A 60948-nucleotide genomic window follows, 5' to 3' on the forward strand; every position below is an offset into this window, starting at 1 on the left:
CAAAGATAGGTGTTTTTCCTATATCTCTCCTGTTTTGTTAAAGTATATCCAGTCCCTCACAAGCACACAATTTTAAGCACCCTGTAGTTGTGCAATCTTTGGAGGTACACAATCCAAATTGGTATATCATTCTATCTCCCTCTATTGGATATGTAAGTAGGACTGATACCACCACTGAGCACAGTTTTAAGATAAAATCCACACATGGGCGGAATCTTTGCACTGATTTTAGAGGTTTCCAATCATAGATAGGCATTCCCTTATTTACTTCTGCTTATTTTTGTCAGGAGAGGAGTATTGTATTTTAGAAGTGGGGATTATAAGGAGTTGTAATCTGTGAGTAGCTTTGCCTTGAGGTTTAGGATGGTTTGGCCAAAGGGATAATACCTTGAGCCACTTTGGCGCAGTCCCACGGACTACAGATATCGTCTAGCTGAATGTTTCACACTTGTGGATCAACAGAGTAAAGAAAGCAAAAGATGGAATGAAGGAGTAGAAATAATTGTAAATGGGTGAGGTGTAGTTAGGAGAAAATTAAGATATACAACGGAATATAGGAGGAGAAAAATCAGATTAGAGGGATGTAGCAAAAAGAAAGGAGCAGAGAGGTGCTGGGAAGGGGGCTCAGTGGTTGAGCGATTGCCTTGCATACCTGAGGACCTGGGTTTGATTCCTCAGCACCACATAAGCAAAAAGAAAAAAAAGCCAGAAGTGGCACTGTGGCTCAAGTGGTCTAGCCTTGAGCTGAAGAACTGAGGGACAGTGCCCAGGCCCAGAGTTCAGGCCCCACAACCCCTCCCCCCCCCACCCCCAAAAATACTGTTTTTCTGTTTCTGGTTTATTTCACTTAGTATACTGTCCTCCAGGTGTATCCCAATTGGCCAAAAAAAGAACAAATCTTTCATTTTTTATATATGTATCTACACATACATATATATGCATGTGTGAGCAAATACATGTGTATACATAAGTAACATTAGGTATTATTTCACTTTTATTATAATAATACCAATAATAATCATAATAATAAACTTTATATCCCAGTGACTCCAAGTAGTAAAAAACATCCAGTTACGGAAGACATGAGTCTAGAGAATGAACGGGAATCATAAAAGTATTGTTCATAATGTGATATGCATGTTATAATTTTAATATGATAAATTAATTGACTTCATTAATAATTTGTCTATACAAAGCAATTTATACACAAAGGAAGTTAATTTTATTTTGCTTTTGAAAAGGTCTCCCTGTGTAACCCAAGTGAACTTGAACTCCTGAGCCTCTTGCTTCAGTCAACATGCATTGCAAGGTCCTCTCCAATTTCATTTTTGTAAATGGCAAGTGCTCCTACTTGTAGTATTTTCAAAAACATAAGACAGTTCTCCCAAGCATACTTTGTTCCATTTTTGTGGCTAATAAATGGTAATCGTTCAATAGTGAAGCTATTTTCAGGGGAGAATGACTATCTATTCAGTGTCTTCTAAAGGATATCATATTACACACAAATCTATTGTTCTTTTTTAAAGTTGGTTAAAAGCTTTAGATATGCTGGCTTCTCTAATAATTTCTGAAAAATTACGAGTATCCAAACAATTTATTTAAGTCTGTAACTTTTCCATTGTTTTCTACATTCTTTACAAGTGTCATTGTATTAAACTGAAGAATATTTTCTAAGGATTAACCAGCTGGTTTCAGAGGTTGAATGGATTTGCACAAACAGTTTATGTACAAAACTTCTAGGAGGGATGAATTCTCATCTTCTCACCTCATCTCTCCACAGTCAGATGGAAGGAAGCTTTGAGTCTTTTTGCTTGAATATAATTGGCACAAACTAAAATATAAAGAGGCCATTTTTAAGGGTAGGAATGTTTTACAAAATTGATTCCATGATTATACTATAATACTATTATATATACTATTATACTACTATATATTGATTCCATGATTATACTATAATACTATTATATATACTATTATACTACTGATTATAATATAAATGATCATAACCTGTTATCTAGACAAGAACATGAAAAATCCTGATATCCTATAAATTGCAAAATGTTCATGCAATAACAGAGATAAAATGTCTATAAATCAAAAAATGTCCATGCAATAACAAAATGTCACTTGAATCTATAGGTTTGCAATAGTTGAAATTTGTCCACTTATACAATTCATTGGAATTGTGTTATTTTATTTGTATATAATTTTGTCATTGATATCACTTCACTAAAATAGAAGTATACAGTACTAATGCAAATTTTCTATATCTTAAATAATACCTTCAAAAATAATGACTCTTCTGATATGTAGAGCTGATTTAGTAAAAAAAAAAGTCATTAGTTTAAACATACATTATTAATTACATTGAACATAGGTCTTTGGGATTTTTCCAATTAATTTCTTCACTTCTGTCTTATATTTGTTAGCAAATATTATTTTTTTAAAGAAGGACAATTCCAAAACATAGCCCACAATATTTACAGGTTCTAGCTTCAAATTATTTGTATATATGCATCCAAATAAATAGAAAGTGCTAAATTCCCCAGTTACCCTACCTATAACTGTTAAAGAAATATTATCTTGATACCTGAAACAAGTGACAGTTGAAATGAAGACTAATGTGACATGTTTTCTAGCTGATGGTCATGAGGACAGGCTCTTCTGTATACATAACATTAATCCTTCTAACCATCATTTATTTGTTCTATTTTCAGTGGACTCCTGGGGATTCATTGAATTAATATACAAAAGTTACCATTGAGATGTGTATTCTCAAGATACCAACTGCTAAACAGTAGCCCAAATTGGAATTTAATTTACAACAGATTACATTATAATGGTCTGAAATGAGAAGTTTGAAAAGATTTGCATTTTCATAATAATGACTTCACAAGGGGAATTTACAAAGGGGTTTAAAATTATACATGATAAAGAAGCTAATACTAAACAAAGAGGAATGGAAAATACCTCAAATGCAAATAACTGATCACAACTTGCTCTTCATGAGGAAATTTCCTGCTTCTATTCAAGGCAATTTCCACAAATTTCAAGTGGGTCTGAATATTTGAAGAGAACTATCAACCAAACATAGTGCTCAAAACACATATATCCAACAACAGGTTTTTGTGTGCTGATAGTAGGTCAGAAACTAAGGTTCCAGGCAGTTTGTGCATGCTTCCTGTCTCCCAACTACCCAGGTCACCAGGGCATCCCTCTTTAGTTCTCCCTTAGAATTGATGTAGTTTGTTGAGATTGTTTTTCTGGTCTTTATTTTACCCTTATGGCTCCATGTCCTAACAGGATTAAGTGTATTTGAGGCTGCAAGATTGAGGAGAGGGGTGATATGTGTTCACCTACAGTCGTTGGCTCTCTAATAAAGACTCCCGATTCAAGTTCTCAAAATGTGTCTCTATATCTCACAATTGACTTCCTGTATGATACCTTATCACTGAACTGATGTTCAGGCAGTGGATCTGCTCTCACCAGGTCTGTTTGGGGCTGTTGAGCCCAGAACCTTTCAATGCTTCCTAAGCTCTGACCAGGAATTTGCAGCTTGCAGAAATCAGAATCTCTCCCTCTCTACCAAGCACCTCTGGTGACTAACTTCCATGGGGACTGGAGACCAGAGCTGGGTGTCCCAGGCTTCCCAGAGCAATGGTTATGCCCCTGGGTGGCTCATTCTCAAAATCTGCCTGACAATAGACTCCCACAGCCTGCAGAGCACCTGCAGTCTCAGCACCCCAGCAGTTTCTGGGGCCTCAGTTCTTGGTGTCCTTGCCAAAGAGATCCTCAAGGGGTGTAACTGCTCTCACTGGGAAGCATGAGGCCACCGACCTCTGTGGCTTTTGCTTCCCAAGTGTGCATAGAGTTACCCATGGCTGTATAGATCAACATGGTGATTCAAACAGATTCAGTCATTGGACCACATGAAATGGAAGGGAGCACCCATGTAAACTGGAAATATGCAGGCAATCTCAGAATGGCAAAATTACATGTTATTGAGACCATTGATGCCTTTTTAAAGAAGCAGTAGATGATGATATGAAAAACACCATGATTACTACAAATTACTACAGCCTTATAAATGAAATATTCATGAAGCAATCACTTCTCTGGAATTAAATACCTTTCTCAATATGGAAGGGAAAATCATTTAATCCAAGAACTTTAGAATCTCCTGACTCTTCTGCTAATCTCAGATGTCATATGTAACCACATATTGACATAAATGATGTACTTTCTATGTGTTTTATGTTCATTTTGCTTTGGTGTAAGATCCTGTCATGTTTGAACTAGGTCCTGAGTTATTTCAGCCCTGCCACTGACCTCAGGGAGAGGTGTGGGACTTGTGTATGGCAGATTCACCACACTCAGAGTTAAGACTTAGTGTAAGCCTTCCCCTTGCTGCACATCTCTTTCTGATGATATGTCTCCTGGGTTAAATTCCCAAGTCCAAGTCACTGTTTGCTTTTGCTCCACCCATAGGATGGGGCATATTGCTACATTTTATAAATTCATTTGGTCACAACAGCTGAGCTGGACTCACATAGTTATGTTTATCAATGCAAGACTATATTTCAAACTGTGTACGGGTGATATAATTTTTAAAGTAGCTCTACTGATGTGTTTTTAGGCAGAGAGAACATTTTGTTCATGGTTGCCTCCCAAAAGTCGTAAAGGAATATGCCTTCAATAAAATATGTGTTAAATTAATCAAAACAAATTATAGAACTGTCATAATTACTACATCCTATTTGCAGTATCAATATAATTTGCGTTCTAATTATCATGTCTCCCTTCATACTTTCTTGGACAAATTTACTTTTGTTTTGCTTTGTTTTCTAAAGGACTAATACAAGTATTCATTTCTTATTTCAATTACTATTCTTTTCATGTCTGGGCTTTCTAGGGTGCTTAGTTTTTCAGAATGTTGGGTACAAATCACTGCCACCCGTCAACAATGTAAACATCTCTTTAAATATCCTTAATCAATGGGTAGTAGCCTTTCATCCCACTTTTTTAGACCAACCATATAGAAATTCTAATTTAGATATATCTCACACAAATTGGTTGATTGGTTTGTTACTTATATTTTTACTTTTTTATGCCAGTCCCGGGGCATATGCCAGACCTGGGCACTGTCCCTATTGGTGCTCAAGGCTAGTACTGTATCACTTGAGCGAGAGTTCTAATTAGTGTTTTTGGTGCTTCATTGGAAATTAGAGTCATATCAGCTTTCTTGTCCTGGGTGCTTTGAACAGTGATCCTCAAATATTAACCTCCTGAGGAGCTAGGATTACTGGGATGATTACAGCATGTGGCTAGTTGATTACTCTTGTTGTCATTGTTGTTTTAAGGTTTCTTGTTTGTTTGTTTTTTCTTTTTTTGTTGGTCAGGGACTTGAGTTCTGGGCCTGGGCGCTGTCCCTGAGCTCTTCAGCTCAAAACCAGCGCTCTACTACTTGAGCTATAGAGCCACTTTCAGCTTTCTGGTTTATTGGAGATAAGAGTCTCAGGGACTTTCCTGCCCAGGCTGGTTTGAGCTGTGATCCTCAGATTTCAGCCTCCTGAGAAGCTAGGCTTACAAGTATGAGCCACCAGCCCCCTGCTGTCATTATTTTACTCAAATATTCAGTGTGATTTCTATGGTCAGATTCCCATGAGTGCTAAACTATTGATGTTTTCTTAACTTAAAATGCTCTCATATAAACAGTGGAGGTTAATAGTGATCCTAAACAATAAAATTATTTTAGGGAAATTCTGCCTCACTTCTCAGATATCAGTGAAAAGTTAAAGAGTATTGTGGTCTCATAAATCATAGAGAATGAAGGCAACAGTGCATTAGATATTATTATTTACAAGAAGGAGTATTGGTGTCAATATTGCACCATTCTGTGTTTTTTGCCACTTTTTTCATTTCAGTTCAAAGGATACAGAAGGTGTTAAAACACAAATTAAAATAATAATTGGTTTTTAAAATCATTATTTCCTATAAAATACAATTGTCAGAAATAAAGAAATAAAATATTTCTGTTAAACAATGTATAGCAAACTGTTTGATGAAAGAACATATGATTTGTTTAGATATGAAAAGCAACAAGGATTAGGGTTTCTCTGAAACTTTGTTACACAGCTAAAAAAGGTCTTGCACATTTTATATAATTCAGTGTAGTTAACATATATATATTTTAAGCTAAGTAAAAAAAGAAGCATTGGTGCTTTACAATCATACCTAACTGAAGGAATAAAAGGACATGGTTAGAAATAATTTATGTAGTTTTTCTTCAGTTCTATCTCTATGGTACTCCATTTCACAGGATCACAGTCCTTTACTTGTAGAAAAGACCACCCTCCGGACCAAGCTCTTGAAGGCTTGCTTCACTTGCTGATTGCGTAGTGTGTAAATGAAGGGGTTAAGAAGAGGAGCCACAGAGGTGTTGAGAACAGCTACTCCTTTGCTCAAAGTCACCCTCTCCCTTGCTGAAGGCTTAATGTACATGAAGATGCAGCTACCATAAGAGAGAGACACAACAATCATATGGGAGGAGCAAGTGGAGAAGGCTTTCTTCCTTTGGCTTGTAGAAGGAATTCTCAGAATTGTACGGATGATATTTGCATAAGATAGAATTATTAGTGTCAAGGTGACCATGAGTGTTATCACGGCTAAAGAGAATGCCATGAGTTCTAGAAAATGAGTGTTTGTGCAAGAAAGCTGCAGAATAGGAGAAGAGTCACAGATGAAGTGATCAATTATATTGGAAGCACAGAAATCTAACTGTAGCAAAAGGATAATTGGGGGAAAGATGATCAAGAATCCTGCTAGCCAGCAACTGAAGACCAGAAGCATACAGACCTTGCTGCTCATGATGGTTGTGTAATGGAGGGGTTTGCAGATGGCCACATAGCGATCATAGGACATGGCAGTAAGAAGGTAAAATTCTGTCACTCCCAAGAAGATGAAAAAGAAGAGCTGAGCCACACAGCCATTGTAAGAAATGCTTCTGTCTCCTGTTGTGATGGTGAACAGGAATCTGGGAATGCAGGTAGATGTGAATGCTATTTCTAGGAATGAGAAGCTGCGAAGGAAGAAGTACATGGGGGTCTTCAGATGGGGATCTGAGAGGGTGAGGATGATGATGGTCAGGTTCCCTGCCACACTGAGCATGTAAGTGACCAGGAGCAATAGGAAAAGCACAACCTGCCACTGAGGGTTGTCTGTCAGTCCAAGAAGAATGAACTCAGTTACTGCTGAAGAATTTCTCATAATTTTCTTTCTTTATGAAGGCATTCTCCATTTATCTGCAAAATTGTTGAAGAAATGAGAAATCTATTACACTAATAAAGAAATGTAGCTAAAATAATGTTTTTCTCTTTCTGGTTTATTTGACTTAGAAAAGAGAGCAAAACTGTCATTTTGTATATGTGTGTGTATATATATATACATATATATATATGTGTATATATATATATATATATATATAGGTGTGAGTGGATGTGTGTGGAAATACATGTATACACATAAGTAACAGGTATTATGTTGCCTTTCTAATTGTAATTATTTTTATTATAAACTGTATATACCGATGTCTCCAAGAAATAAAAACTTCCAGAATGTAGCAAGTATATGTTCTAGAGATGGAATGTGAATCTCAAGGACTATAGTTAAATAATATCATATTGTATGCTAAAATATAGGTATGATAACTTACTTGATTTCATTAGTCATTTAAGTATATATATATATATATATATATATATATATACATAGAGCAAAATATAATTGTAAAATTGTGTATATATGTATATCTACATTGTGTGAAAATACACACTTTAAAAGTACATTTTGCATTTTGGTTCTGAAGAAAATTTATTTTGATCATATCAAAACATTTTTCTATTCCATATTACCTCAAACATTGCTTATTCCATTATTTCCTTCATTTTATTCTCATATATTTTGGTATAAATGTCTTCTGAATGATTCCATATATTTCCTAAAATTAAGAAAAATTCTATTTTAACTCTGTAACTCTGTAACTAAGAACTTTTCACACAAATCACTTAGAACTTGTTCCCTGTTGCATACAGTAATTGAGTGTAATTGTATTGATGTCCTCTTAGTTCTTAAAATTTTCTCTGTCTTAAAACAGATCTTTTTCTACCTCAAGGCAAACTTTTGCAACATACGAAGATAATGCACTGGTCCAATATAATGTTGTCCACTTATCACATATGGAGATGCCTTATAGGTGGCTCCAATCGAAATTCAATGTTTCTGCTCCAGTACAATTAACTATTTGTAAAGAAGGTCTTTGTAATATTTTGAAAATACTACTCTGGAATATATTTTTGTTTACCAATCTGTCCTGAATCTTCTCTCTGATACAAAGCAGTTTATAAATAAGGAAGTTAATTTTATTTTGCTTTTTAAAAGGTCTCCCTATATAATCCAAGTGAACCCATGAGCCCCTTGTTTCATTCATCATGCCTTGCAATGCCCTCCCCAATTTTATTTTTGTAAACTGCAAGTGCTCCTACTTGTAGTATTTTCAAAATCATAAAAGAGTTCTCCCTAGCATACTTTGTTCCTTTTTTATGGCTTATAAATGGTAACAGTTCAACAGTCAAGCTAAGTTTTAAAGGAGAGAATGATTCTTTTCTCTTTTTTGTATTTTATAAGGATATTACTGTTCATACTACACCACAATCTATTTACTTGTTCCTTTTTAAAGTTGGTTGACAGTGATACTCACTAGACACTATGTTGGAAATGAACTTTTCAACAGGGGAAAGGAGCATTGGAGAGGGATAATGGGAGAAAATTAGGGAGGGGGTAACACTGTTCAAAAAGAAATGTACTCATGACCTTACTTATGTAACTGTAATGTATATCACATTTACAATAAAATAAAACAAAGTTGATTAACAGTTTTAGATATGCTGGCCTCTCTAATACTTTCTTTAAAAAATTGAGTATCCGGGCTGGGAAGGTGGCTCAGTGGTAGAGTGCTTACCTTGCATGCCTGAGGCCCTGGGTTCGATTCCTCAGCACCACAGAAGCAAAAAGAAAAAAGTCGGAAGTGGCACTGTGACTCAAGTGGCAGGGTGCTCACCTTGAGCTGAAGAGCTGAGGGACAGCGTCCAGGCCCAGAGCTCAGGCCCCACGACCGACACACACACACAAAAATTGAGTATCCAAACAGCTGCCATTTTTCTGTTGTTTTCTTTGTTTTTTTGTAGGTGTCATTGTATTAAATGGAATAACATTTACTAAGGATTAACCACTGGTTTCATAGGTGAAGGGATTTGCACAAATACTTTATGCACAATACTTCTAAAAGGGCTAAAATCTCACATTCTCACCTCATTTCTTTGCAACCAGATGGTGTGCAGCTTTGAGTCTTTTTGCTTTAATATGATTGGTACTGATATATACTGTCTATGAAATGCACATTGTACTAAACTGAAATTTAAAGAGGTCATTTTTCAGGGTAGGCCCTTTTTTACAAAAAGGATTCCATGGTGTCCAGATATTAATTATAGTACAAATTAACATTACTTGCAATCTAGAGATAGCTTTCCTCCAAATCACAAATGTTCATGCAATAGCAGACAAAATATCACAGAAGGTATTGGTTTGCAGTAGTTGAAATTTGTTCATTTATACAATTCATTGGAATTGTGTTGATGATTTTATTTGTATATAATTTTGTCATGAAATCATGTCACTAAAATACAAGTAAACACTACTAATGCAAACTTTTTTATTTTTATTTTTTGACACCCCTCTTCCCACTAATGCAAACTTTTTATACCTCAAACATTACCTTAAAGAATAGTGATGTCAGATACACATGACTGATTTACTCAAAGTCATTTTCTTTTTTTTTTCTTTTTTTTGGGGGGGGAGGGGTCCAGTCATGGGGCCTGAACTCTGGGCCTGGGTGCAGCAACACCTCCAGCTTTTTTCTTTTTGCTTATGTGGTGCTGAGGAATCAAACCTAGGGCCTCATGCATGCAAGGTAAGTGCTCTACCACTGAGCCACCTTCCTAGCCCCCAAAGTCATTTTCTTAAACATACATTATTAATTCATTGAAAATAGGTCTCTGGAATTTTTCCAGAGTTTAACAATTATTTTCCTCTCTGCTATCTTATATTTGTAAGCAATTATCCAAAATATTCATTTTTTTAAAGAAGACCAATTCCAGGAAATACTCAATAATGTGTATAGGTTCAAGAATCAAACCATTTGTATACAGGAATACAAAGCAATAGAAAGTTTAAGGCTCAAGTTAGCCTACCTATGACTCTTAAAGAAGTTATTTTGACACTTGAAACAAGTGGCAGTTCAAATGAAGACTATTGTGACAAGGATAGGCTATTCTGTGCAGAAACCACGTTAATCCTGCTAGCCATCATTTACTTGTTCTATTTACAATGGACTCATGGGGATTCACTGAATGAATAAACAAAAATTGCCATGGAGATGGGTGTTCTCAAGATACCATCTGCTAAACAATAGCCCAAATTAGTACATAATTTAGAACAGACTAGATGATGATGGCCTGAAATTAGAAGTTTGAAAAGAAATTTGTATCTTCATAATAATTTCATAATGGGAATTTTAAAACTTGCATAATAGAAATTTGAACTCTGCAAATAGCAATAGAAGACAATTATCAACAAGTGGTACTTTCTACTTTAGGGAAAAATAAGCATTCATTGTAATGTTTTAGAATATCTTTAGGTTTCCATTTTTCTATGGCAAAACAATATCCCAGCTTTGTCGTTTTTAAGATTTAAATCTTTCCACTGATATACAACAAAGAAAAATTGATCAAGACTAATAGTTATTACCATTTATTTATTCACTAATTTATTATGGATACTTGTTAGATGTTGAGTTCTAATTTAGTTATACAGCAATGATAAAACATCCTTTGACATAAGTTTTACTTTTATATAAATATGTAACAATATTACATGATTTTGCAATCTCACAATTCTTTCTGTGAATCAAATGTAAGGAATATTTTCTGGCATCATCGCCTGGCAATTCCTGGATTCACAAAGACATACATAATCACCTTTTCACTCATAGTTTAAGACTTTCCTTTGGTTGATATTTAATCTAGTGGGTCCATAAACAATGAAATATTTTTATCTAAATGGAAATTAGAATTGTCTTAGGATGCATGATACTTTCTAACAAAAATGTAGCATTATTTTTCTGTTTCTTTCGAAGACATACACTTATTCAAAATATGGTGCTGCTGAAGAAAATAGAGTAAGGAATATGGAGTGCTTACCCACCATCATAGCTAGCATTCTACAGCAAGATATCTAGGTTCAATTGAATGTATTTTCAAATGATTTCTTTATTTCAATCATTTATTCTGCCTTTACTAATTGTCATTCTTTTTGCTTGTTTGTATTTTTGTGTGTGTGTGCCAGGCCTAGGTCTTGAACTCAGGGCCTGGATACTGTCCCTGAGGTTTTCTGCTCTACTTGACCAACTGTTCCAGTTTCAGCTTTTTCTGAGTAGTTTATTGGGGATAAGAGTCTCATGAACTTTCCTGCCCAGGCTGGCTTAGAACTGCAATCTTCAGATCTCAGCCTTCACGGTAGCTAAGATTACAGGCATGAGCCACCCATACCCAGCCTAGTTGGCATTTTTGTATGAAAAAGAATTATTTCTTTTTATTTCTCATTAAATATTCAATCACGTTTTCACAATTCTCACTTACAAATATTAATTTTGTTCTTTGGCTCATAATCAGATACTTTATTTTCCTCTAATTCTTCAGATTTGTTCATTGATCTTCCAGAATAATGGCTATTGCCTTCTTATTGGCTCCAGGGATAGTTCTGGCTTTTTGGTGAGGTTTTCATAGTGTCTTAGTAAACAGGTATGAGAAACCTGGGAATGTATCATTTGCTCCACGCATGAAAATGCATGTTTATGTATTATTGTGTCAGCATATTTATAGACACAACTACACACAAGCACACAAAAACAAAGCACAGCTTTAGGTTTGTACGCATTGACTGGTAAAATTAATTTATATCTCACTTATATTGCCTTGTGCACCCATAATTAGTTTCTATTCAGTAGAAATAGAATTCTATACTATGATACGCCATTTTTCCATTCATTTATTAGAGAACATGAGGACATTCTCCAGTTTATTGCTATTATGAAGAGAGCTGATAAATGCAGTAACATAGATGTGTTTGTGTACTTATAAAATTGTCATTTCACTTGCATAAAGTAACTAGGAAGGAGATTTCTATGGAGGTTTTGTTGTTGAGAACTGAAAAGATTAGGCTCACTCACACATGAGAATTCAAGCCTCTCAGGAGGCTGGAATACAGAGGCTCGAGGACAGACAGGAAAGAATACCTTCGTTTCTACTTTCAGCAATTCCACTCCTGGGCACTTTATCCAAAAAATAACAAGCCAGGAAACAGTAAAGCCACCAGCACAACCATATTTATTGCAGCACTATTCACTATAGCCAAGATATGGAATCAGCCCAGATGCCCTTCAATGTATAAATGGATCAAGAAAATGTGATATAAGTATATAGAGGTAATGGAATTTTACTCACCATTTTAAAAGTGATATTGTACCTTTGGTAAAGAAATGGAAAGACATGGAAAAAATATATTAAGTGAAGTAAGTTAAACTCAGAGAGACTGGGTATATATTTGACCCTAATACTGGAGTTGTTTAAGGGTTAATGTATATTTATGATCTCTGGTGCAATATTATTTGTATTTATTGTAAAACCACAAATTTTACATTGAAAACTGAGGTCTTATGAAAAATATATTCTACCAGTGTTGAAAGTTGTGTTTTAAAAGCTTTTAATAATGTATTGTATTACTTCAGATATATCTTTCTTTAACATTAAAATTTATATTTATGACCAGGTGCCAGTGTCTCACATCTGTAATCCTAGCTTCTCAGGAGGCTAAGATCCGAGGATCTCAGTTCAAAGCCAGCCCAGGCAGGAAAGTCCATGAGACTCTTCTCTCCAATTAACCACCAGAAAACTGGAAGTAGTGCTGTGACTCAAGTGGTAGAGTGCTTGCTTTGCACTAAAGTGCTCCTCAGCTCTTTAGTGCACCCAGACCCAGAGTTCAAGCCCCACAACTGACTACATATGTGTGTGTGTGTGAACCACTCACTCATAATTAATTAGTCCCATATCATTTTCCATAATCTAATAGCAATTTTTACTACATCATTGTTTGAGGATTTCAAAAAGACAGTTTTTTCCAGGCACCATAGCTCACACCTATGATTCTAGTACCCAGGAGGCTGAAAGCTAAAGGATAATGATTCAAGGCCAGCTTAGGTAGCAAAAGTTCATTAGGCTCCATTTCCAAAATAACCACTGAAATAGGCTCAAGTAGTAAAGCACCAGCTTAGCAAGCTTAAGGTCTTGAATTCAAACCCCAGAACCAAATATATATCATATGTATGTGTATTATATAGTGCACAATTATCTTGGAAATTGGCTGGAGCATATACAATTAAATGGTTACTAATAATGAAAACCTCTTACTATTCGTTAATTAATATCCCTATGGAATATTACTCAACTCATAATATTCAAAAATTACTCTCAAAAAAATGACACTAATTCACAAAATTTGAGTCATTTGAATATACTACATGAGATTTCGTAATTAAAATGATGATGAAGTACTTATTTATCCAATCAGATAAGATTGGAAGAGCCTTAATTTTTGTTTTATAAGTATATATAAAGAGAGAGAGACAGACAGATAGATAGATAGATATAAATGGTAGATAATAGTTGATACATTTTGGATAGAGATATATATTATTCAGTCTGTTAGTGAACAGATATGGAAACTCCGAGTATAAAATAAATCCATGCATAAAAAGCATATCATTAATGTGTCAATATATTTATATACACATACATATCCAAATGCCCATATGTATATACACATGTATATGTATATATACATATATGCATATGTAGCAACAATAACCCAAATGATAAATAGGCAAAGCAGCTAAACAGGCACTCCTAAGAAGAACTACATATGGCCAAAAGCATATGAAGAAATGTTGAACATTCTGGCCATAAAGGAAATACAAATCAAAGCTTCATTGAGTTTCCATCTCATCCCAGTGAAAATGGCCACCATCAAGAATACAAACAACAACAAACACTGATAGTGATCTAGGGAAGAAAGGAACCTTATTACAATGTCAGTGTGAATCTAAACCAGAGCAACAACTATGGAAGGCTGTTTGGATATTGCTCAAAAAGCTAAACCAGTGTTACACCTTTTGAGCATTTATCCAAAAGATTATGAGTTAGGATACAAGACACTTGCACACTCTGTTCATGACTAAACTATTCACCATAACATGCAGTTTAATACAATGAAAACCAGGAAGCTGAAACACATTTTGTCATGTTATGGAAAGTGAGGTCAAGAAGAGAGAGGACAGATGAATGGAAAAATGAAAAGTGGTCATTCACCCATATTGATTTGGTCATTCACCCATATTGATTTGGTTATTCACTCATATTGATTCATAACTAGTTGCTTCATAGTCAAAAACAGATTCTTTAGTCTGGATGTTATCATGGGTCAGCTATATAAGAAACAGATAAATTTGCTTGTCAGAATTTATTTAATAACAACAAATTCACAAGCTATGTCAATGTCATTACAATACTACTGAAGAAGTTCATTTCAGTACCACTGAAAAGAGCAGGAGTTCTTTCATTCCAGTCTTAATTACAAATATTAACACTTGAATCACACAGGACACTTCACAATAATATACAAAGTATAATGTTGGCTAGGAAAGGATTCATATGGGTTATGTAAAGCAGAAGAAAAATAAAACTGCCCTAAGTTGTAAAATACAGAAATATATTTGCACTTGAGATCATGTTACCTTAAAAAAAAAAACCAAAAACGCACACAGGGCTGGGAATATGACTTACTGGTAGAGTGCTTGCCTGGCATGCAGAAGTCCTGGGTTCGATTCCTCAGTACCACATAAACAGAAAAGGCCAGAAGTGGCATTGTGACTCAAGTGGTAGAATGCTAGCCTTGAGCAAAGTAGCTCAGTAACAGTGCCTAGGCCCTGAGGTCAACACACACACACACACACACACACACACACACACACACACACACACACACACACACACACACACACACACACACACATTCATATCATACATTACCCTTCACAATAAAATAAAGATTACACAATTTAACAATCCATTTCCTAGCGTGGACACAGACACCAAGGGAGCCGCTGCAGGGAGTCAGATGTGACACTAGTAACCGTGTACACATTTCTACAAAACACATTTCGGTAAGGGTAAAAATCTATTGCAAGAAATGTTTTTAATCACTGCTGTTTAGAACTTGTCTAAACTCAACAGCTAATACAAATCCAAATATAATTATGGAATGAATACATGTTGGTGATTATAACTTTGATCAAGTTTTTCTGTAGTGTTAGTCAATGGGATGCTATAAAATCTTAGAAATAACTCTAAAAGCTCAATGCTATAGCACAGTCTGAGAACTCAGACCTTTCTAAAATATTACTACTGCATTCTTAAATTCCCCTAGAGAAAAAAAATCCATAGGAAATATCACTTATTCATAGTTTTACTCTATTTCCACTTGAAGACTACACATTTCTATTATTTCCATGCTTCAGTCTTTTTCAATGCTTACGACAATGTAAATCTTTCCATGCTTTGCTCTGATTTCAGGCCACTATCTCCTCATTTATTCTAAATTGAATACTAATCGGGGATGTTGTTTAACACTTAATACACTGAGAACGTCCATCTCCATGATGTCTCTTGTTTATTCATTCAACCAGTCCCCCTGGGTCTACTGTAAATAGAACAGATAAATTATGGCTAGCAGAAGAGCAGATAGCTCTTCTGTACAGAAGAGCTATCATCTATCAGCTGGGAAAGAAATTACAGTACTGTTCATGTAACTTGTTTCATTGCAAGTGTCAAGATAGTACTTCGTGAAGTGGCATAGGTAGGGTAACTTGGAACCTTAGAACTTCATCTTTACTTGGATTCATGTATACGAATGGGTTGATGCCTGTCTTTCTTGTAAACATTGCGAAGTATTTCTTTAAATTGTCTTTTGTTATCAGTATTTGGATATTTGCCTACAAATATGCTGAGATGCCTAAAAAGATAACAGAGAGGAATGGATTGTTAAACTCTGAAAAAATATCCCAATGATCTTACATTTATACAAATTAATAAACCAAGGGCAATGACTAGACCAGCCATATATACTAGGAGTAAGTATTATTTAAGGAATAAAATTTTTATTTTGTGTTTTTACTCAAGTGATTTATGTACAAATAAAAGCAAGCAACTTCATTTTGATGAATTATACAAATGGAAAAAAATCTAATGCTGAAAGCCAGTAGCCTCATATACTTTTCTCCATTATAGCATATATATTTTGTGATTGGTAGGACAGCAGGATTTTTCACGTTCTTATCTACATACCGGGTTACAATCATTTCTACTAAATCAATAGAAGGTAAACATGGAATCATTTTTGTAAAACATTCAAGAAAATTTATTGCATGTACTTAAAAGTAGATACCTTTAATAGTTTTGCACAATGTTTTACATAGAAGTGAATATTAGCACCCACTGTATTAAAGAAAATAGACAAAAACGTTGTATGCCACCTGAGAGAGGACGATGAGATGTTAGTGGAATGTGAGAATTTATCCTTCCCAGAAATTTTGTACAAACAATATTTATGTAAAAACACTCACTTAAATATCCAACTGGTTAATCCTTAGAAAATATTACACAGTTTAAGACAATGATACCTATAACAAATATAAAAAACAAAGGAAAAATTACAGATTTAAATAGTTTGTATACTAAAAATTGTATAGAAATTATTATAGAGGTCAACATATCTGAAGCTTTTAACTAACCTTAAAAAAGAATAATTAAGTAGATTTTTGCCTATCATGCAGAGTGGCTTTTTATTTTTAATAAAATACAGGAACAAAGACAATCCTTCTTCAAAACATTCCTTCAATGTTGAACTATGTCTATTGTCTACGAATGAAAGAATCAGGAATGATTGTATGATTTTTTTTGAGTAAAAGGCAACAAAGAGCACTTGTAGTTCATAAAACCAAAAGTACAAATGGGCATTGAAGTGTAAGGTGGATGAGACAGGACTATGTGACAAAGGCCACCTCCAGGTACAGATCAAGATCCTGAAAGATAGAATATGTTTAAGTCCTTTTATGACTATATATCAAAGCTCAGGATCATGGTAGATCCGTGGTTAATGAAGATGACTCAAGAAGAGTATTCTCACAATGTTAGAGACAGTTAATTTTATTGAAATAAAATCAACGGGGGAGGGAGGAAGGAGGGTTCAGTGACGGGGTGGGAGAATGGGAAGGAATGGAAAGGGGAAAAAAAGGAAGAGGCTACAATGCTTGATAAGAAATGTACTCTTGCCCATGCAATTGTAACTCCTCTGGACAGTATTTTCACAATAATAAAAAAAACGGATTTAGTCTGGAATACCTCCCATCTGTTAGATGTCTCCATATACCATGTCAGGACTTATTTATTCTGGATCACTAAGTTGTTTTAATGGGTTGCAAAAGTTTGATTATAAGCAGAGAAATTCATGTTTTTTAAGACAGAGAATTTTTTAAAAATTGAACCAGAAATCAAAATTTTAAAAATCAGTATGTTTTCAATTGTTGCAACTGTAAGAAGTTTTCAGTCCTTCCCAAATTTTCAGGGTTTGTGTTGAAACATTCAGGAGACCTTTATTTTAAAATACAGGAGAATATAGTGAAGAAAATATTTTTAAAATATTATGAGGTTACAAACAGTACATGTTTTAAACTTTTGTTTTTTCTGTACAGCAAAATAATCTCTCCAAAAACAACAAAGTAGCAATTAGTGTATATTTTAAATAAGTTCTTATATTACATATACTTAATATGTCAATTATATTTTAGTTTCAGTTTGGTGTTTGGTTTTATGCTGTATTAGAGCTCTTTAGCTCAAAGTTAACCCTTTTCCATTTAAACCACAACTCCATTTCTTGGTTTTTCGTGGATAATTTAAAATAAGTGTCTCACAAACATTCCAGCTTGGTTTCCTACAAACTACAATCCTCAGATCTCAGCCTTCCAAGATCATTGGCAGAACCACTGGCACCTGACTTACAAATATGTTTTGCTATGTATCTATATTAAAATGATGATTACAAACAAAGAAATTATTATGTTCTAAATTTCAGCATACAATAGGATGCTATTTACAATAAAGTTCATAAATAACATTAGAACACTAGACTTATTTATCTTGCTAACTAAAATTTTTAACCATTAGAATTATGGGATTCTTATGAAAAGGACATAATACACTGGATGCTGGTGGCTCATGCCTGTTATCCTAGCTACTCAGGAAGCTGGGATTGAACAATCACAACACATACACTCTTATCTTCAAGTTATCACAAAAAGTTGAGCGGTGCCTCAACTGATAGAGTGCTACCCATGAGGAAAACAAGCTCAGAGAAAGGACCCAGACCTGAGTTCAATACTCAAGAACAGCACCAAAAGAAAAAAAATAAGAAAGGTCAGAATGAATAATTACTCATATGTGTGTATAGCACAATTGATAGCTTTGTTGTTACAACATGAATGAATCTAGAGGACATTACACTAAGTAGAATAAATCAGAAGCACACAAAACTTATGTTTAAAGAACATTTTTTTCATTCCTGAAATATTTTTCTTATTTCTTCAACTCTTCATAGGAAGAAAAAAGAGGTGCCCTCTTAAGGAGAGAAAATCATGAGAAATTCTACAGCAGTAACTGAGTTCATTCTTCTTGGATTGACAGATGAACCGCAGTGGCAGGTTGTGCTTTTCCTATTTCTCCTTGTCACCTACATGCTCAGTGTGGCAGGGAACCTGACCATCATCATGCTCACCCTCTCAGATCCCCATCTGAAGACCCCCATGTATTTCCTTCTTCAGAGCTTATCATTCCTAGAAATAGCATTCACATCAGCCTCCACTCCCAGATTCCTCATCACCATCACAACAGGAGACAGAAGAATTTCTTACAACGATTGTATGGCCCAGCTATTTTTTGTCATCTTCTTGGGAGTGACAGAATTTTACCTTCTTACTGCCATGTCCTATGATCGCTATGTGGCCATCTGCAAACCCCTCCATTACACAACCATCATGAGCAGCAAGGTCTGTATGCTTCTGGTCTTTAGTTGCTGGCTTGCTGGATTCCTCATTGTCTTTCCCCCAGTCATCCTTCTGATACAATTAGATTTTTGTGCCTCTAATGTAATTGATCATTTTTTCTGTGATTCGTCTCCACTTCTGCAGCTTTCTTGCACAAACACACACTTTCTAGAACTCCTGGTGTTCTCTTTAGCTGTGATAACACTCATGGTCACCTTGACACTAGTAATTCTCTCCTATACAAACATCATCCAGACAATTCTAAGAATTCCTTCTACAAGCCAAAGGAAGAAAGCCTTCTCCACTTGCTCCTCCCATATGATTGTTGTGTCCCTCTCTTATGGTAGCTGCATCTTCATGTACATTAAGCCTTCAGCAAGGGAGAGGGTGACTTTGAGCAAAGGAATAGCTATGCTCTATACCTCTGTGACTCCTTTCCTGAACCCTTTCATCTACACACTACGCAATCAGCAAGTGAAGCAAGCCTTCAAGAACATGGTCCACAGGGTGGTCTATTCTACAAGTAAAGGAATGTGATCCTGTGAAATGGGGAGCCCCAGAGACAACGCTGAAGAAAAAGTACTGAAATTATTGCTAAACATCTCATTTCCTCCTTTTGTTAGACATGTGGGTAGCTCCAACACTTCTTTCAGTTAAACTCTAGGTTTTCACTTTTCTAACTTGCACTAAAAGTGTTTGCTCTTGCAATGCTAATGAAATTTTTATAAATACATAATCTGTATTGTTTAGCTTATCAAGACAGATCATCTGTTCATCCATTAAATAGAGATTGGTATGAACTAATAAATTTACTAAAAACTGCTATCTAAAAAAACTTACTTTATTTGGAATACATAAACATGTGTTATAATATCCCTCTAAACTCTCCTCATGACTAAGAAAATGTGTACAAAGCTAAGATCATTATTAAAACATCTCCTTGATTTATCACTTAAATCAACTGAACATGTGTAGAAAAGTTAAAAAGAAATTTTGCTGTCAAATATATTATTGTTGTTGTTTGAATTATACCATATTGATTTTAGTATTTTTTCCCTAAGAGAATAACAGTGTAAATATATGTTATAGAAAAGAAATGGAAACTGACCCTCTATTTTCCTCTCTGGGATTATTTCCTAAAATAGATTATTAGCTGAATTTTTGTTATTTCTGATACTCCTACATTAAAGGAAATTATGGTCTTGAAATAAATTTGTATCCTGACTGATGTTCAAACACTTCTGCTGGTACAATTTTTTTTATCCTCCTAATGAAGTGGAGGCACAAGAATGAATAGTGAATGGAGTGATATTAACCTTTTTTTCATTTAATTTTATTGTCAAGGTGATGTACAGAGGGGTTAAAGTTACACAAGTAAGGCAGTAAGTACATTTTTTGTAGAACTTCTTACTCCACCCTCATTTTTCTCCCATTTTCCTTTCGCCCACTCCCTTCCTAAGTTGTACAGCTCATTTCCAACATACCATCTTGTAAGTATCATTGTTGCATTGGTTCCCTCTTTGTCCCTTGTTTTATTGTCCCCCTTCCCTTTTTATATACTTTTTTGGAAACAGTGATGTCTGATTTACTGATGCTTTCATTCCCCTCTAAGAGTAAGCCTGTAATACTTTTTCACCTTTCCTTTGTCTTTCCTTTTGTCACAGAACATTTTAATCTCCTCACTCCTATTGAAGAGAATAACTCTTGGGCATCATTGAGAACTATAAACCTGTGTCAAACATGTTTCTTATAGTCAATGAGTACATCAGCACGAATGTATCCTTTTTTAAAAATCCATTTTAAGAAGGGCTCCAATGGCTCAAGCCTGTAATCCTAGTTATTAAGATGACTGAGATCTGAGGTTTACAAACCAGCTTAACCAGGAAAGCCTGTGAGACAATTATCTACAGTTAACTACCAAGAAAGCCAGCTGTGGCTCAAGTAGTAGGGCACCAGCCTTGAGCACAAAAGCACAGGAAGTGCCCAGGCCCTGACTTTATTGACCAGGACTGTGGTACACACACACACACACACACACACACACACACACACACACACACACACACACACGAAAATCCATTTTCTTGAGACAGTGCCATGAGTTCAACAGAACAAGTAATTTGACTCTTTTCTTCATTATCAGCTTGATGTGATACAGAGGATGGAGGGAAGAGCTCTATATACTTTTAAAATACCAAAAAGAAGTACATCTTCTCATCGACAACTGTGTCCAGCAATCAACTACTTCTTACCACATGATTATGTTTAATTTCTTGAAGTTTGAAGAGATTCTAATCTATTGTTGCCACAAAACGAAATGCAAGGTTCATTGTATTTAGCTATAACTTCTCTACTGAGAGTAATCTGTAAAGGTATCAAATATTGTAGGTTTCATGTTATAAGATTCTACCAAGTAAGCAGAAATGAACATGTGAAAATCATTACTCTGCCACAGAATATTCTAATACAAAGTAAATGTGTATGCCGTATACATAGAATGAAAGAGCATAGAAAGCTGATCTTCTTACTTTGTTTTATTACTTTGGTATTTAGGGGACTTGAAATCAAATCCTCCTCCTTGCAAGGCAGCTATTCTACTTCTTGAGCCATCAACTCACTCTTTAGGGGTTTTGTGGGATTTTGTTTGTTTCTTTGTTTTGGTAAGGGTATTTTTCAGATGAGGTTTCCCATATTTTGACCCAGCAGTTCAAATTGTCTTGTTTGTGCTTCCCATGTAGCATTTCATTATAGTTAGTCATACAATATGAGCAAATCCATTGTAAAAAATTTAAAATATTTAAAAATGAAAATTTAACAGAATTTACACAGTGAAGCCATTACAAGCCATCATTTTCAAAAGAGAGAAATGTAAACAAATATGAAGACACATAAAGTGAATGGAAGTACCTACTTTATGGATATAATAATTCTGTATCTACCTCTTGTAGTTATTTCAGTGAATTCCATTATTGGCAAGTAGCCTCTTAAAATATCCTGGGTGTGAATTATCTCCTGAGAGTTTGTCACTTCATTAAATTGCATGCTGCAATACAGAGCGATCTCTCCCAGTTCTCATGTATTTTTCACCATACCTGGTACATAAAGAAAGGAAAATATATTAATCGAATATGTATGTCATCGTTAAGATTTCTGGTTAGCAGCAATCTATCAATGGCCAATTCTTTGGAAGTCAAACCTTGCACACAAATTTTTGACTGGGTATGGATTTGATTATCCTAACCCTGGAGTTAGTTCTTCAAGGGTTAAAGTATATTTATGACCTTAGATACAATATTATTTTCAAGTATTATAAAATTATAAAATAGATATTATAAAATAGATATAAGATAGATAAGTATTATAAAATATATAAGCATGCCTATCTAATGTTCATGATTGTCTTCCTTCTAATTGGACAGGACATACATTTTTCCCTTTGTTACCTGCTGTTTCTATTTAAAGTGACTCTTGTACTCAGGATAGTTTTCCCTGGCACCTTCCTGGGTCTTCCATCCATACTCTATAGTCCAGAAATATATAATTCAGGAAATGATCAATGACTCCCACCAGGACCTTAACCACTCCAATCCAGCCCCACCTTCTGACTGGTTATTCTTAACCAGTCCACCATACTCTCTGCTACTGAGTTGCCAGACCTTAATGAGTCAGTTAACAAATCAGAGTAGTTAGGAATATGATCCACTCTAGGACCACCTGTAATGCAGTAGACAGGAACTAGCTTAATCATCCAATTTTTTCCTTTTCCATGCTAAACACATGGCTGCACTTCTTTCTGCCATTTGTAGACCCTCTAATAATATTTTTTCTCTTCTTACTGTTCAACCACTGCTTGATAAGACTTCTTTCAGATTTCATTCAAAGATGTATATCCACATTCACTACTAAGAAACCATTAGTGCTGCCTTCTCCCAGACTGGATGATATTTCTGCCTCTAGCCTTAAGGTCTATGTCCCTTGTCAGCCGGAAGTAGTAAAAAAAAAAAAGTTTTCTTTGTCCCTTTATATAAACAAAAGGCTGGAATGTAGGGTCTGGCCTGGCTGGGAATACATAACTTAAGCATACCAGTGCTTGCATAAGAAACAAAACTCTGTGTTTTTAGAAACTACATGACCTGATGCAAATGTCGGCCTCACACATTGATAACAACTTAATTGTTACAGTCTTGTCCCATTACTATAAAACCTGATTGAGCTTTGACCATGCTGCTGCACTCTCCTTTTGGAGTCAGCCTGGCAGATTGGCTCTCCCAAATAAACTCATTTCTGTGCAAAAGACCTGCAAGACAGAAGAATTTCACAGAGGAAATGATTGATGGTTCTGGATGCACAGAGCACAACCTGGAGTCCTAAGAACAAAGGAGGAAGGATAATTAAGAATCCAGTTTGGGGGGGGGGGAGGATGTGAAGCGTAAACAAAGGAAGAGGCTACAATGCTTGATAAGAAATGTACTCATTATCTTGCCCATTTAATTGTAACCCCTCTGTACAGTATTTTCACAATAAAAAAAAAAAAAAAGAATCCAGTTAGCCAAGAGCTGAAAACCAGCTGGTGGCACACCTTGCTGTTTATGTTGACTAGGATGTCACAGGGGTTTGCAGATGGCCATGTAGCACTCATAGGACATAGGAGCCAGAAGATAAAACTCAGTGAAGCCTAATAGGAAAAAAGAAGAGTTGAGTTGCACAACCATTGTAGGAGATTGTTTTGACCCCAGTGACAATGCTGGCCAAGAAGCATGGGATGCCAACTGTGGTGAATGCAATTTCTAAGGAGAAATTTTGAAGGAATACATAGGAGTCTTGGGGTGGGAGGAGGAGGGAGTGGTCCAGCAGTGTGAGCAGGATGATGACAAAGTTCCCCATCAGCCCCAAGATATAATTGACCAAGAGAAACAGGAAAACCACAATTTGTAGCTGAGGGTCATCTGTCAGTCCCAGCAAAATGAACACGATCTCCTCTGATTTGTCCCTTATTTCTCTCCTGTTTTAACAAAACTACAGAAAATTTAAAAAAAGTATAACATTTACCAAAAGACATTTCTTCCCTTTCAATCATACAAACTGTCATATGCAGAAAGGTACCAATATACAAATATTTGCACAAATCAGAGTTCAGCATTACAAACATATGTTCTGTTTCATCAATATCTTTAAGTAACAGCAGAAATTTTTCACATATTCAGAATAGAACCAGTCTTCCCAATGTATAGGAGGCATATTGGTCATTTGAAATGTAGGCCTTCAATTTTGTTAGCTGTCATCTCTGACCCATATTTCAATTCTTTTTTTTTCCTCAAATTCTTTATTGTGATTAAGTGATTACATAATTTCCCAAATTTCACAGTATTGTGGGATAGTGATGCTTAGTTAAAGTCACAAACACATTCCAACTTTCATGGGGCAAATTGTCTATCCTGGTCTATAACATTTATGAGTTCTATGAGCTTTCAATACAGTTATTTCTTCCACATTGGGTGATATGTACATTTGTTTTGTTTTGCATAGCGTCAGCTGTTCCCTCTTTCCCACTCGTTCCCTCCCTCCCATCACTGCAATTGAGTTGCTTAGTTCGTTTTGATCAATTTCCAGTGCAGTTGATGGGTCCCGCGTTGTGTGGTTTTCCCTGATTCCCTCTAGTTCTGTGTCCTCATCCTGGTTTCCCTCCAGTGTGCACATATATACCATGCATGTGATCAGCAGCATGGGGTTATTTAGCAGTGAATTGACCAGATGAGTGGAAGTCCTTTGTTTCTTAAGCCTTGTTAACTTTGCCATTGCATCTTATGTTTTGGATTCAACATCCACTTATCAGGTTGACCATGTGCCATTTGTCTCTTTGCTCTTGGCTTACCTCACTCAACAAGATTTCTTCTAGCTCCATCTATTTCCCTGCAAATACCATTATTTTGTCTTTTTAATGGCTGCATAATATTCTATCTTGTATAGATACCACAATTTTTGGATCCATTCATCTGTGGTGGGACAACTGGGTTGTTTCCATGTCCTGGCTATTGTGAACAGTGCTGCAATAAACATGGAGGTGCATGTGTCCTTGTGTACTGGTTCCTATTGTTCAGGATAGATGCCTAGAAGTGGTCATCTTTCAATTCTTTGAAACCAAATAGCCTAATTTATTTTTTTTTAATTTTTTTTATTGTAAAGATACTATACAGAGGGTTACAGTTAAATGAGTGAGGTAATGAGTACACTTCCACTTCCTCTTGAACATTGTTACCCCCTCCATTGTTTTCCCCCTACCATCCCCTCCCCCTAATTTATTTTTTAAATTACTGAATTTAGGTAATATTTTAAGTAAGTTGTCACTGGTAGCAAAAACGTTACAGAAAATGATTTTATTCTCAGAAAACATTAAAAAAAAGAAAAGTAAGGATACTTCTGTCAATATTGAAAACTTGACAGAAAGCAAACTTTTTAATAAATGTACATGAAGTGGTTTAAGTGGGTGTCCACATGGATAAATTCATTATAAAATTAAGGAGAAATGAGAAAATAATACAAATTTTTTGAGGATATCTCTTTGTCAAACTTGCTTCTAAAGCATTCCTAATTTCCCTAAAAGAAACAACACTTCCCTTGGAAATATCACTTACTCATAGTTTTACTCTATTTCCACTTGAAGACTACACGTTTCTATTATTTCCATTCTTCAGTCTTTTTTTTCTTTTTTTTAAGAGAAAGGTATTTATTTATTTATTTATTTTTGTGAAAATACTGTACAGAGGGGTTACAATTACATGGGCAAGATAATGAGTACATTTCTTATCAAGCATTGTGGCTTCCTCCTTTGTTTCCCCTTCCTATCCTTCCAGTCCCCTTGGGTCTACTGTAAATAGAACAGATAAATTATGGCTAGCAGGAATATCACCGTGTCTGCACAGAAGAGCATATCATCCATCAGGTGGGAAAGAAATTACAGTAGGGTTCACTTCATGTAACTTGTTTCATTGCAAGTGTCAAGATAGTACTTCGTGGAGTGAGTCGCCTAGGTAGGGAAACTTGGAACCTTAGAACTTCATCTTTATCTGGATTCATGTACACAAATGAGTTGATACCTGTCCTTCTTGTAACCAGCACAAAGCCTTTCTTTAAATTGTCTTTTGCTATCAATATTTGGATATTTTCTTACAATGATAAGGTGACAGAGAGGAATGGATTGTTAAACTCTGAAAAATCCCAAAGATCTTACATTTATATCAATTAATAAACCATGGGCAATGACATGGACTCTCATATTTACCAAAAGAGTAAGAATTATTTAAGGAAGATAAGTTTTCCTGTATTTGTGTTTTTACTTACGTGATTTCAATTACATATGTTATGTACAAATAAAAGCAAGCAACACAACTTTGATAAATTATACTAATAGGAAAAAAATCAAATACCAAAAGCCAATGTCTTCATACATTTTTCTCCATTATACAATAAATATTTTGTGATTTATAAGAAAAAGGGATTTTTTTATGTTCTTGTCTAGATACTATAATCAATTGAAGGAAACCAAGGAATCCTTTTTGTTAAACACTCAAGAAAATTTATTGCATGTACTTAGTATTGTTTAATGAGAGTTTTACATACAAGTGAATATTAATACCCATCATATGAAAGAAAAAGGACAAAACTTTGCATGCTACCTGAGAGAGGATTGTGAGATGATAGTGGAATGTGAGAATTTATCCCTCCCTGAAATTTTGTACAAAAAAATGTTTGTGTAAAAATATTCACCTACAAAACCAGCTGGTTAATCCTTAGACAGTGTTATTCCCTCTAATAGAAAGGAAAAGTTAGACATAAATAATTTGGATATGAAATATGTATTGAAACTAATATACAGGTTAGGATAGCCAAAGCTTTTAACCAACTTTAAAAGCAACAACTAAAACATTTTTTTGTATAATGTGAAGAGTGGTTAGTATTTTTTAATAAAATACTGGGACAATGAAATATCTTCCTTCAGAGCTTACCTTCAATGTTGAATGTTTGTTATCATCATCCATCAAAAGAATCAAAAATATTTGGAAGACTTATTTTAGGATTTTGAGAAAAAAGGTAAGAAGGAGCATTTGCAATGTGAAAAACTAAAATTACAGATGGGCATTGAAGTCTAAGATGTGTGAGACAGGAGGACCAATTGACAAAGGCTAGAAAAGGAGTTTTGTACATCATTTCAAGTAAGTATGGTTTCATGATAGATTGGTGGTTTATGAAAATGATTCCAGAAGACTATTCTTTTCATGTTACAAGAGGCTTTTCTCATGAAGGTTAATTTTTTTGGAGTTAAAACAATGGGTTTAGTCTGGAACACCTCCCATTTGTTAGTCATGTCAACATAGATTGTCAGTATCTCTTTACTTTGGACTACTGAGTTGTTTTAGTGGGTTATAAATGTTTGAATAGATGAAGAGAAATACATGTTTTTTAAAACAGAGAAGTTTTTAAATGAACCAGAAATAAAAATAAATAAAATTCAGTCTATGTTATGTACTGGGAACAAGTTTTCAATTGTTGTATTTTAACATAGTTGGTGACTATGTTGAAAGAGTCAGAAGAATACCAAAATTCAGGAGAATATAATGAAGAAAATATTTTAAAAATTAATATATGAGGGTAAAGCTGGGAATGGGCAGAGAAAGAAAGCCACTGTATGGAGAGACAGTTTTCATTACCAGACAGGTGTAATTTGAATCTCTCTGTATATCACCTTTATAATAACAATAAAGTAAGTCAGGCACTGGTAGCTCACATCACCTCTCAGGAGGCTAAGATCTGAAGAGCACAGTCAAAGCCAGCTGGCAGGAAAGGCTGTGAGACCCTTACCTCCAATTAACCACCAGAAATCTGGAAGTGACATTGTGCCTCAAGTAGTAGAATGCTAGTTTTGAAAGAAAAAGCTCAGGCACAGGGCCCAGACCCTGAGTTCAACACCCAAGGCTGACATAAATATACATAAATTAATAATAAAGTACATTTTAAAAATTAATATATGATATTATGAACAATAGATTTTTTAAAACTTTGGTTTTGTATACAACAAAATAATCTCTATCTAAAGTCAAAAAGTAACAATAATTTTTAAAGCATATATTTTTAGTTAACTTTTGAAATTATATATACTTACTGTCTCAATTATCTTAGTTTTAGTTTTATATTTGTTTGATTTTGTGCCCTACTAGAGCATTCTTTGCTCAAAGATTACAAACTACCGCTTAATCCACAGTTACATTTCTTGCTGTTTGCTGGTTGATCAAAAATAATATCTAAATTATATGAAGAGAAGGAAGCCAGTCCCAAAGAAAAAAAGGTCACATAATCTCCCTCATTTGTAAGAACTGGAATATGTATATGATATTCTTAACAGGGACTTAGCTTTATGTAACTCATGTTTTGCATAATAGATACTTCATGCCTTACCTATGTAACTGTAACCATCCAGTACATCACCTTTCCAATTAAAAAAAAAAAATGTCTAACAGACTTCTCAGCTTTGTTCCCTTCAAACTGCAATCCTCACACCTGAGTCTCCAAAGATTATAGACCACTGACTCTTGACTTATAAATATGAACTTCATAGTTCACATTGGGTCATTAAACCTAATTATCTTACTAACTACAAGTTTTAAACCATTGAAAATATTGGGAATATAAAAATTATTGTAAAAAGGTCATAGGGTGCTGGATGCTAGATGTTACCTCAAGCCTCTTATCCTAGCTACTTACAAAACTGAGATCTGAAGGTCACAGCACAAAGATTCTTATCTCCAAGTAACCACAAACATAGCTGGAAGTGAAGCTGTAGATCAGATGGTAGAGTGCTAGCCTTAAACAAAGGAATCTCAAGGAAAGCACTCGGACCTGAGTTCAATACCCAAGACCAGACAATAAAAGAAAAATGTGTAATATTACTTATATGTGTGTATATATTTACACAAACAAAACTGACACCTTTGTTGTTATTATAACATGAATAAATATATAAGACATTACACTAAGTAAAATGAACCAAAAACACTCAACATTTGCTTAACTGAAATATTTTTCTCCTTTCTTCAACTCTTCACAGCAAGAATAAAGAGATGCCTTCATAAAGAGGAAATTATGAGAAATTCTACAGCAATCACCAATTTTATTCTCCTTGGATTGACAAACAACCCTCAGTGGCAGGTTGTGCTTTTCCTGTTTCTCCTTGTCACCTACATGCTCAGTGTGGCAGGGAACCTGACCATCATCATGCTCACCCTCTCAGATCCCCAGCTGAAGACCCCCATGTATTTCCTTCTTCAGAGCTTATCATTCCTAGAAATAGCATTCACATCAGCCTCCACTCCCAGATTCCTCATCACCATCACAACAGGAGACAGAAGCATTTCTTACAACAATTGTATGGCCCAGCTATTTTTTGTCATCTTCTTGGGAGTGACAGAATTTTACCTTCTTACTGCCATGTCTTATGATCGCTATGTGGCCATCTGCAAACCCCTCCATTACACAACCATCATGAGCAGCAAGGTCTGTATGCTTCTGGTCTTTAGTTGCTGGCTTGCTGGATTCCTCATTGTCTTTCCTCCAGTTATACTTCTGAGGCAATTAGATTTTTGTGCCTCCAATGTAATTGATCATTTTCTCTGTGACTTTTCTCCACTTCTGCAGCTTTCTTGCACAAACACACACTTTCTAGAACTCATGGTGTTCTCTTTAGCTGTGATAACACTCATGGTCACCTTGACACTAGTAATTCTCTCCTATACAAACATCATCCAGACAATTCTAAGAATTCCTTCTACAAGCCAAAGGAAGAAAGCCTTCTCCACTTGCTCCTCCCATATGATTGTTGTGTCCCTCTCTTATGGTAGCTGCATCTTCATGTACATTAAGCCTTCAGCAAGGGAGAGGGTGACTTTGAGCAAAGGAGTAGCTGTGCTCAACACCTCTGTGGCTCCTCTCCTGAACCCCTTCATCTACACACTACGCAATCAGCAAGTGAAGCAAGCCTTCAAGAGCTTGGTCCGCAGGGTGGTCTTTTCTACAAGTAAAGGAATGTGATTCTGTGAAATGTGGAGCCACAGAGACATAAGTTAAGAAAAACTACTAATATATATATTTTTTGGTCCTGTCATGGGGCCTGAACTCTGGGCCTGGGCGCTGTCCCTCAGCTCTTCAGCTCAAGGCTAGCGCTCTACCCCTTGAGCCACAGCACCACTTCCAGCTTTTTCCTTTTGGCTTATGTGGTGCTGAGGAATCGAACCCAGGGCCTTAAGCATGCAAGGCAAGCGCTCTATCACTGAGCCACCTTCCCCTCCCCACTACTGAAATTATTTCTAAACATCTCATTTACCTCCTTTAGTTAGACATGTGGGTAGCTCCAACACCTCTTTCAGTTAAACTCTAGGTTTTCACTTTTCTAACTTGCACTAAAAATGTTTGCTCTTTCAATGTTAATGAGAAGTTTTTATATATCCATAATCTGTATTGTTTAGCTTATCAAGACAGATCATCTGTTCATCCATTAAATGGAGATTGGTTCAGAACTACTAAATTTACTAAAAGCTGCTATCTAAAAAAAACTTACATTATTTGGAATACATAAAGATGTGTCATAACATCCCTCTAAACTCTTCTCATGACTAAGAAAACACGTTCAAATCATTATTAAAATATCTCCTTGAATTATCACTAAAATCAACTGAACATGTGTAGAAAAGTTAAAAAGAAATTTTGCTGTGAAGTATATTATTTTTGTTGTTTGAATTATAACATATTGATTTTAGTATTTTTTCTCTAAGAGAAAAACAGTGTAAGTATATGTTATAGAAAAGAAATGAAACTGACCCTCTATTTTCTTCTCTGGAGTTATTTACTAAAATAGATTATTAGCTGAATTTTTCTGATACTCCTACATCAAAGGAAATTATGGTCTCAAAATAAATTTGTATCCTGACTGATGTTCAAACACTTTTGCTGGTACAATTTTTTTTATCCTCCTAATGATGTGAAGGTACAAGAATGAATAGTGAATGGAGTGATATTAATCTTTGTATATACTTTCTGTTTTTAACTTCATTTTATTGTCAAGTTGATGAACAGAAGGGTTACAGTTACACACGTAAGGTAGTAAGTACATTTTTGTAGAACTTCTTACTCCACCCTCATTTTTCTCCCATTTTCCTTTCGCCCACTCCCTTCCTAAGTTGTACAGCTCATTTCCAACATACCATCTTGTAAGTATCATTGTTGCATTGGTTCCCTCTTTGTCCCTTGTTTTATTGTCCCCCTTCCCTTTTTATATACTTTTTTGGAAACAGTGATGTCTGATTTACTGATGCTTTCATTCCCCTCTAAGAGTAAGCCTGTAATACTTTTTCACCTTTCCTTTGTCTTTCCTTTTGTCACAGAACATTTTAATCTCCTCACTCCTATTGAAGAGAATAACTCTTGGGCATCATTGAGAACTATAAACCTGTGTCAAACATGTTTCTTATAGTCAATGAGTACATCAGCACGAATGTATCCTTTTTTAAAAATCAGTTTTAAGAAGTGCTCCAATGGCTCAAGCCTGTAATCCTAGTTATTAAGATGGCTGAGATCTGAGGTTTATAAAACCAACTTAATCAGGAAAGCCTGTGAGACAATTATCTACAGTTAGCTACCAAGAAAGCCAGAGGTAGAGCTGTGGCTCAAGTAGTAGAGCACCAGCCTTGAGCACAAAAGCATAGGAAGAGTGCCCAGGCCCTGACTTCATTGACCAGGACTGTGGCACACACACACACACACACACACACACACACACACACACACACACACACACACACACACACACACACACACACACACGAAAATCCATTTTCTTGAGACAGTGCCATGAGTTCAACAGAACACGTAATTTGACTCTTTTCTTCATTATCAGCTTGATGTGATACAGAGGATGGAGGGAAGAGCTCTATATACTTTTGAAATATCAAAAAGAAGTACATCTTCTCGTCAACAACTGTGTCCAGCAATCAACTCCTTCTTACCACATGATTATGTAGAATTTCTTGCAGTTTGACGAGATTCTAATCTATTGTTGCTACAAAACGAAATGCAAGGTTCACTGTATTTAGCTATAACTTCTCTACTGAGAGTAATCTGTAAAGGAATCAAATATTGTAGGTTTCATTTTATAGGATTCTACCAAGTAAGCAGAAATGTACAATCATTACTCTGCCACAGAATATTCTAATGCAATGTAAATGTGTATGCCATATACACAGAATGAAAGAGCATAGAAAGCTGATCTTACTTTGTTTAATTACTTTGTTATTTGGGGGCTTGAAATCAAATCCTCCTCCTTGCAAGGCAGCTATTCTACTTCTTGAGCCATCAACTCACTCTTCAGGGGTTTATGTGGGAGTTTGTTTGTTTCTTTGTTTTGGTAGGGCTATTTTTCAGATGAAGTTTCCCATATTTTGACCCAGCAGTTCAAATTGTCTTGTTTGTGCTTCCCATGTAGCATTTCATTATAGTTAATCATACAATATGAACAAATCCATTGTAAAATTTTTTAAATATTTAAAAATGAAAATTTAGCAGAAGTTAGACAGTGGAGACATTACAAGCCATAACTCTCGAAAGAGAGAAATGTAAACAAATATGAAGACACATGAAGTGAATGGAAGTACCTACTTTATGGATATAATAATTCTGTATCTACCTCCTGTGGTTATTTCAGTGAATTCCATTGTTGGCAAGTAGCCTCTTAAAATACCCTGGGTGTGAATTATCTCCTCCTGAGAGTTTGTCACTTCATTAAATTGCATGCTGCAATACAGAGTGATCTCTCCCAGTTCTCATGTATTTTTCACCATACCTGGTACATAAAGAAAGGAAAATATATTAATTGAATATATCTGTCATAGTTAAGATTTCTGGTTAGCAGCAATCTATCAATGGCCAATTCTTTGGAAGTCAAACCTTGCACACAAATTTTTGATTGAGTATGGATTTGATTATTCTAATCCTGGAGTTAGTTGTTCAAGGGTTAAAGTATTTTTATGACCTTAGGTACAATATTATTTTCAAGTATTATAAAATATATAAGCATCCTTATCTAATGTTCATGATTGTCTTCCTTCTAATTGGATAGAACTTACATTTTTCCCTTTGTTACCTGCTGTTTCTATTTAAAGTGACTCTTTGACTCAGGATAGTTTTCCCTGGCACCTTCCTGGGTCTTCCATCCATACTCTATAGTCCAGAAATGTATAATTCAGGAAATGATCAATGACTCCCACCAGGACCTTAACCACTCCAATCCAGCCCCACCTGCTGACTGGTTATTCTTAACCAGTCCAGCATACTCTCCGTTACTGAGTTGTCAGACATTAATCAGTCAATGAATGAGAGTAGTTAGGAACATGATCCACTCTAGGACCACCTATAATGTAGGAGACAGGAGCTAGCTTAATCACCCCATTTTTTCCTGGCTGTGCTTCCTTCTGCCATCTGTAGGCCCTTTAATAATATTTTTTCTCTTCTTACTGTTCAACCATTGCTTGATAAGACTTCTTTCAGATTTCATCCAAAGATATATACCCACATTCACTACTAAGGAACCATTACTGCTGTCTTCTCCCAGACTGGATGATATCTCTGCCTTCTAGCCTTAAGGTCTATGTCCCTAGCAAGCCAGAAGTAGCCAAAGAAAAGATTTCTTTGTCCCTTTATAGAAACAAAAGGCTGGCATGTAGGGTCTGGCTTGGATGGGAATACATAACTTAAGCAAGGTATTCCTACCAGTGCTTGCATAAGAAACAAAACTCTGTGTTTTTAGAATCTACATGACCTGATGCAAATGTCAGCCTCACACATTGATGACAAGTTAATTGCTATAGTCATGTCCCATTACTATAAAACCTGATTGAGCTTTGACCATGCTGCTGCACTCTCCTTTTGGAGTCAGCCTGGCAGATTGGTTCTCCGAAATAAACTCATTTCTGTGCAAGAGACTTGCAGAACAGAAGAGGAAGTGATTGATGGTTCTGGATGCACAGAACAACACCTGGAGTCCTAAGAGCAAAGGAGGAAGGATAATTAAGAATCCAGTTAGCCAGGAGCTGAAAACCAGCTGGTGGCACACCTTGCTGTCAGGTTGACTAGGATGTCACAGGGATTTACAGACGGCCACGTAGCACTCATAGGACATAGGAGCCAGAAGGTAAAAGTCAGTGAAGCCTAATAAGAGAAAAAGAAGAGTTGAGTTACACAACCATTGTAGAAGATTGTTTTGACCCCAGTGACAATGCTGGTCAAGAAGCATGGGATGCCAACTGTGGTGAATGCAATTTCTAAGGAGAAATTTTGAAGGAATATATGGGAGCCTTGGGCAGGGGGGTCCAGCAGTGTGAGCAGGATGATGACAAAGTTCCCCATCAGCCCCAAGATGTAACTGACCAAGAGAAACAGAAAAACCACAATTTGTAGCTGAAGGTCATCTGTCAGTCCCAGCAAAATGAACACGATCTCCTCTGATTCGTCCCTTATTTCTCTCCTGTTTTAACAAAACTACAGAAAATAAAAAAATAGTATCATATTTAACAAAAGACATTTCTTCCCTTTCAATCATGCAAACTATCATATGCAGAAAGGTATAATATACAAGTATTTGCAAAAATCTGAGTTCAGCATCACAAACATATGTTCTGTTTCATCAATATCTTTACATACATGCAGAGAATTTCACATATCCAGAATAGAACCAGTCTTCTCAATGTATAGGAGGCATATTGGTCATTTGAAATGTAGGCCTTCAATTTTGTTAGTGGTTGTCTCTGACCCGTCTTTTAATTCTTTTTTTTCCTCAAATTCTTTATTGTGATTAAGTGATTACACAATTTCCCAAATTGCACAGTATTGTGGTATAGTGATGCTTAGTTAAAGTCACAAACTCATTCTAACTTTCATGGGGCAAATTGTCTATCGTGGTCTATAACATTTATGAGTTCTATGAGCTTTCAATACAGTTATTTCTTCCACATTAGTGATATGTGCATTTCTTTTGTTTTGCATAGCGTCAGCTGTTCCCTCTTTCCCACTCGTTCCCTCCCTCCCATCACTGCAATTGAGTTGCTTAGTTCATTTTGATCAATGTCCAGTGCATTTGATGTGTCCCACTGTTGTATGGTTTTCCCTGATTCCCTCTAGTTCTGTATACCCCTCCTGGTTTCCCTCCAGTGTGCACAAATATACCATATATGTGATCAGCAGCATGGGGTTATTTAGCAATGATTCGACCAGATGAGTGGAAGTTCTTTGTTTCTTAAGCCTTGTTAACTTCACCATTTCATCTTATGTTTTGGATTTAACATCCACTTATCAGGGAGACCATGCACCGTTTGTCTCTTTGCTTTTGGCTTACCTTGCTCAACATGATTTCTTCTAGCTCCATCCATTTCCCTGCAAATGCCATCATTTTGTCCTTTTAAAGCAGCATAATATTCCATTGTGTATAGATACCACAATTTTTGGATCTATTCATCTGTGGTGGGACATCTGGGTTGTTTCCTTATCCTGACTATTGTGAACAGTGTGTTGCAATGAACATGAAGGTGCATGTGTCCTTGTGTACTGGTTCCTGTTGTTCAGGATAGATGCCTAGAAGTGGTCATCTTTCAATTCTTTGAAACCAAATAGCCTAATTTTTTTTTTAATTACTGAAGTTAGGTAATATTTTAAGTAAATTGTCACTGGTAAAAAAAACGTTACAGAAAATGACTTTATTTTCAGCAAACATTAAAAGAAGAAATGTAAGGATACTTCTGTCAATATTGAAAACACCGGAAGCAAACTTTAAAAAAAATGTACATGAAGTTGTTTGAGTGTCCACATGGATGAATTCATTATAAAATTAAGGAGAAATGAGAAAATAATCCAACTTTTTTGAGGGCGATTCTGTCAAACTTGCTTCTAAAGCATTCCTAATTTCCCTAAAAGAAACAACACTTCCCTTGGAAGTATCACTTATTCATAGTTTTACTCTATTTCCATTTGAAGACTACACATTTCTGTTATTTCCATTCTTCAGTCTTTTTCAATGATTATGGCAAGGTAAATCTTTCCATGTCTTTGCTCTAATATTAGCCCACTATCACCTCATTTATTCTAAATTGAATTCTGATCTGGGATATTGTTTAACACTTAATACACTGAGAACACCCATCTCCATGATGTCTCTTGTTTATTCATTCAACCAGTTCCCCTGGGTCTACTCTAAATGGAACAGATAAATTATGGCTAGCAGGAATATCACCGTGTCTACACAGAAGAGCATATCATCCATCAGCTGGGAAAGCAATCACAGTAGGGTTCACTTCATGTAATGTGTCATTGCAAGTGTCAAGATAGTACTTTGTGCAGTGGCATAGGTAGGGAAAGTTGGAACCGTAGAACTTCATCTTTATTTGGATTCTTGTATAGAAATGAGTTGATACCTGTCCTTCTTGTAAACAGCACAAAGCCTTTCTTTAAATTGTCTTTTGCTATCAATATTTGGATATTTGCTTACAAATATAAGATGACAGAGAGGAATGGATTGTTATACTCTGAAAAAATATCCCAAAGATCTTACGCTTATATTAATTAATAAACCATGGGCAATGACATGGGCTGTCATATTTACAAAAAGAGTAAGAATTATTTATGGAATATAGTTTTACTTTATTTCTACTTTTACTCAAGTAATTTCAATTACATATTTTATGTACAAGTAAAAGCAAGCAGAACAATCTTTATGAATTATATAAATGGAAAAAAATTCAATTACTGAAAGCCAATACCTTCATATACTTTTCCCCATTATAACATAAATATTTTGTTATTTACAGGACTGCAAATGTTTTCATGTTCTTCTTGTGTGTATAAAACTAAAATGCAGATGGGCATTGAAGTGTAAGGTGGGTGAGACAGAAGGATCATGTCAAGTCTACCTCCAGATACAAGAGTAAATTTAAGTTCTTTCATGTAAGTATGGCTTTATATATCAAAGCTCAGGCCATGGAAGACTGGTGGTCAATGAAAATGATTCAAGAAGAGCATGCTCACAATGTTACAAAAGGCCTTTCTTATGAAGAGTCAACTTTACTGGAGTTAAAAGAATGGTTATTCTGGAATACCTCCCAGCTATTAGATATCTCAACATAGATTGTCAGAACCTCTATACTCAGGACCACTGAGTTGTTTTAATGGGTTGTAAAAGTTTGAACACAAGCAGAGAAAAACATTTTTTTAAAGTAGATAACTTTTTTTAATGAAGCAGAAATGAAAATCTTAAAAGCTCAGTCTGTGCTATGTACTGTGTTATACAGTTGTTATAACTTGAAGTTTACATTTCTTCTCAAATTTTCAGGGACTATGTTGAAATATTCAGAAGACCTTTATACCAAAATGCAAGAGAATATAATGAAGAAAATATTTTAAAATTGATATATGAGAGTGAGGCTGGGAGACAGTAAGACAAGGAAATGCACTGTATGAAAGGAAATGTTCTCATTACCTGACCTATGTAATTGCAACCCTTCTGTACATCACCTGCATGATAACAGCAAAGTAAGTCAGGCACTGGTAGCTCATACCACTTCCCCTGGAGGCTGAGATCTGAGGATCACAGTTCAAAGCCAGATAGGCAGCAAAGTCTGAGAGATTCTTATCTCCAATTAACCACCAGAAATCTGAAAGTGGTGCTATGGCTTAAAGTAGTAGAGTGCTAGCTTTGAAAGAAAAAGCTCACGGACAGGCCCCAGGCCCTGAGTTCAAGACCCAAGAGACAAAAACTGAATAAATAAACATTAAAGTAAATTTTAAAAGATTAATATGTGATGGTATAACAATTCATTTTTTAAACTCTTCTTTTTGTATACAACAAAATAATCTCTCTCAAAACCCAAAAAGTAACAATAAATTGAAAGTTGCATGTTTTAGCTAATATTTGATATTATATACTTACTGTCTCAATTATCTTTTAATCTCAGTTTTACATTTGTTTGATTTTGTGCCACACGGGTTCTTTCTTTGCTCAAAGATCACAAGTGAACACAGCCCCATTTCTTACTTTTTTCTAGATTTTTAGAAATAAGAATCTCATAGACTTGTCAGCTTGGTTCCTGTCAAACTGCAATCGTCACATTTCAGCCTCCTAAGATTATAATCCACTTATTTTTGACTTATAAATATCTTTTGATATACTTATGTACTAAGATGATTAATATAAGTAATCAAATTATTGTATTCTAAATGTCAGCATACAATATGAAACTATGAACTATAAACCTCATAATTCACAACACATCACTAGACTTATTTGTCTTGTTCACTACAAGTTTTTATCAATTAGAAATAATAAGATATATAAATTTTTCATAACATGAACATATTGTGCTGGATGCTGGTTGGTACCTTAGGCCTCTTATCCTAGCTACTCAGGAAGCTGAGAAGGGAGGCTGACTATTTAAAGACTCTTATCTCTAAGTAACCACAAAAAGCCACAAATGGAGTTGTGGCTCAAGTGCTAGAGAACTAGCCTTGAGAAAAGTGACTGATAGGATGAGCAACCAGAACTGAGTTCAAGATCAAGACCAGGAACACAGTATTAAAAAAAAAAGATCATAATGTATAATGTTACTTATCTGTGTGTATCTATTTACATGAATAAAAGCGGCATTTTGTTGTTATTGATGTTATAGCATGAATTAATATAGAAGATAATACACTAAGTAAAATGAACCAAAAATACACTAAAAGTATGCTTAACTTAAATACTTTCTTATCTCTTCAACTCTTCATAGCAAGAATAAAGAGGTGCCTTCATAAAGAGAAAATTATGAGAAATTCCCAGCAGTAACTGAGTTCATTCTTCTTGGATTGACAGATGAACCACAGTGGCAGGTTGTGCTTTTCCTATTTCTCCTTGTCACCTACATGCTCAGTGTGGCAGGGAACCTGACCATCATCATGCTCACCCTCTCAGATCCCCATCTAAAGACCCCCATGTATTTCCTCCTTCAGAGCTTATCATTCCTAGAAATAGCATTCACATCAGCCTCCACTCCCAGATTCCTCATCACCATCACAACAGGAGACAGAAGAATTTCTTACAACGATTGTATGGCCCAGCTATTTTTTGTCATCTTCTTGGGAGCAACAGAATTTTACCTTCTTACTGCCATGTCCTATGATCGCTATGTGGCCATCTGCAAACCCCTCCATTACACAACCATCATGAGCAGCAAGGTCTGTGTGCTTCTGGTCTTTAGTTGCTGGCTTGCTGGATTCCTCATTGTCTTTCCCCCAGTCATCCTTCTGAGACAATTAGATTTTTGTGCCTCCAATGTAATTGATCATTTTTTCTGTGACTTTTTTCCACTTCTGCAGCTTTCTTGCACAAGTACGCACTTGTTAGAACTCATGGCATTCTGTTTAGCTGTGCTAACACTCATGGGCACCTTGACACTAGTAATTCTCTCCTATACAAACATCATCCAGACAATTCTAAGAATTCCTTCTACAAGCCAAAGGAAGAAAGCCTTCTCCACTTGCTCCTCCCATATGATTGTTGTGTCCCTCTCTTATGGTAGCTGCATCTTCATGTACATTAAGCCTTCAGCAACGGAGAGAGTGACTTTGAGCAAAGGAATAGCTATGCTCTATACCTCTGTGGCTACTTTCCTGAACCCTTTCATCTACACACTACGCAATCAGCAAGTGAAGCAAGCCTTCAAGAGCTTGGTCCACAGGGTGGTCTTTTCTACAAGTAAAAGAATGTGATCCTGTGAAATGGGGAGCACTAGACCCACAGCTGAAGGTACTAAAATTATTTTTAAGCATTTTAATTTCCTCCTTCAGTTAGACATGGGGGTAGTCTCAACACCTCTTTTTGGTTAAATTCAGCCTTTAACCTTTTAACGTATATTAAGTGTTTTCTCTTCTACCCTGTAAGTAAATTTTTTATTCCATAATCTGTATTGTTTCTCTTATCAAGACAGATCATCTGTTTATCCATTACATGGAGATTGACATGAATTAGGAAGTTTGTTAAAAAAAAAACTGCAATGGAAAACAATCTTTTTTATTTGGAATTCATAAAGATGAGTCATAATATCTCTATAAATTCTTCTTGTGACTAAGAAAATACGTTGAAAGCTAAATTCATTATTAAAATACATGCTTGAATTTATTAAAAAATGAAATAAAAATGTGTGGACAGGTTAAAAAGAAATTTAAATGAAATTTCATTTTGAAATATATTTTTTTCTTTTTTGATTTAATTTTCTTGACAAGGTGATGTACAGAGGAGTTACATTTACATACATAAGGTAGTGAGTACATTTCTTGTCAATCATTGTTACCCTTTCCCTCATTTGTCTCCTAATTTCCTTCTTCCCCAATTCCCCCCAAGTTAAGTTTCATTTCAAACATGTTGCCTTATGAGTATCACTGTTGAATTGGTTCACCCTTTGTCCTAATTCAGTTTAATATATATACAATACACAGGGTACCAACATCAAATACAGTGACAACAAGGGATAAACCATAGGGGGAAAAAAGAAAAAACAACATAAAAAATAAAGAAATTCACATAGTACATTAAAAAAAACAACAACAAAGAAAAACCTCTTGTTTCCCTATCTGGGAGTTCATTTCACATAGCATTATCTAATATGGTCATATATACATACCGGTTGTATTGTGATCCTCTTCTAGAATATCCTAGACACATACTAATTATTACAAATGAGGGAAAACATGGAGCCTATGTTTCCTTGTGTATAGCTTAATTCACATAATATTATTTTTTTCCAATGTTTTCTATTTCCTAACAAATGGAGTGATGTCATTCTTTCTGATGGAAGCATAGAATTCCATTGTATGTATGTACACCACATTTTCTTGAACTTTTCATCTACTGAGGGGCATCTGAGTTGGCTTTGTATTTTAGCTATGGTAAATAATGCTGCGATAAACATAATTATGCTGGTAGCTTTAGTATAGCCTTGCTTGTGATCATTTGGGTAAATGTCCAAAAGTGAGATTGCTGGGTCATAAGGGAGCTCTTTGTGTAGTCTTTTGAGGAACCTCCATACTGCTTTCCAAAGTGATTAAACAAGTTTACACTCCCACCAACAGTGCAGTAAGGTTCCCTTCTGTCCACATCCCCTCCAGCATCTGTTGTTATTAGAGTTCTTGATTATAGCCATTCTAACTGGGGTGAAGTGGAATCTCAGTGTTGTTTTGATTTGCATTTCTTTCATGCCAAAGATGTTGAGCATTTTTTCATGTGTCGATTGGCCATTCTTATTTCCTCTTCAGAGAAGTTTCTCTTTAAGTTTTTAGCCCACTTATTAATGGGGTGGTTGTTTCATTGGGGACATGTTTTTTTGGATTTAATTTTTGAGTTCTACATATATTTTAAATCCATTTTGAAAAACATTGTTTTTGTCATTTGAATTTATCCTGCACTGATATTAGTATTTTTCCCTAGGGGGAAAAAATGTAAGTAGTGTTGCATAGAAGAAATGAAATTGATTTTCTATTGTCCTCTCTGGGTTTATTTCCTAAAATTGATTATTAACAGATTTTTTTTCATGTTCCTCATAATCCTATTTTCAAGGACCAGGACTGGCATACAACTCTCTCTCTCTCTCTTACTCTCTCTCTTTCTCTCTCTCTCACTCTCTCTCTCTCTCTCTCTCTCTCTCTCTCTCTCTCTCTCTCTCTCTCTCTCTCTCTCTCTTTCTCTCTCTCTGACACACACACACAAATCAGCTTTCTTAGGTCAGTAGCAATAAGCTTCACACAATAAGTGACTTGATTTGTTTCCTTGATTATGATCTTGATATGATACACAGGATTATAGGAAGAGCACTATGTATTTTTAAAGTACAAAATGGAAGTACATTTTCTCATAGGCAATGGTGTCCACCACTCAACTATTTCTTACCATAAGGATTACATAGAATTTCTTGCAGTTTGACCAAATAGATTCTAATATATTGTTACCACAAAACAAAAATTAAATGTTTATTTGCTTTAATGATTAATTATCTAAAGAGGACAATATGTAAAGAAATTAACATTGAAAATTTTATTTTATAAGATTCTACCAGGTAAATGCAAAGGTGAAAATAAATTACTATGCCATAAAATTTTTAATATAAAGTAAATATGTGCACGGTATAAATAGATAACACCAAAAGAAAGAGAATAGAGAGTTGATCCTCTTATTTTGTTTTATTCTTTGGCACTTAAGGAGTGTGAAATCAGGTCCTTTCCCTTGCTAGTGGCTTAAGCCACCAACTCACTCTTCTGGGGTTTTGTTGGTGGTGGTTGGTTGGTTGGTTTTGGTAGGGCTATTTTTCAGAAGAGGTTTCCACATTTTGAGCAGCAGGTCAAACTGTTGTGTTGTTGTTTCCCATGTAGCTGATGTGACAAGAACTCTACACTATAGACAGCATTTTTGTTGTTGAGTTTTATATGTATTTAATCATACAATATGCACAAATCCATGGTACAAAAAATTGTTAAAAATGTACTGGAATGACATGGCACCACTCTCAATAGAGAGAAATATAAACAAATATGAAGTACTTGGAAGTAAATGAAGTAAATGGAAGCATCTACTGCATCAATACAACAATTCTATCACCATCTCCTGCTACTATTTCAGTAAACTCAAGTGTTGACGAGTAGTTTGTCTCTTCATTAATTTGCATGCTGCCATAGAGTGAATTCTCTCTGTTTTCAACTATTATTCACCAAATGTGGTACATATAGTAAGGAATATATGTGTTATTGACTATTTCTGTCATCATTAAGACTTCTGATTAGTCTATCAATGGTTAATACTTTGAAAGTCAAGCCTTACACATAGATTTTTTGACTGGGTATGGGTTTGATGATTTTAACCCCAGACTTAGTTGTTCATGGGTTAATCTATTTATGATCTTAAATGCAATGTTATTTTTAAATATTACAAAATGATAAAGTTTTTAATGCAAATCAAGGTTGCATGAACAATACATCTAATCCTGGTTGGATGTTATCTTTTTATTTTTTATTTTTATTTTTTATTGTGAAAATACTGTACAGAGGGGTTACAATTATATGGGCAAGATAATTAGTACATTTCTTATCAAGCATTGTAGCCTCCTCCGTTGTTTCCCCTTTCCATACCTTCCCAGCCTCCCACCCGCCCCCCCCCCACCCAATCCTCCCCGTGGGAGCCCCCCCCAAAGTTGTAAAGTTATCTTTTTTAAAGGGTCATGAAAAATTACATATATTCATGTTCACATTGTATTGTTTCAAAAAATACTTTTCAGAATAAGGACAGCTGAAGATTAGTTTGTAATATAATCCCAAGAAATGGTGGACAACATACTAGTCATTACTATTTTAAGTAATAAGTTCTAATTTCACGAAAGTCCTAACTCTCAATACTAATGGACTTATTGCTCCAATTAAGTGCCATAGACTGTCTAGTTGGATCTAAAAGCAAGATCCTTCTATCTGCTGCCTATAAGAGACACACTTTGCCAACAAAATCAAACATATTCTGAAAGTAAAAGGCTGGAATAAAATCTTCCAAGCAAATGGCCCCAATAAACAGGCAGGAGTAGCAATCTTAATATCAGATAAAATAGACTTCAACTTAAAATTAGCCAGAAGAGATAAAGAAGACCATTACATACTACTTAAGGGATCTCTCCTTCAGGACGATATTACAATTCTAAATATCTACTCACCAAACATTGGAGCATCCAAATTTATCCAAGAAACACTACTTTCCCTCAAGTCTCACGTAGATCCAAAGACATTAATTGTTAGGGACTTTAACACATCACTGTCCCCACTGGATAAAACTGGCAAAAACTCTATAGAGAAACCGCAGATCTAAACAACTGCAAAGATGAACTAGACTTAACAGGCATCTGTCAAATATTTCACCAAATAGCATCAGAATACACATTCTTCTCAGCAGCACATGGAACATTTTCCAAAATAGATCACATTCTAGGTCACAAAGCAAATCTGTACAATTTCAGAAACATTGATTATGCCCTGCATTCTCTCAGACCACAAGGGAATAAAATTAGAACTCAACACCAGAAGCCACCAAAGAAAGTCCTATAACAGAAGGAGAGTGAAAAACACACCATTGAACCACCAGTGGATCATGGAAGAGAATAGAAAGGAAATTGAAATGTTCATGAGATGTAACAAAAATGAACACACAAAGTACCAGTTCCTCTGGGACACAGCAAAGGCAGTACTCAGAGGCAAGTTTATAGCTCTGAGTTCCTACATCAACATATTTGAGAGATCTGAAAACAACAATTTAATGAGACACCTGAAGCTCCTTGAAAAAGAGCAACAAGCTAAACCCCAATCCAATAGATGCAAACAAATACTTAAAATTAAATCAGAATTAAATGAATTAGGATCCATAAAACCACAGAAAGAATCAACAAAGCAAAAAGTTGGTTCTTTGAAAAAAATTAACAAAATTGACAGACCCTTAGCAAATCTTACTAGAAAATGAAGAGAACACACCCACATAAACTCAGAGATGACAATGGAAACATCACCACAGAAACAACCAAGATTCAGAATATTATAAGGGAATACTTCTCAAACCATTATGCTAATAAGTTTCAGAATCTGGAAGAAATTGACAACTTTCTAGCAAATATCAACATGCGGAAGCTAATCCAAGATGATATAAACCAGATTAACAGGCCCATATCAAGCATTGAAAAAGAAACAGCAATAAGAGAATTCCCACCCAAGAAAAGCCCAGGACTGGATGGATTTACAGCAGAATTCTACAAGGCCTTCAAAGCAGAACTCACAGCAAAACTCCTCCAAATCTACAATGAATTTGAAAATGAAAATTCACTACCAAACTCTTTCCTTGAAGCCATCATAACTCTCATCCCAAAACCAGGCAGGGACTCATCAATGAAAGAGAACTATAAACCCATTACTTTGATGAACATTAAAGCAGAATTTAGGGAGTGGAAAAACTTCCCATACTCCTGGATTAAGAGGACTAACATCATGAAAATGGCAATACTGCCAAAGGCTATCCAGAAATTCCATGTGATACCTATCAATATTCCAACCTCATTCTTCAATGAAGTAGAAGAAGCAACCCAAAAATTCATATGGAACAATAAAAGACACTGAATAGCTAAAATGATCCTTAGCATAAAGAACATTGCTGGAGGAATATCAATACCAAATTTCAAACTCTACTACAAAGCCATAGTAATCAAAACAGTTTGGTACTAGTACAAGACCAGACCTGAGGACCAATGGATTAGAACTGAAAACCCAGAAATGAACCCCACAGACCGATAGCCACCTAATCATCAATAAGGGAGGTAAAAAAATTGAATGAAAGAAAGACAGCCTCTTCAGTAAATGGTGCTGGCAAAATTGGTTAAACACATATAGAAAACTAAAACTAGATCCTTATACATCACCTTGCACCAGAATCAACTCCAGATGGATCAAAGACCTTGAAGTCTAAGTAGACACCCTGAAAACATTCCAGGAAGGAATAAGAGAAAATCTAGGGCTCCTTGGCACAAGCCGGAATTATCTTTATAAAGACCTAGAAACACAATAAATCAAAGAGAGGCTGGGCAAATGGGATTTCATGAAACTGCAGGGCTTCTTCATGGAAAAGGACACAGCCAGCAAGATCAACAGAAAGCCTACACATTGGTAGAAGATCTTCACTAGCCATACAATGGACAAGGGTCTCATATCTAAAATATACTTAGAACTCAAAAAACTAAATCCCCCAACAACAAACCCTCAAAGAAACAACTGCCTGATAAATAATTGGGCTAAAGACTTAAAGAGAAACTTCTCTGAAGAGGAAATAAGAATGGCCAAGAGACACATGAAGAAATGCTCAACTATTCTGGCCATAAAAAAAATGTAAATCAAAACATCATTGAGATTCCACTTCAACCCAGTTAGATGGCTATAATCAAGAACTCTAATAACAACAGATGCTGGAGGGGGTGTGGCCAAAAGGGAACCCTACTGCATTGTTGGTGAGAGTGTAAATTTGTTCAACCACTTTGGAAAGCAGTATGGAGGTTCCTCAGAAGACTACACACAGATCTTCCCTATGTCCCACCAATCCTACTTTTGGGCATTTACCCAAATGATCACAAGCAAGGCCACACTAAAGCTACCAGCACAACTATGTTTATTGCAGCATTATTTACCATAGCTAAGATATGGAACCAACCCAGATACCCCTCAGTAGATGAATGGATCAAGAAAATGTGGCATATATACACAATGGAATTCTATGCCTCCATCAGAAACAATGACATTGCCCCATTTGTTAGGAAATGGAAAGACTTGGAAAAAATTATATTACGTGAAGTAAGCAAAGCCCAAAGAAACATAGGTTCCATCATTTCCCTTATTTGCAATAATTAGTATAAGTCTAGGACAAGCAGAAGAGGTCAAAAGCTATGTACATATGACCATATAAGTTTATGTTAAGCGAAATAGACCCTAAGATAGGGGCACAAGTGGTTTTTTCTTTCTTGCTATTTTTTTAATGTATTTTAAATATACTGTGTGACTTTTTTTTGATTCTCTTGTATGTTCTTCCCCCATGGTATAAACCCTGTTTTCACTGTATTTGATTCTGGTTCCCTGCATCTTGTATATACATTTTTCTAATTTGGGGAGGGGAAGGGAAATAACAAAATGCTGAAAGAAGGATACAGGTAACAATTATAACAATTGTACCCATTGTAACAATGAGTAGATAAGGCACTGTGGTGAAATGAACTTTACAACTCAGGTGGTGGGGGGGGGGGGACTTGGGAAGGTGGGGGAGGGAAGGAATGATAGGGGAAAAACAAAGGAGGAGATAATAATAATTGAAAGGAAATGTACTCATTACCCTATTCATGTAACTGTAACACCTCTGTACAGTATTTTTACAATAAAAAACATATAAAATTGACAAGTACATTATAATGTACTTGTTTCTTTTTTATGCTTTTTGTTTCTTTCTTTTTTAACTTTCTTTGTTTGTTTATTGTAAAAATACTGTAGAGAGGGGTTACAACTACATGGGCAAGGTAATGAGTACATTTCTTATCAAGCATTTGTTTTGTTGCCTCCTCCTTTGTTTCCCCTTCCCATCCCTTCCCATCTCTACCCCCACCCACTCCCTTTCTTTTGTATGTTCTTCCCCATGGTATAACCCCTGTTTTCACTGTATTTGATTCTGGTGCCCTTCATCTTGTTTACACATTTTTCTAAATTGGGGAGGAGAAGGGAAACAACAAAATGCTTAAATAAGGATACAGGTTTACCCTTTGTAACAATGTGATGTAGGAGACACTATGTTGAAAATGACTTCACAACTTCAGCATGGGGGAGTCAGAGGAGTTCAGGAGGTGGGGAGGGAAGGGTTGGTAGAGGATAAATAAAGGAGGGGGTAACAATGCTCAAGAAGAAATGTACTCATTATCTTACTCGAGTAACTGTAACCACTTTGTATAGTATCTTTACAATAAAAAAATACATATTTAAAAAAACCTGACAAGTACATTGCAAGCTCCAGCAACATGTTGTTTCTGTCCAAATTTGTCTTGTTTTGAAAAGAACAAAGTCTTTGAAGTACATGCTTGAAAGCATCTTTCAGCTGCTGGTTCCAGAGTGTGGAAAGGGTTCAGTATCAGGGCCAGAGAAGTATAGAGAACCGCCACACCCTTTCCTTTTCTGAGGGCTTCGTATACATAATGACACAACTCCCATAAGTAATGGAGACAACAGCCATGTATGAGGAACAGGTGGAAAAGGATTTTGCTTGTTGTTGGACAGAAGAGAATTTTGTAACAGTTTGGATGATGAATATGTAGGAGAGAACCACTAAAAGCAGTGTGATAAGAAATGTCAACAAAGCTAAGACAAAAGCCACATTTCTATGAAAAGTGTATCTGTGCAAGACATCTGCAGGAAAGGGGGGGTGTCACAGAGGAAGTGATCGAATGTTCAAGATGCACAGAAAGGTCAGACAAGGTGATGTTAGGGAAATGAACCCTAAGATACGTATTCAAATGTTTTTTTTTCTTTCATGCGATTGTTTCTAACGCATTTATAAGATGATTTCTTTGTTGCTTTGTATGTCCCTCCCCCACAGTATAACCCCTGCTTTCACTGTATTTGATGTCAGTATAATTTGTGGAGGGGAAGGGGAAAAACAAATCGTTTAAATAGGGATACAGGTGGACCCATTGCAACAATGAGCTTACAAGACGTTATGTCGAAAACGAACTTTACAACTTTGGTGAGAGGGGCGACAGGGTGGGGCCCGGGGAGCAGGAATGATTGGGAGTAGCGGGCGGAAGAGGATGGGAAGGGGAAACAAAGGAAGAGGCAACAATGCTTGATAAGAAATGTACACATTATCTTGCCCATGTAATTGTAACCCTCTGTACAGTATTTTCACACACACACAAAAAAAAGATGCACAGAAACCCATATGCAATCCTAAGAGCAAAGGAGGAAGGATAATTAAGAATCCAGTTAGCCAGGAGCTGAAAACCAGCTGGTGGCACACCTTGCTGTTCATGCAGGGGTTTGCAGATGGCCACGTAGCACTCATAGGACATGGCAGCCAGGAGGTAAAACTCAGTGAGGCCTAATAGGAAAAAAAAGAAGAGTTGAGTTGCACAACCATTGTAGGAGATTGTTTTGACCCCAGTGACAATGCTGGTCAAGAAGCATGGGATGCCAACTGTGGTGAATGCAATTTCTAAGAAGGAGAAATTTCAAAGGAAGAAGTACATGGGAGTCTTGAGGTGGGTGTCCAGCAGTGTGAGCAGTGTGAGCAGGATGATGACAAAGTTCCCCATCAGCACCAAGATGTAACTGACCAAGAGAAACAGGAAAACCACAATTTGTAGCTGAGAGTTATCTGTCAGTCCCAGCAAAATGAACATGATCTCCTCTGATTCGTCCCTTATTTCTCTCCTGTTTTAACAAAACTACAGAAAATAAAAAAATAGTATCACATTTAACAAAAGACTCTTCCCTTTCAGTCATGCAAACTATCATATGCAGAAAGGTACCAATATACAAATATTTGCACAAATCAGAGTTCAGCATCTCAAACATATGTTCTGTTTCATTAGTATCTTTACATAAATGCAGAGATTTTTCACATATTCAGAATAGAACCAGTCTTCCCAATGTATAGGAGGCATATTGGTCATTTGAAATGTAGGCTTTCAATTTTGTTAGTGGTCATCTCTGACCCATATTTCAATTCTTTAAAATCAAATAGCCCATTTTCTAAATTCCTGAATTTAGTTAATATCTTAAGTATATTGTCACTGGTGACATAAATTTTTAATATATTTTTATTGTAAAGATACTGCATAGAGGGGTTATAGTAGTATGAATAAGGTAATGAGTACATTTCCTATTGAGCACTGTTACCCCCTCCTTTTTTCCCCCTACCATCCCTTCCCTCCCCAGCTCCTCACTCTCCCTCCCCCCACCCCCTGAGTTCCTTTTCAACATACTGTCTTGTACATCTTATTGTTACAATTGGTCAGCCTGTATTCTGACTTCTTTCAGCATTTTGTTATTTTTCTTCCCCTCACCAAATTAGAAAAATGTATAACAAGATGGAGGGCACTGGAATCAAATACAGTGAAAACAGGGGTTATACCATGGGAGAAGAACATACAAAAGAAACAAAAAAAAATCACATAGTACATTTTGAGTTCATTAAAAACAACAGCAACAAAGATAAAACCTCTTGTGTCCCTATGGTGCCATAAATGTTATAGAAAATTATTTTATTCTCAGCAAACACAAAAAGCAGAAAACTAGAGATACTTGTGTCAATATTGAAAACTTCACAGAAAGCAAACTTTTAAAGAAAATGTACATGAAGTGGTTTAAGTGGGTGTCCACATGGATGAATTCATGATAAAATTAAGGAGAAATAAGAAAATAATCCAACATTTTGAGGGTGACTTTGTCAAACTTCCTTCTAAAGCATTCCAAATTTTCCCTAAAACAAAACTTCCCTAAGAAATATAACTTATACATAGTTTTACTCTATTTCCACTTGAAGACTACACATTTCTATTATTTCCATTCTTCAGTTTTTATCAATGTTTACAACAATGTAAATCTTTCCATGTCTGTGCTCTGATTTCAGCCCACTATCACCTCATTTATTCTAAATTGAATACTAATTGGGGATATTGTTTAACAATTAATATACTGAGAACACCCATCTCCATGATGTCTCTTGTTTATTCACTCAACCAGTCCCCCTGGGTCTACTCTAAATGGAACAGATAAATTATGGCTAGCAGGAATATCACTGTGTCTGCACAGAAGAGCATATCATCCATCAGCTGGGAAAGAAATTATAGTAGGGTTCACTTCATGTAACTTGTTTCATTGCAAGTGTCAAGATAGTACTTCGTGGAGTGGCATAGGTAGGGAAACTTGGAACCTTAGAACTTCATCTTTATCTGGATTCATGTACACAAATGAGTTGATACCTGTCCTTCTTGTAACCAGCACAAAGCCTTTCTTTAAATTGTCTTTTGCTATCAATATTTGGATATTTGCTTACAATTATAAGATGACAGAGAGGAATGGATTGTTAAACTCTGAAAAAATATCCCAAAGATCTTACATTTATATCAATTAATAAACCATGGGCAATGACATGGACTCTCATATTTACCAAAAGAGTAAGAATTATTTAAGGAAGATAAGTTTTCCTGTATTTGTGTTTTTACTTACGTGATTTCAATTACATATGTTATGTACAAGTAAAAGCAAGGAGCACAATTTTGATGAATAATACAAATAGGAAAAAATTCAAATACCAAACGCCAATGTCTTCATACATTTTTCTCTATTATACAATAAATGTTTTGTGATTTATAGGACAATGGGATTTTTTAATGTTCTTGTCTAGATACTATAATCAATAGAAAGAAACCAAGGAATCTTTTTTGTTAAACATCCAAGAAAATTTATTGCATGTATTTAGTTTTGTTTAATGTGAGTTTTACATACAAGTTAATACCCATCATATGAAAGGAAAAGGACAAAAGTTGCATGCCACCTGAGAGAAGATTGTGAGATGATAGTGGAATGTGAAAATTTCTCTCTCCTAGAAATTTTGTACAAAAAAATGTTTGTGTAAAAACATTCACCTACAAAACCAGCTGGTTAATCCTTAGAAAATGTTATTCCCTCTAATAGAAAGGAAAAGTTAGACTTAAATAGTTTGGACATTAAATATGTATTGAAACTATTATATAAGTTAGGATATCCAAAGATTTTAACCAACTTTAAAAGGAATAACTAAAACATTTTTTGTATAATGTGAAGAGTGGTTAGTATTTTTTAATAAAATACTGGGACAATGAAAAATTCTTCCTTCAGAACTTACCTTCAATGTTGAATGTTTGTTATCATCTTCCAACAAAAGAATCAAAAATATTTGGAAGACTTATTTTAGGATTTTGAGAAAAAGGTAGAAGGAGCATTTGCAATGTGAAAAACTAAAATTACAGATGGGCATTGAAGTCTAAGATGTCTGAGACAGGAGGACCATTTGACAAAGGCCAGAAAAAGAGTTGTTTGCATCATTTCAAGTAAGTATGGCTTAATATATCAAAGCTCAAGATCATGATAGATGGATGGTTTATGAAAATGATTCCAGAAGACTATTCTTATTATGTTACCTTTCTCATGAAGGGTTAATTTTATTGGAGTTAAAACAATGGGTTTAGTCTGGAACACCTCCCATTTGTTAGTCATGTCAACATTGATTGTCAGTATCTCTTTACTTTGGACTACTGAGTTGTTTTAGTGGGTTATAAATGTTTGAATAGATGAAGAGAAATACATGTTTTTTAAAACAGAGAAGTTTTTAAATGAACCAGAAATCAAAATAAAAATAAAATTCAGTCTATGCTATGTACTGGGAACAAGTTTTCAGTTGTTGGTGACTATGTTGAAAGAGTCAGAAGAATACCAAAATTCAGGAGAATATAATGAAGAAAATATTTTAAAAATTAATATATGAGGGTAAAGCTGGGAATGGGCAGAGAAAGAAAGCCACTGTATGGAGAGACAGTTTTCACTACCAGACAGGTGTAATTTGAATCTCTCTGTATATCACCTTTATAATAAAAATAAAGTAAGTCAGGCACTGGTACCTCACATCACCTCTCAGGAGGCTAAGATCTGAGGAGCACAGTCAAAGCCAGCTGGCAGGAAAGGCTGTGAGACCCTTACCTCCAATTAACCACCAGAAATCTGGAAGTGACATTGTGCCTCAAGTAGTAGAATGCTAGTTTTGAAAGAAAAAGCTCAGGCACAGGGCCCAGAGCCTGAGTTCAACACCCAAGGCTGACATAAATATACATAAATTAATAATAAAGTACATTTAAAAAATTAATATATGATATTATAAACAATAGATTTTTTAAAACTTTGGTTTTGTATACAACAAAATAATCTCTATCTAAAACCAAAAGATAACAATAATTTTTAAATATGTTTTAGCTAACTTTCGAAATTATACATACTTACTATCTCAATTATCTTAGTTTTAGTTTTATATTTGTTTGATTTTGTGCCCTACTAGAGCTTCCTTTGCTCAAAGATGACAAATTACCGCTTAATCCACAGCTACATTTCTTGCTGTTTACTGGTTGATCAGAAATAATATCTAAATTATATGAAGTGATATAAGCCAGACCCAAAGAAAACTAGATCACATAATCTCCCTCATTTGTAAGAACTGGAATATGTATATGATATTCTTAACAGGGGCTCTCAATAACCAACGTGTTTAGTCCATAGTACTATATATAATGAAGCATATTAACATGAACCCTAACTTATGGAAACAAAAGGCTCTCATTAGACCCTATAAATAGTTCATCCTTTTTTCTCTATTGTTGTTTTTTCTTAGCTTTTTGTAACTGGTGTTTTGCATAATAGATAATGTAATTTGTGGAAGGGAAAGGAATCACAGAAACAGCAGAACAATGGATGAACCATAGCAACATTGATACTCACTTGACACTATGTTGGATATGAGCATTACAACTTAGGTGGGGAAAAGGGAAGGGTAAGTAGGAGATAAAGAGGGATGGGGTAACAAGGATTATAAACAATGTACTGTATGCCTTACCTATATAACTGTAACCATCCAGCTCATCACCTTTCCAATTAAAAAAAAAGAAAAAATGTCTTAACAGATGTTTCAGCTTGGTTCCTTCAAACTGCAATCTTCACACTTGAGCCTCCAAAGATTATAGACCACAGACTCTTGACTTATAAATATGTTTTATATGTAAATAAAATAATATGATTACTATAAGCAAACAAATTATTATAAACTACAGATCAACAAACAATATGAAACTATTATCTATGAACTTCATAATTCACATTGGATCATTAAACCTAATTATCTTACTAGCTACAAGTTTTAGACCATTGAAAATATTGGGAATATATAAAATTATTATGAAAAGGACATAAGGTGCTCGATGCTAGTTGGTACCTCAGGCCTCTTATCCTAGCTACTTATAAAGCTGAGTTCTGAAGGTCACAAAGATTCTTATCTCCAAGTAACCATAAACATAGCCAGAAGTGAAGCTGTGGCTCAGGTGGTAGAGTGCTAGCTCTGAGTAAAACAATCTCAGGGAAAGCACCAAGACCTGAGTTCAATACCCAAGACCAGCACCAAAAAATGAAAAATGTGTAATATTACTTATATGTGTGTATATATTTACACAAACAAAACTGACACCTTTGTTGTTGTTATAACATGAATAAATATAGAAGATATTGCACTAAGTAAAATGAACCAAAAACACTCAACATATGCTTAACTGAAATATTTTTCTCCTTTCTTCAACTCTTCACAGCAAGAATAAAGAGATACCTTCATAAAGAGAAAATTATGTGGGTTGGGAAGGTGGCTCAGTGGTAGAGCGTTTGCCCTGCATACAAGAGGCCCTGGGTTTGATTCCTCAGCACCACATAAGCAAAAAGATAAAAACCAGAAGTGGCGCTGTGGCTCAAGCAGTAGAGCACTAGCCTTGAGCTGAAGAGCTGAGGGGCAGCACCCAGGCCCCGAGTTCAAGTCCCACGACCGGACCCAAAAAAAAAAGAGAGAGAAAATTATGAGAAATTCTACAGCAGTAACTGAGTTCATTCTTCTTGGATTGACAGATGAACCACAGTGGCAGGCTGTGCTTTTCCTATTTCTCCTTGTCACCTACATGCTCAGTGTGGCAGGGAACCTGACCATCATCATGCTCACCCTCTCAGATCCCCAGCTGAAGACCCCCATGTATTTCCTCCTTCAGAGCTTATCATTCCTAGAAATAGCATTCACATCAGCCTCCACTCCCAGATTCCTCATCACCATCACAACAGGAGACAGAAGAATTTCTTACAACGATTGTATGGCCCAGCTATTTTTTGTAGTCTTCTTAGGAGTGACAGAATTTTACCTTCTTACTGCCATGTCCTATGATCGCTATGTGGCCATCTGCAAACCCCTCCATTACACAACCATCATGAGCAGCAAGGTCTGTATCCTACTGGTCTTTAGTTGCTGGCTTGCTGGATTCCTCATTGTCTTTCCCCCAGTCATCCTTCTGATACAATTAGATTTTTGTGCCTCCAATAAAATTGATCATTTTCTCTGTGACTTTTCTCCACTTCTGCAACTTTCTTGTACAAACACACACTTTCTAGAACTCCTGGTGTTCTCTTTAGCTGTGATAACACTCATGGTCACCTTGACACTAGTAATTCTCTCCTATACAAACATCATCCAGACAATTCTAAGAATTCCTTCTACAAGCCAAAGGAAGAAAGCCTTCTCCACTTGCTCCTCTCATATGATTGTTGTGTCCCTCTCTTATGGTAGCTGCATCTTCATGTACATTAAACCTTCAGCAAGGGAGAGGGTGACTTTGAGCAAAGGAATAGCTGTGCTCTACACCTCTGTGACTCCTTTCCTGAACCCTTTCATCTACACACTACGCAATCAGCAAGTGAAGCAAGCCTTCAAGAGCTTGGTCCGCAGAGTAGTCTTTTCTACAAGTAAAAGAATGTGACCCTGTAAAATGGGGAGCCCCAGAGACAGAGCTGAAGCGAAAGTACTGAAATTGTTTCTAAGCATCTCATTCCCTCCTTCAATTTTACATGTGGGTAGATCCAACACCTCTTTGAGTTAAACTTTAGGTTTTCACCTTTCTCACTTATATTAAAAGTGGTTGCTCTTGTACATCTGTAACTAAATTTTTTTATAAATCTATAATAGGCATTTTTTCTCTTATCAAGACAAATCATCTATATTCAGTCATTAAATGGAGATTGTCATGAATTAGTAAATTTGCTAAAAACTGCACTGGAAATTAATCTTATTTTATTTGGAATAGATAGCAATCGGTCATAATATCTCTATAAATACTTCTGGTGGCTAAGAAAACATGTATAAAGCTAAAATCATTATTAAAACATAGGGAATTTATCAATAAATTAACTGAAATGTATGGAAATGGTTTTTTTGGAAATGTTAAAAAGAAATTTAAATAAAATATCATTGTGATATATTATTATTGCTCTTTGAATTTATGCTCTTCTGATCTTAGTACTTTTATCCCTAGGAGAAAGCAATATAAGTAGTGTTACATGGAGGAAATGGAACTGACTATCGTCCTCTCTGGGGTTTTTTTTGCTTATAATAGATTATTAACTTAATTTTTTCATATTCCTCATAAACTTATTTTCAAGGACCATGAGTGGCGAGCACACACACACACACACACACACACACACACACACACACACACACACACACACACATCAGTTTTCTTAGGTCAATAGCCATAAGTTTGACACAAAAAATGACTTGATTTTGATTCCTTGATTATCACCTTGATTTGAAACTCAGGAAAGAGCTCTATGTACTTTCAAAGCCCCAATCAGAAATACAGTTTTTCCATTGTGTATATATACCACATTTTCTTGACTCATTCATCTACTGAGGGGCATCTGTGTTGGTTCCATATCTTAACCTTGGTAAATAATGCTGCAATAAACATACTTGTGCTGGAAGCTTTAGTGTGGTCTTGTTTGTAAACTTTTGGGTAAATGCCCAAAAATGGGATTGCTGGGTCATAGGGGAGCTCTATGTATAGTCTTTTGAGGAGCCCCCATTCTACTTTCCAAATTGCTTGAACAAGTTTACACTCCCACCAACAATGCAGTAGGGTTCCCTTCTGTCCACATTCCCTCCATCATCTGTTGTTATTAGCATTCCTGATTATAGCTATTCTAACTGGGATGAGGTATTATCTTAGAGTCGTTTTGATTTGCATTTCTTTCATGGCTAGTGAAGTTGAGCATTTCTTCATGTGTCTATAGGTCATTCTTATTTCCTCTTCAGAAAAGTCTCTCTTTATGTCTTTAGGCCACTTATTAATTGGGCAGTTGTTTCTTTGAGGATTTATTGTTGGAGGATTAAATTTTTTGAGTTCTAAGAATATTTTAGACATGAGACCCTTGTCTATTATATCGCTAGTGAAGTTCTTCTACCAATCCGTTGGCTTTCTATTGATCTTGCTAGCTAATATCCTTTGCCATGCAGAAGTTCTGCAATTTCATGCAATCGCATTTGTCCAACTTTTCTTTGAATGTTGTATTTCTGGGTCTCTATTAAGAAAATTTTGGCCTGTGCCAAGGAGACCTAGGGTTTCTCCTATTCCATCCTGTAATATTTTCAGGGTGCCTACTTTGACTCCGAGGTCTTTGATCCATTTGGAGTTGATTCTGGTGCAGGGTGATATATACAGATCTAGCTTTAGTTTTCTACAAGTAGTTAACCAATTTTGCCAGCATCATTTACTGAAGAGGCTGTCTTTCTTCCATTCTATTTTTTTAGCTCCCTTATGGAAGATTAGATGGCTATAGGTCTGTAGGTTCATTTCTGGGTTTTCAATTCTATTCCATTGGTCCTGAGGTCTGTTCTTGTGCCAATACCAAGCTGTTTTGATTACTATGGCTTTGTAGTAGAATTTGAAATTTGGTATTGATATTCCTCCAGCATTGTTATTTCTGTTGAGGATAGTTTGCTATTCGGGGTCTTGTATTGTTCCATAAGTATTTTTGGATTGCCTCTTCTATTTCCTTGAAGAATGAGGTTGGAATATTGATAGGTATCACAATGAATTTGTAGATAGCCTTGGGAAGTATTGCCATTTTCACAATGTTGGTCTTTCCAATCCAGGAGCATGGGAGATTTTTCCACTTTCTAATTTCTGTTTGGATTTCCTTTTGCAGGTTTTTAAAGTTTTCATCATAGAGGTCCTTCACTTCTTTGGTTAAGTTAATTCCTAGGTATTTTATTTTTTGTGGGGCTATTACAAATGAAGTTGCTTAGAAAGAATGACATTGCCCCATTTGTTAGGAAATGGAAAGACTTGGAAAAAAATTATATTAAGTGAAGTAAGCCAGGCCCAAAGAAACATAGGTCCCATGGTTTCCCTTATTTGCAATAAATAGTATATATCTGAGACAAGCAGAAAAGGTCAGATAAGATGATGCTAAGTGAAATGAACCCCAAGAAAAGGACACAAATGGTTTTTTTCTTTCTTGCTATTGTTTCTAATGTATTTATAAGGTATCACGTGATTTTTTGTTGCTTTGTATATCCCTCCCCCACGGTACAACCCCTGTTTTCACTGTATTTGATGTTGGCATAATTTGGGGAGCGGAAAGGAAAAAACAAATTGTTTAACTAAGGATACAGGTTCACCCATTGCAACAATGAGATATACAAGATGCTATGTGGAAAAATGAACTTTACAATTTAGGTAGGGGGAGGGGCGGGGGAAATGTAGTTGAGGAGATGGGAAAGAAGGGATGGTAGGGGAAAAACAAAGGAGTAGGCTACAATCCTTGGTAAGAAATGTACTCATTACCTTGCTCATGTGATTGTAACCCCTTTGTACAGTATTTTCATAATAAAAAACTTATTTTTAAAAAAAGAAATACATTTTTCATAGGCAATGGTGTTCAGCACTCAACTAGTTCTTACCACATGATTATGTGGAATTTCTTCCAGTTTGACCCAACAGACTCTAATATATCATTACCACTAAACAAAATTTAATGTTCATTGTATCTAGTTATAAATTCTCTCCTGGGAGCAGTCTGTAAAGAAATTAATTTTTACAAGTTTTATTTAATAAATTTCTACCAAGTTCCTTGGTGTCATGCTTCACACCTGTAATCCTAGCTACAAAAGAGGCTGAGATCTGAGGATCACAGTTCAAAGCCAGCCCAGGCAAGAAAGTCTGTGAAACTCTTATCTCCAATAAACCACCAGAAAACCAGAAGTGGTACTGTGGATCAAGTGGTACAGCACTAGCCTTGAGCTGAAGAACTCAGGAACAGTACCCAGGCCCAGAGTTCAAGCCCCATGACCACAAAAAAAAAAAAAATTCTACCAAGTAACCAACCAGAAATAGAAAAATAAAAACTACTACACCACAGAACATTCTAATATAAAGTAACTGTGTGCACAGTATAAATAGATGACACAGAAAGAAAGAACATTAGAAGTTGATCCTCTTATTTTGTTTTATTATTTTGGTAGTTTGGGGTTTGAAGTCAAGTCCTCCTCTTTGCCCGCCAGATATTATACTGCTTGAGCCATCAACTTACCTTTCTGGTTTTTTGTGTGTTTCTTGTTTTGGCACTGTTATTATTCAGAATGGGTTTTCCATATTTTGACTCACCACATCAAATTGTCTTGTTTTTGCCTCCCATGTAGCTGTGACAGGAGTTCAACCCTATAGCCAGCATTTTTGTTGTTGAGCTCCATTAACATTTAACCATACAGCATGCACAAATCCATGGTAACAATTAAAAAATTAACTAAAATGTTCTAGAATTTACACAGTTATAGACCCTACATGGCACTACTCTCAATGGAGAGAAATATAAACAAATATGAAGTGAATGGAAGTATCTACTTCATAAATACAATAATTCTGTTTGAGTGAACTCAAGTATTTTCAAATAGCTTCTTACAATACCTTGGATGTGAACTATCTTCTCCTGAGAGTTTATCTCTTCATTAAATTGCATGCTGCAATAAAGAGTGATCTCTCTCTGTTCTCAAATATGGTACATATAGTACCAAATGTGGTACATATAGTAAGGAAAATATGTGTTAATAGACTATTTCTGTCATCATTAAGACTTCTGATTAGCTGTAGTCTATCAATCATTGATACTTTGGAAGTTAAACATTACACATGGATTTTCAACTGGGTATGTGTTTGATGATACTAACCCTAGAGTTAGTTGTTCAAAGGTTAAAGTATTTTCATGAACTTGGGTGAAATATTTTTATTTTCAAGTATTATTTTTAAAAATACATTTTAATGCAAATCTAGGTTTTATAAATATTTATCAAATCTAGGTTGTTTTAAAAGCTCTTAATAAATATATTTATGTTCACACTGTATTTCAAAAAAATATTTTTCAGAATAAGAACAGCTGCAGACTACTTTGTAGTATAACCCCAAGAAATTCCAGACAACATACCAGTCACTAGTGTTTTAGATAACATGTTCTAATTTCATCAATAAAAGATTTTGTCAAGAAACTTATAGAATTGATCTAATCTGCTTCCCCCTATTTTACTAATAATTTGTGAAATGGCCTTTATGTTTTCTCTTCTTCATGTATATAGTCTATTAAATGTAAGAGGATTTTTTTAAGGTAAATGAGTAAGAAACTAAAATCACAAATTAAATTCTGTCTGATTTTTATTTGCTCATGTAAAGGAAATCACATTCAATTGAGTGCAACTAGATTGCTTGATTACTTTTTTATTTTATAAAAATGCTTAGTCTATTACTGTAAACTTTTAAAGTTCTTAGATATATTGTGCTTTAATCCTCAGTTTTGATGATCTGCTGTGTGTTTTGCATTGTGATTTTAGCCAGAGATATGAGCTAGAAGGTATTAGAAACTAAACTACATCAAAAGGCAGTGTATACTTTCTTTGGCTTAAGATTCTTACTCTTGTATTATTTTTTACAATTGTTTCTGAAATTACTAAATCAAAATGAATACCAGCCAAAGCCATGTATGTGTTGTATTATTCTGGCCATAACTAAGACTGCATTTAGAATAATATTGATATTAAAGTAACATGAATTTGACTAACAGAAATTTCATAGCTACTATATAGAAATGCAGACAACTTATTTCAAAAGTTATTAGTTGGGGAAGTGGCACTGTGGCTCAAGTGATAGAGCACTAGCCTTGAGCAGAAAAGCTTAGGGACAGTAACCAGGCCCAGAGTTCAAGGCCCACACCCAACAAAAATAGTTATTAATTGGTTAGGCATCAGGTCTCTATATTTTTGTATTTCAACCTACAGCAGGTGGGGCGAGGAAGTAGCAGGTTACATATACTTCATTTCA

At 35.5% G+C, this 60948-nt stretch overlaps 4 protein-coding genes and 2 pseudogenes across 4 annotated transcripts; 4 read left to right on the plus strand and 2 right to left on the minus strand.

Moving 5' to 3' along the window:
* Positions 1-6321: 6321 nt before the first annotated feature.
* LOC138837443 (olfactory receptor 6C75-like) lies at positions 6322-7290 on the minus strand. The gene is given in 1 exon segment (XM_070036250.1): positions 6322-7290. A coding segment is annotated over 1 exon segment (969 nt).
* Positions 7291-18913: 11623 nt separating this feature from the next.
* Positions 18914-19858, plus strand: LOC138838277 (olfactory receptor 6C75-like). Its single transcript, XM_070037597.1, has one exon. The coding sequence runs from the start codon at positions 18914-18916 to the stop codon at positions 19856-19858; it is 945 nt and encodes a 314-aa protein (XP_069893698.1).
* A 9597-nt stretch (positions 19859-29455) lies between these two features.
* On the plus strand, positions 29456-30400 carry LOC138837448 (olfactory receptor 6C75-like). The gene has a single exon (XM_070036264.1). The coding sequence runs from the start codon at positions 29456-29458 to the stop codon at positions 30398-30400; it is 945 nt and encodes a 314-aa protein (XP_069892365.1).
* An 8728-nt stretch (positions 30401-39128) lies between these two features.
* LOC138838285 (olfactory receptor 6C75-like) lies at positions 39129-40150 on the plus strand (annotated as a pseudogene).
* Positions 40151-45910: 5760 nt separating this feature from the next.
* On the minus strand, positions 45911-51311 carry LOC138838293 (olfactory receptor 6C6-like; annotated as a pseudogene).
* A 3304-nt stretch (positions 51312-54615) lies between these two features.
* Positions 54616-55560, plus strand: LOC138838298 (olfactory receptor 6C75-like). The gene has a single exon (XM_070037631.1). The coding sequence runs from the start codon at positions 54616-54618 to the stop codon at positions 55558-55560; it is 945 nt and encodes a 314-aa protein (XP_069893732.1).
* Positions 55561-60948: the final 5388 nt, after the last annotated feature.

This window comes from Dipodomys merriami, unplaced genomic scaffold (genome assembly GCF_024711535.1).
Source record: "Dipodomys merriami isolate MVZ:Mamm:240054 unplaced genomic scaffold, mDipMer1.0.p SCAF_10, whole genome shotgun sequence".
NCBI lineage: Eukaryota > Metazoa > Chordata > Mammalia > Rodentia > Heteromyidae > Dipodomys > Dipodomys merriami.

Coding starts and splice junctions, on each gene's coding strand:
- LOC138838277 (XM_070037597.1), top strand. CDS start 18,914: ATGAGAAATTCTACAGCAGTAACTGAGTTCATTCTTCTTGGATTGACA.
- LOC138837448 (XM_070036264.1), top strand. CDS start 29,456: ATGAGAAATTCTACAGCAATCACCAATTTTATTCTCCTTGGATTGACA.
- LOC138838298 (XM_070037631.1), top strand. CDS start 54,616: ATGAGAAATTCTACAGCAGTAACTGAGTTCATTCTTCTTGGATTGACA.